Below are 72089 nucleotides of genomic sequence, written 5' to 3'. Positions count from 1 at the left end.
AACCCTCTTTGAAGCTTGTTTGCCTCGAGTTGTACATAGAAAAATGTAAATTTCATTTTCTTAACAGCTGCTACTGCTGTACATCAAGTAACCGGAAGTGTTTTTAGTGGTAACGAGAAACAAGGTATACATTGCACGATGACTCAAAGTGAAAGACATATTTTCAAAGTAGAACGTTGTCAGGTAACAAACAATGGTCTGAATCCAGTCCTTAGAGGAAGCCTACCAGGAGCGATTCACCTCAATGCTTTTCAGCAAGTATTTGTAATAGTCAATAACTACATTGCTGGAAATAACAATGGAGGTATTTATTCCAAGGTACTCAATGAATTGTCCACGACAAGACTACCGGTCAGCCATATCCATGCAAACACCATAGAGTACAACAAAGGAGGCATATTACACGTAGAGGGAGTTTCTGGGCCCTATATGAATGTTAACGTGAGCAATAACTATTTTTCTCGAAACTTGGCACGAGATTTGGATGGCAAAGCCGATAGCGTTTGTGTCATAACAAAGTTATGGGCGATTGTTCAAGGAAATTTCTTTTATAGCAACGTCGGTCACTACGTTTTGCTGTATGATAATTCTCAAACAAGTACTGTTGGTCTTCGATTTGTAAATAATACATTGTACAAGAACGGTGCAAGGGGGCTCGATGTTAACTACGGAGCGACTATTCTGTGCAATGGAACAGCAGAAATTCATGGAAACGTTTTGCAGAATCCTAACAACCGTTATCAATTCAGTACCACAATGAGAGGGAGTCCAATCACAGTAAACGCCACTTTTAATTGGTGGGGAGAGAATGTACCAAATCTGATTTCTTCTCTGATCATGGATAAGACAACAGATTATCGACTGTCCATTACAGTTGTGTTCCAGCCGTTCGTCAAGCTACCACCTCAAAGAGCTATATCAGGTCAATATTTATTGGGATTTCCAGGTCCAAGTCTATCTTTCATGTTGTTTTGATGTCTCACTTTCTCACCTTAAAATGAACCTCTTTTGTATCAAAATACTGCTCGGCTACTTAAAACATCAATGTTCTCTCAAAAGCAATGTTAACTCTTTTCTCAAGTAAATCGAAATTAACCGTATTTTGTTTAATGTTTTTGGATTTTTTTCATTAATTTATCATACCTTAGAATACAAAACAGCTTATAAATTTCAGCTCATCCGTTTTTTGTGTTATCAATTTTCTTCTTAGTGTCTTGCCCGCCTGAATGGATTAAAGACGATGAGATGTGTTACATGTACAAAGGAGGCTCCTTCACTTTCACTGATGCCGAGAATTATTGTGGGGTAAGCGCAGTTGATACTGACACTCTATTTTAGTCCCTTTTTTTCTTGTATTTTGGCCTTCTCTGTTCATTTTTTGTATTTATTCCTGTTTCCATTTGTCCGCTCGAGCTGAGATGAAATTAATTTTGAGGTGAAATGAATACACAAGGGGGCAAAGGTAAATAAGCTTGGGGGCGACTTCACCTAATGCGATATGGGGGCTGCATTCGGTTCCTCTCTTAGTCCCTCGGTTTCGCCTTCCTCGAACTGAATTTTGTTCCTTTATTAGAAAAGTGCCATATGCTCACTTAGCATGTTATTAATTTTACGTTCATTTGTAGAGTTATGGTGGAAATCTCGTCACCATGCTCTCAAACGAAGACACACGACTCATGAAGCATCTTCGACAGAAAGAATCCTTGGTTCATTCAGGCGTGTTGCCTTCCCTGTGGACCATAAGTAGACGCTTTCTGAGAGAGGTGAGAAAACATCAAGTTTTGAATTAATTTTCTGTCCCACAAGTATTTTTCAAATAATTTAATAATATCATGGGCACCAAATTATGCTCATAGCCTCATATCAACCCACGTCGACTCTTCTTTACACGATGAGAATTGTTTGAAGATGAAATAAGAGCATCATCCATGTGAAATGGGTTCAAAAACCCGCACAAGGCCTTAGACATGCATTGTTGTCGGTGCGAGGTCTTCGTATTAACAGGTTTTGAAACAAGAATTGTAATAATATTAAAACTGCGCCTAAGACCCTTTCGCAATTTTGGCACCTTCGAAAAGGTTGGGATGGCACTTCGTAATTTCTCATGAAAAAAAAAATTTTAGGCTGAAATTTTCTCAATAATAGTGAGATAATTTTTAACAGACGTTAGAGAAACAATGATAAGACCTTTCACCATTGTTTTGTGTCCATCTCTTTGTCTCATTTACTCCTTTTGTGTGCCTATGTTCTTTTTTTTCTTGAATTTTTTTCACGACTAAAGAAGATAAAATGATAATAATAATGTACAAGGAGAAATAGTTATGAACAGTTGAGACATTTATCTTTTCATCTTTTTCGCTGCAGTCCCAAAGTGGATTTGATCAGAAAAATAAAGTATGTCCTGCTGTGGCTGCCACCGGAAATATTTCACAAGTTCATTGTGATGAACTTCTTCCTTTTGTCTGCGTAAGGAGGCCAGGTAAATCACACTCAATATAATTAGTGATAAATGAATTCTATCGTTGTATTAAATGATCATGCTAGATGAATATCGATACGAAATCATTGGACCTCATCACCTGAAAAGAAGTAGTAAGCTTGTCAAAATGCAGCAATCCCCTATTGATAGCTTGACTGTTCATCTGCATGTACTAGTGACTCTAAATTGAAAGACAAAACCATTAAACTTTCATCATTATAACTGCGATGAGCAACAACGCTAGCGTTATAATAATTAATTATGGCGCACTTTGTCGAGAATTTTGCCTCATATAGAGCGCTCCATCATCATTGCCATTGTTACTAATAAGACGAGATAAGCACTTCTGTACATAACACCACGCCCCGAAGCATATTTGATACGCAAAGTCTATAACTTGTATTTCCTCTTGTAGATTAAATAATAGGATATCAATTAACGTTAAACATTTCTACAAATACTGAATCATAGTGAAAACCAAGGGAGGGAAGGTTTTTATTCAGAGCCCTCCCGTGGCCTGTACTCCGACGGGGGTGACACCATGTCTAAGGGATATGCCTACTTATGAAGGAAGCAAGTACCAACTGTATAAACTTCTTTTTGGCTTCATAGTTATCCACTGCCCGAACAGCTGTTTCCATAATGGGGACTGTATAGGCGCAACGTGTTTCTGTTATCCCGGATGGACTGGAGAAGATTGTTCCAAGTTTCACTGCTATGACTTGCATAACTGTTCTGGTAAAGGTGAATGCATGGGTCCCAATGCGTGCAAATGTTACCCCGGATATTTAGTAAGTGGCATTTCTATTAAATTCCATCGTAGCTCATAACTGTGTTGACTGTAGCAAGTTTGATACCTAGCTGACAGGGCCACTTTTAAAAAACAGGAATCAGCCTTGGCAAGGTAGAAACTAGATTTGTGCAACTGGTTCTATGTGGGCGATTTAGTGCGCTCTCAGAAAGTGATCAAGAGTGTTAAACTTTATTTCTTAGAAATCAGATCTCAAGCATCTTTATGATTTATGTAATGTTCAACTTCACCATCTAAAACTCATATGAAAACTTATCTTAAAGCACATCTTAAGATTCCATAGAAAATCTTCTCCCGTGTTACACAATTTGACAAGGGATACCATCACCTTGAAACAACTTTGTTAGGCGGTCGCTTACGGGTAATCACAAGGCGTGTTTAAAAAAAGCTGATGCTCTGGTTATCGTGAAAATCTCCTCTTTTGCTGCCCCCACAGATCGCCGAGAGATGGAAGGAGAAGCAAGATCGTGCTATAGCCACGCATTAATAAGCAAGGTCTATGAAGCCAGCATTTCTGGTTGAGCTTCTAACACATTTGAACACAATTTTGGAAACGCTAGGTTAATGTTTGGAAATTTAGTCGCCATTTAGGACTCTAGAAGGTCTTTAGTATCCTAATCTGATTAAAACGACACAAGTCACTGTGATTTCAAAAATTTACAACCATTGTGTTTGAGACCCATCCGTTTTGTCTCTGATCGCATGAGAACAGTAGTAATTATCTTTTTTAATCAACCTAAGAGGAAAGTTTGTGGATGTTTCTTCAGGGTCTTGGCTGCACTTACTCCTTCTGTGGAAAGTACGAAAGTTGTGCTGATTGTGTGACAGACCCGTTTTGTGGATGGTGCGACAGTTCACGCTCCTGCCTCGGAGGTTTTGCCGCGGGGCCTCCAGGAATAAGTTGTCCCGCTTGGTTTTACTACCACTGTTATACAGTAGGAGACGAACGTTGTTCACGAGATATAATGGTAGGTGAAGAGGAGAAAAATAATTTGTCACGCGAACACATCAACACCATGCTGCACTCAGTTCGATATAAGTAATCAATGCTAGAGAGACGGAAAGGGGCGGCACTAGCGAGTGTTGCTTTTCAGTTGGTTAGATATTTATTTCTGAGTTTTCTTTTGCTTGTTTGATTGCTTTTTGTTTTATGCTGTGCTGTTTTATTCTTTTTTATCATTACTATTTTAAATCTAGCGGCCCCTGACTATCTGACAAAGCAAACAAGCAGTAGTTTTTACCTGGATTGCATACCGGTTTATGCTCATAACCCTCTGTGTTAGGTTTTCCTAACAGTTTCCCGTTATCCATTTGTACTGCCATGCGCAGAAGGACACCGTGAAATTGCGTTTCCTAAGATAACCGTACAAAACGTATGCGCTGTCAATGCACTATAGTCTCTGGGTGCGATGATTGGTAGAATAGCTTAAAATACTACGTCACTCAATGTTCCATATTTATCGTGTAACGATAGGTGTATTTTCGTAAACAGAGGGTGAATTGTAGAGGTAGGCATTGCAACTTCAAAGGTGGAGGAGCAACCATTGAATCCTGTCAAAAATGCAGCGATCTCGAAAGATGTCACAAAATTACAGTAAGATTTTTATCTTTATTTTCTGTTCCTCATCGTTGCTTATTGAATTTAATGACAGTTTACGGTGGTCTTCATGAGAAAAAACTCAGTTGAAAATAATGTTACATATATCTAGGTGCAAATAGCAACTACCAGTAAAGTTGTAGCAAACTCTGTTGATAGAACCAGTTAATCTCACTTGCAGTATCATTACCAGTAAGTGCGAAAATGCAGCATGAAACACTTTGATTGGAATAAAAACAGAATACTTGACCTATGGGAGTATATCTGGTTGGAAATCTCTACAGCCAGTGCCGTAGCAGGGTTAAAATTATTGGGGGGGCCTAACCTTCATTTTTACTGTTCTACTCTTGTGTTCAATATATATTTTTTGGAGTTTGCCAAATTATTGGGGGGGCCCGGGCCCCCCCGGCCCCTCCCCACGCTACGGCATTGACAGCTCTACCTCACAATATTTCCCAGCTGCACGGCGCCGTCCCCATAGCCAGGAAACTGATTGTTTCGCGTACCCCATTGCTCATAGGTCGAAGGTAGCATTAATCTGTTACCTATTAAACCTCCTAACAGGACGAAAACCAATGCAGGTCATGGAATGAGACTAAGTGTCCAGGCGGGAAAATTAAAGTGGATTATACAGATCCCCAGAGAAGAAATAATGTGGAGTTTGCTAAAAACGTGAAGTTTGTGGAGCCGAACGAGACGCTCGTTTACACATGTCCAGTAATTTTGCCAAATCAGGAGAGAGTGTCGCTAGTTTTAGTAGCACCAAAAGTCCTGAAAGTTGAAAAAGGTGATATAGTGTGTAGTCCTCAGGCAGGAGGCATTATGCACAAGATTGTCAAAGAAATCAGCGATGGTGAGTGTAATGACTATAAATGTTTGTCACATCCTTTACAAAGTCGTCGATCAAATCAATCATTTAAATATTGGAGAAGTTGTGGTTTTAAAAAAGTTCTACGTTAATAATTCTTTTAAGGGGCATGGGCGGAATTAGTCATCAATTGAGATCTTACTAAAGTGCGACTTGAATTTAGTATAATTAGGAGGTAAGGTATCTCTAAAACATACCTAATTACGTTCAATTCTCAAATCTATCACTGTCTTGAAAGGTCCTTTTCAATTGATGTTGAGCACCCCAGCAGGGTTAGAAGAGATTATAAAGTACGCGGACTTTAAAGACGAAGTAACTGCAGTGCAAGTAGACGACGGCTCGACGTTTGAGGATGAGCCTGATCAAGATGACCTGCGGGACGTTATTACAGGCAACATTACGCTCGATGAGGGTCGGGTAATTGCACTTTCAAATGGTAGGTAAACATTTTTGTATCAACCAGCTTAACACTTCTTAAATAACTGAAGATCATTTAGTTATCTACAATTTAATGCGTTGCATAACTCCTCATAAGTGCATGAAAGACAAACAAGGGAGCAAATAAGCACAGATACGATGAACAGACAAACAGACCATCAGGACCTGCAAGATATTTCTGATTCCAAAAGCCATACTCAACTCAAAAAAATTCAAACAGTTTTCTTAATTATCATTTTAGAGATATACAAGTGCCTTGGTCACACATATGACACTGGAAACATCATTGTCCACTCGTTTTACCTGGTAATAGAAAAAAACAATACCACCCCAAAGAAAGGTGACATAGTTGTGTCCAATACTAGTGATGGTTTCATCGAGACTGTTGTTAAAGTTCATAGAACGAACAACTTTGATTACTTGGAAACGAAATTTCAGCGATGTGAAGCAAGCTCTCATTGGAAAGGCTCAAGGTATTTATATTAATGATGACACCTTATTTTAATATCAGGCTAGCCAAGTTGAGACGATGGCGTATTGGCGCCAGTTTGGGGTAGGAGACATTTGACAAGGAAAAAATATCACCTTCTTTCCCCAGAACGCAACGATTTCCCGTTAACGCAGCCAGAAAGCTGTAGGCTAATCACCACATTGGCATTGTTGTTCAAGGCTGACATTTTTGCTTTGGTGTAAAGTGCACGCATCCATACTTATTAAGTCAACATGTATGTTGTTAACTGTTCATGGACTTTTTAGAAATATGTATGACTTTATGGGGTTAAAAAGCCTTGGCATGATTACTGGTTACTCAGTAATTTACTTATCGGACAACAAAAAGTGGATATCTTGAGCAACAAAAGTCCCAAATCCAGCTGGCTGCTTAGAAGCACGCATTCGAAACCATTCCTGCCCACCACATTTTCTTTACAAATAGAACTAAAATCTATTTTAAAATATTGTGCACGAATTTCGATCGAGGCTGTGACTAAGCTGTAGGTGTTAGGGATCCTGCCCTAAAATCCAAGACCTTGGATGCCAAGCTCAACTTATCCTTACGTTTTCGTTCGAGTAAATTTACTCTCACTTGCTTCCACAAACCAGACTACAGGAAAGTAAAACAAGGCTTTCTGGGTCAGTATCCTGCAGCGGAGGGGATAACAACGAAGGCCTTGTGCTGTCAAAACCAGAGGATGGAGGTCGGCAGTTTTTTGTCAATGACTCAATTATTGGAAGACCTAGTGGAGCCTTCATTGCAAAGGTAATGTCCGTATTTTGAGGTCCAAGTTAGATTAATAAATAAAAGCACGAGCATCTTAAAGAAGCAAAATGAAGGGATCACTGAATACTTACCAAGACAGCTAGCGTAGTCGGTTATGTGGAGTATCATTCAGAAACTGCAAAATTATAGCATGTCTCTTAATAGAGTGACGAGCCAACTCAACAAACTTCAGGATATTTAATTTTAATAGGATTGTTATTGCTGTCCCCACGAGTTAAATAGTGTTCTCCTCTTGGGGAAAGAAAAATGTATCATAAAATTCATGATTCGAGATTTTTTGGGTGCGTTTATACGAGGTTGAAATCGAGTTAGATGAGGTTGTCTTTGTTGAGTTGTGTCATTTGTTTCATCGTTGTCATTTTTTTTTAGCTGCTTTTGCATTTGGTAATCATCTGAGCTAACTCTACCATCTTATATCACCTCAAATCTCAGGTTGTAGAAGTCTACTCCAGCGGAAATTTTCTTCTGGTGGAAGTAATTTCTGCCAAATTGGACGGAAATGGAACCATTACTACAGCTGTAGATATAAACATACTGAAAAGCCACAACAGACGAAGTAGGCGGTCGACGAGATTCGATTTCGAATTGGCAAGTTTCAAACCCGACAGTATACATCACAAGGTACAGCACCTTTTAATAGTTCTACAAAAGTAATTTATACAAACCGAGAATTAGGTAAATGCTATGTTAAGTTTGCTCTCTGATATCTATCTAAATCTTCTCAGTTTCCCCCCAAAATTATGTCCTTTAAAATTTTCATTTTCCTCAGTTGTTGTCAACGGAGAGCGCCAAGCTACAAGTCTCTTTGGAAATGTTTTTCGAACTGACTATGTTTCTTGAGATAGAACCCAAGTGGTTTGGCGGAATAGAGGATGTAGCTGTTGGCCTGGAGTTAAAGGGAGAATTAGATTTCTCTCTGACCTTTAATGTTGATGGGGAGTTGAGGTAAGCAATTTTAATTTAAGCCCAAGATTACCCCGAATAATTCTTTCGGCAAAAGAAAAGAAAATGAAATCTGAGAAACTGACGTTGCTGTGGTGGACAGTTTTTCGTTCTTTTCTGCGATGAAGCCAATATATATTTTTTTAACATTGATTCTTGTGTCATTTTGAGGTCCAATATGGTCAGCTTACGAGCAAAAGACGACTTAGCTGATTGGGATTAATTAATCATCCTTTTTATGTTTGTCTACAGATATGAAAAAGGCCTAAACATCATGAAAGGAAAACAGCTCGGTCGTTCAATTTACATTCCCGTTGGACCAATTAAAATCCCTGCCGGTATCTTCTTGGAAATAACAGGATATGCATCTGCTGGATTATCTGTAAGTTGGCGATGCAATTCACTAACGTTTTAGTTTAACCACTCGCCTTGAAAACATCACAGCTCTCTCATTTAATGTCTATTATTTAAAATGATTGTACGTTATCATGAAACACTTCAATGAGTTAACACAAGCAAATGTATTTCCTCTATTGCCTACTCAGTCGCAGTCGGTGACCCAGTCAGCAAGCTACTCAGTCAGTCAGCTATTCAGTTTTACTATTTTTTGGTTGGTTGGTGCGAAATCAATGATGGGATGTAATGATTGCGTCCTACCTGTTTTAGTTGTCTCGACGAGATCAAGGAGAACCAAAACACGAACGTGACCCAGCAAGACAACAAAGATTCAATAAGTATAGTACCGTGGCCAAGAAGTTCGCAGCGGCAATTTATGCTTTCGATTAGTTAAGGAAAATATCGTCCATTTACAAAGAGATTGAATTAACTCACTGTCTTTTTTTTTCCCTAGGGAAAAATTTCCCGTGCATTATCAGTCAATGGAAGGGTCTCTCTTGGAGGCGATTGCCGTTGGAGCCGTGGTAGTTGCTACAAAACTGCTGATACTGTAAGGGAAGAAAAATTGCATAGTAATGTTTCAGTTTCTTCATCATTCAAGTATTAGATGTACTCTATAAACTTTTTGCCGTTGGACTGGTCCCTACCTGTTGACAAAATGGCGGCTTGTACCTCTTGCTCTGTGTCAAGGATTGCAACACTGCTAATTTTTCACAAAGCTGTTCCAAATCAACAGATTTCTGAGCTCTTCCGTGATTAGCACCGTTATACGTTTGTGGGTTCTCCGTGATTAGCACTGTTATACGTTCGTGGGTTTTCCATGATTAGCACCGTTATACGTTCGTGGGTTTTCCGTGATTAGCACCGTTATACGTTTGTAGGTTTTTAATTTATCACGACCTCAATCAAGTCAAAACTTATTTGGATGATGTCTTTAAACATTCGTCTTCTTAAAATTATTCTTATCAATTATCCTCTTGCTAAGAAGATGAAGGCCTACCGTTCTCGCTTTGCATTTAGGATAGAAAAAAAAAATTGAACGCCTCGTCACTGTTCCGCGGCAACTGAGCGTCAACAAGCCTGTGCAACCACGACTCGATCTCCTCTTCATCAGCATCAGCTACCTCGTTCTCGTCTCCTCCTTCCTCTCTTCTTATAGTTTTTTCCTTTTTTATCCATTTGAGACCAAATTTTATCCTTTTTTGACGTATCACTAATATAGGTTACTCTTCGCAAAGACTGGAGAAGCTCAGATCCGCAATTGGAAGCTGGAGCATTCGTCAAGATTACAGTGATACCCAAAATCTCAGTGAAACTGCCAGCGTCTCCAAAATCGCGATCAAAATCAACCAAGTCATCCTTTTTTAGTTTTTTCGACGATTTAGGTGAGATCATTCAAACAATTCTTTCGTGCGGCCTACTTCTATCCAAATTTAACCAAAGTTCCTGATTTATTAGTTTAGGTAAAGTTTACATCAGGTAAGGTGCAGATAAGCGATAGTTGCATTCGAATTTTTGTTTTGCTTATTGGACGCAAAACGCTCTCGCCTAACATCAACTCAATCAATTTTTTTCTTGAGAATAATCGGCTCTCCAACTCTTTAGACCAATCACAAGGCGAACTAAAGCAAAATCGATGCAATTTCGGAATACCTTTGATTCCTATTTGGACATTTTCATTACTATGGTTACCTCGACCATACGTTCTAGTCTTATAATGGGGTTTTATCATAACCATTGCTAATTCCTCAAATGTTATTGGTGCATTTGCAGCCTCATTTTTCACTAATCATTCTGTACAATTGTAATTGTATAGTACAGTCGTATAATTGGCTGTAATCGGACACCCGTAATCGGACATTTAAGGCAGCGAATCATACAAGGTCCGCTCAGCTAAATCCACCAATCACAGAATTGATCGCAATAAGCAAAGCAACAGCAGCTTATCCAAAAAAAAGGCTGGGAAATTTCCAAAATGGAAGAATTTTTAACTAAAGACATTATCTCCTCTAGAGAGATTTGCTCTGGGTGTATTTGTTGTTTTCGGAAATTTAAATAGTTATGATTAATTGGTAACAGGACTCCTTGTCATCCAACCTGTGATTAACAAATTGGACTCCCGCTTCGCGGTCGTCCGATTTTGTTTATCAATGGTATGATTACAGACCGAATTGTACTCCATTCGGTTCTATTGTCATTATTAATAAAGATAATTTTGTTTCAGTTGAAGCTGGTTTTGAGTATGTGGACCTTTCCATGGCGGTATTTGTGAGCGTACCACTAGAAGCTGGTCTGGCCATACGGCTTCTTACGTCTCAATGCAGTGGGAACAAACCCGCTGAATTGGAAAGCTTCTACGGAATTTCCGGTGTAAATCTCGGTGTCTCGGTTGGATTTCTTAAAAAACATTTGACACTTGAACTTCCTTTGGGATATTCTCAGAGTAAACGCTATTGGTAAAAACATTCACGTTTTATAGAAACAACTTGACTCCTGACATATAGAATAGTGACGCGAAGAAGTAACTGTCATACACTCACTTTTGTTAATGAAACTAACTACCTAAAATGCACGAGCACAAGGAGGCTATAAATGAGAAAAATGATATCCCATACCCTTGCAAATATAATGAAAATGCTAATGAACAAAGTAAGATCTTCCCTAACTAATGGAGGTAAAAGAAACATATATTCTAAAGTGAAAATCACTACCCTCGTTCTTTTCGCATAATGAAATACATAAAAACGTGTTTCGAAAATAGAAACAACAATAATGATAAAGTGAATTGAGAAAATTCTGTGTTACTTCTTAGCTTTAGGAAAGAAACCTAGACCCCTTGTTCTGCTCGTAAGTAAGAGAGCGCAAGAACGTAAATGGGTAGATAAGTGAGTAGATAAGAAAACGGACCTTGTAAAGATAAGTGAATGGCGGACATGACGTCCGTTTTTATTAAACTATTTAATCAATATTTTACTGTTCTTTCCTAGGGATTGTATATGTCCAGTCAAAAGTGAGAGAGTAAGTTATTATAACTATAACTTATATGAGTTTGCCATCTTTTAAAATTTTACTTTTCAATTCTATTCCGCCTGCCTTTTTTTCCTTTTTAGTAAGCGTCCTTCGTGTAACGTTATTTTGTTAGTTTTAAATATAATTTGCATCTTCTTTGTAACAGTTATGTGTGGGACCTCCACCACCGCGACCGAGACCACCCGAGAATGAAAATCCAAAACCTGGGAATGGCAATCCAAAACCTGGGAATGGCAATCCAAAACCTGGGAATGGCAATCCAAAACCTGGGAATGGCAATCCAAAACCTGGGAATGGCAATCCAAAACCTGGGAATAAAAGTCCAATACCTGGGAATGGCAATCAACCATCGAAAAATGGGTAAAAGTGCTGATTATTCTTTCACATAACGTGTTATAACCCGTAGGAAGCCTGGGGCTTCAAGCGTGTAAATAACTTTCCGTTCCCAAATACTGCTGTTTGCTTGGTCTTAAAGTGATTTTTAGCCTCATAACGAAAAAAAATGTGCTGAAATGATCATGTCACTTCAAAAGAGATTGGTTGAAGCTTTGCTAGAGATATAATTAGTTGGAAGAATATTGCAGCAATAATACAACTGACTGGCCAACTGGCCGACCAGCCATTTGGCTGATAGGCTGAAGAAATGACGGATTAATTAACTGATTGATTGACTGATCGACTAGCTGGCTAACTGAATAACAGATTCAGCAGCTGATTGACTTACTGACCGACTGACCGACTGGCCGACGGATGAATTCATGGATTCATTATTGATTTATTTTCTCGGAAACAGAAAGACTGGAAAATATCCATGTGGAAAAGGACCTACCTGTTCTGGGAAACGAACAGGCCGTGACTGCGATCAGCCACATAGAGGGCTTCTTTGGAGTATGTAACAGTAAATGGACCTGCAAACTATGAACCTAATTGCAGTAACGTTATTATGGAAAAAGCAAAAAGAAACAAAGAAAAACCAAATTCAAATCAATTGGCATATAGCGTAAGCATATGTCATCAGCATTACAATTTGATTATTGACAATAATTACTCAGCAGGGCCCAGTTGTTTCGAGGGGCGATTAGCGCTGATACAGGCTTAAATTTCAATCCAGGTTTCTTTATTTCTTTTTTCAAAAGCCTGAAAGGAAAATTTTCCCATTCTTCTTAGAACATCCAATAATCAAATTGCAAGCAAAAAGATTTCTTTGTTTTCGAGGAGGTGATAGGCGCGATGAAAGAAAATCAAATTGCGAAGAGCACAAAACATGCTACTGAGTTTGACGGAAGAATTCTTTAAAGAAGGATATAGATCTCTTTTTTTTTGGAATCACTTGAAATTTATATAACAACTGCATCTCAAATTCTCAAGAAGTTGGAAGAGCTTCTAAGTTGAAATTTTGAAAAAATTGTTCAGCTGACGTGCAAACAGCTGCAGGGTATTTCTGTATGCTAGCTAATTCCTTTTCGGCTTTTTTCTTTACCGTTTTTGCTTTTTCATTATAATCTTATTGCAAATAGGTATGTGTTAGATAAGTTTGAATTCAAGATGAATGAAATCAAGAGCCGCATTTGTTCTAGCTCTATAAATCAAAGTTCAATTTGATAATTCCACGAGTAAAGACCTTGGTACCAGGTTGCTTTATCTGCATCCAAACACTTCTTTCAATAGCTTAAAAAATGATAAGCGCAGATATTTTGCGAGGTGCGAATTTTTTTTACCGAACCCGTAAGAGCGGAGAAAAACAGGAACAAAGCAATTTCTCAAACTTTTTCCAGTTTTATAACCCTACAATAGGGGATTTCTTATTCCACCTTTATCTCATTTTCTGGCATTCAAACATTTTGTCTAAAAAATACTTCTTACGGCTTTTCTGGGCGTCTTATCGATCGCATAAGGTGTGCGCTAAAGACAAAAACAACACAAGCGAAACTACTAAAGTGTTCTTTCTGATCAATGCAACAAAAAAATCTGGTACACTTACAAGTTCCTTTCTCAAAAAGTTGAGCCTAAAAGCCGAAAGAAGCAAACTTTCGATCGTTCAGCGCGGCCATTTTGTTGCTTCACTTTCCGTCCGTATTTTTACCCTATTCTGCAGTGTAATACTGTGGCATATTTTGCGCGTTCCTTTTCCCTAATTATGATAATATAACGAAGTAGTGAAATAACAAACGTATTTATGAATATTTTAGTACTCTCGAAATATGTCACTGCAATGATCTCTCTTCTATCAATGTCATGATAATTCGCTTTACAGACTGTTCAGGTAACGGAGATCCTACCATAGCCCCATATTGTGAAGCGGAGTGCATCTGTTTAGGAGGGTGGGAGGGAGAATTTTGTGACCGCTTAATTGCGAATGGTGGAGGTGACCCACATCTGGAAACATTAGATGGTAAGTAGACAAGAAAAACAGATTCTACATTCACTAATTTACGAGCGAGAGATAAAGAGAAATTTAAAAACCCTGAAAGAGGTCCAACAATTTGCTCATGAAACTATTCAGTTAAACGATCGATTTAAAACAATCCTTTTAATTTTCGTTTGTAAATGAGAGCTTTATTTCAGGATTTGTGTAATGTTTATGACGGCGGTTTTGATTTTTGCCTTCTTCGCCAGGTGTGAATTTTGACTTTTTCGGAATTGGAGAGTTCTGGGGTTGCAAGAGTGTTAAAAACGATTTTGGTCTTCAATTTCGTTTTTATTATTACGAGCGAGCTTCGCTTATTGGTGGAATTGCACTCAAAGCTGGGAGAAGTGTTGTTACGATTATGACGATCAAGACTGAAAGAGTTCAAGACTTGCCCATTACAAGGTTTGGTTTTTGCTTCTTAATCAACAAACAAAGTATTTCTATGATAGAGGCTGTAGCCAGGGTGACTGGGATCTTCAAGTTACTTATTTGTTCAAGTAAAACCTATTGCGATGTTGACTCACTAACCAGAATAAAAAGATGCAATTCACCGTGGTTGAACCAATGTCGTTCAAGAACTTGTTATGACTGACCTTGATTTCTCAACAGAATCGATGGAGTAGAAATGAATGCCACCAGTAATTTGTCAGAACCCATTGAAATAAGTAATGGTACAGTGTTATTGGATCATCAAAGACGTTTTTCTTTTGAGGCTGAGGAGAACAGCGTCGTTTTAATTTCACTTCAGTATGATGCAGGTAAGTCCTGACAAAGTAAAGTATTTTCCTTTTTGCCCGGCCATTTATAAGATCAGTAGGTATGTATACTAGTGAGCTAGACTTTTATCCAGAAATTAACGATGCTTTTAGTTCCCCAAATTGCCCCAAATAAATGGTTTTACGCGATTAAATTTTAAAGAAACCATCATTTTGGGCCATTTTTTGGAGGGTTTTCGTTATGTCTATTTGTTTTTTTTGTTTGGTTTTGGTTATTTGCTCTTTTAATCGTGAGAGAAAGAAAACCCTGGATCCAAACCCGAGAAAAATCCTTCCAGTCAGTACAAAAACTTCATCACATAACCCTTTAACTCCCAAGATCTCATAAGCAATTCTCCTTACTGTCTGCCAAACGATTCTCGTTATGTTAGTTTGGAGAATTTGGTATCGGATCAATTAGTAATCCCATAGTTGATATTTTTCTCTATTCTCATCACTCATCTGCATGATATTGTATAGATATAGTACGGAGAAGTTTTGTCTTGGTCACTCACGGGAGTTAAATTGCTTAAGGGTTTGACCTTTATGAGATATACAAACTGAGAAGAAATGTCAGCAAATCAATCAGTATGACGCGGGTGAACTAGTCCGAGACGTTAACGAAACGAATTGAGAAGGTGACGAACTGGTCGACCGCGAAACGACACCTAAGCGAAATGGTCGGTTATTGCTCGACGGTATGTGACACCGGTCTCGAAAGTCGAAGGTCCCAGAAGAAAGCTCTCGTTACCGTGGTATTCTAGCCTTGCTTAATTTTGTGGCATCTAAAGTCTAACCTTTTGCTTCTCTCAGGTGTGACAGTAACCATCGACGTCCGTCATAGTCGAGTTATGAAGAGACAATATTTGAATATTCTCTATTCGCCAACTGCTGCTTACAAAGGTCACACTGAAGGACTGTGTGGCTTCATGGATAACAATGCCACTAACGATTTCATGGGAACCGACGGAAATCTTTACGATGACGCCATTCAATTTGCCGAATCATGTAAGCAAAGCTTATGACATAGTTTGATCTAGATGTTACCCCAATATTTTTAATTAAAACATTTATTGGTCATGAAAATATCCTTAAAATACAACAAAATATTGCGGTAAATACACATTAGTAACCTCGTCTCTTAGGTCTGTGCAGTAGGTCACAGACTGGAGGGGAAAAATAGGTATCTTTAACTTACAGTACGCACTGAATAAACACGTTGTTAGCAGGCTAGAGAAGAGTTGCTTGTCAAGAGGAACAGCTGCAGACAACTTTTGAGTGCTAAAAGCAAAACAAGTCATTTTGAAATTGTTTCTTAAGTCGTTGGAAAATTCTTAAATTTAAACCCAATTTTCCAATCAAAGTTAAGACATGTTGTCGACAAAGAAAGGGAGATTAGAAACAACAGAATCAATAGCAGTGTGCAGACATTGAAATAAACAATCTAGGCGGGCCTAGTAACTGAGCGAAGTTGTAGAATGATGCAGATGGACACCAAAACTTTCAAGAGATTTAAAGATAAGTCAGACGAGGATGTTTTAAGTAACAGTAGCTGCGTTATACGATGTAACCGTTCTCCGATTTTTTTAAATACGATAAATGGGGTAGTCTTTGACTGGAAAAATGAAGACAATAACCTGAAAAACACTTTGTTTCCAGCATGATAAGCAATTGTCGAACTGTATCAACCTATATACCGATGAAACTGTTTCTTTCATTTAAAAGGGAGGATCACGGATTGTCACGATGGCTCAGGCACGAAGGACTCTTGGTCATGGAACTCATCAAATTTTTATCACGATGACATAATGGACATAACGTACACAGATCCCACATACATACCTATGTATTCGCTGGACGGAATTTCTCAGTCTCTACTACAGGTTAATAAACTCATGTCCATAAATCAAAGCCTTTGATTTATTATGTGATTGGTCATTTAACAACATCATTTGAGCAATAATAGTACTATGTTGCTGCATTGCTTTTATTTGGACAGTGTTATTGGTCTATGCCTTATTCAGGTGTGATTGGACAGAGCGCTTCAGTTCTTCATTTTCACTCGTTTGATCACAGACCAAATTGGATTCTACGCGGTTCATCTGCCATTACTGAAAAAGGGGAAAATCGACTGCAACAAAATTATGAAAATTAAACCCACTTTATTAACCATCGCTGTTGTGAAGAAAGCACATAAAAAAAAAAAACAAAAAACCAAAAATCAAAAACAAAACTGACACATCTGGCCACGATTTAAAAATAATATAATGAGTCTCTTTAGCTAAGTGCCCTTTTTCTTGCCCTAATTTGAACTAAGCCTCCAGGCGCTTGTATTAACACCAAGGGTGATTGTGATAAACTTGTTAATTTGAGATAGGGTTTGTTTTCACTCATGTAAGTTAACAAACAATTTAACTTCAACTTAGATTGCAACAAGCATGTGCAAATCCTTGAACATTTCTGGTAATTATTTACAAAGCTGCATATTCGATGTCGCCACAACCAATGACACGACATTTACTGATCAGGAAACTTTTAAACGAGGTAAGCTTTTTTAACGAGTGTTTGTAAGGATTATTTCATTAGTTTAAGAACCAAGTTCGTTTTTCTGTTAAAAATAAAGGACATTTGGTGTTTCAATTTATATTAAAATGTTACCCCTTATCATTCAAAATGCAAATATTAGATAAAAATTGCCTCTAGGATATTATCATTGATAAAAAGTTGCATGAAACATAACAATCTGAAAGTTTAAGAGTGCGCAATAGGAAATGTTCAACGTAACAGTATTAAAGGGCTGGGGCATTAACTTACTGGCTTCACCATGTTCACGAGATCTCATTCTTTGTGGTTAATGTTTCAAATGTTTTTATTAATCCATCCGCAAAATTCGATCTCTCTGTTTAAGACTGTCCAGACCAATGCTCAGGTAAAGGGAGATGTATCAATGGAACATGTAAATGTATCGAAGGTTGGACAGGGAAGAGTTGTGATAAAGGTATTGGTTATTATCAGCTTGAATCTCATCATCAGGTGTTAGATAGATAAGGAGGACGGATAGATATCTCTGCTAGAATTCTCTAGTAAATTTTATTTCTCTGTATTCTGTGTTAGACAAACAATTATACCCAGCATAAAGGCTCGCTTAATTTTGTTTTGTGTGTGTGTGTGTTTTCTATTTCGTTTGTTTGTTGTTAATTTTTATTTAAAATCTATTTTGGGAGCTTCTCAGCAATTTCAACTTTCACTCTGAATTGTAACATAGCACAATTGGGGTTTTCAGTGTTGCCATCTGGCATCTTCACGCAAAAACCGTACCTCGTCGACCCTAACGTTGTCATCGTAATTTTCTTTCCCTCAGGCTCTTGTCTAAACTGTTCAACCATTCATGGCAAATGTGTTAAGGGATTTTGTGTCTGTGACCTGGGCTGGGAAGGACGAAGCTGTGAAATGGAAGGTTATGCCGTTCATCTCCTGACTGAAATAGTATATATTCATTGAGTCCCAATATTGACATCAGGGAACTCTTTTAAGCTGCTAAATGGACGTTTTCAAAGGCTGTATAAATGAGTTAAGGTAGCATTCTATTGGGCTGTTAGAGCAGGTTAAATTTTCCCTTTTCTTCAGTAAAATTTGATTTAATTTGATTTAATTTTCAAATAGCATCGAGTTTGAAACAACTGAAAAGGAATGAAGGGCAACAGCAGTCGTTTCGCTTGCTTTTAGAGGTCGAACGCTGGTTTCATTTGCCGAATTTAGTGCCCTCTGTGATGATTTTCCAACGAAAAGCCGTAATATCGCGCCAAAATACTAACGTTTTTAAATTATTTTGGTCTACAGCCACTTGCTTTGGAGTTAACAACTGTACTAGCCCTGAACACGGCAGGTGTAAAACGACAGATTTTTGCCAGTGTAAACCTGGCTACATAGGTCAGTTCCATTTATTGTTTCGTTGCTGTTTGTTGTTGATGTTATTATAAACGCATGCTAGATTACTTTAAAAAAAAAAGAGGGATCAATGGTAACCAGTTCTATTGCAAGTTCTCGGTCAGCGGAGATGAACGAAAGAGAAGGCGTGAAAACCGGTGGGGGTCAGGGAGGAGTGTTTCATTTTAGTTGTTGTAATCGTGATAACCAAAAAGACTGTAGATAGATCAGCGGCAGCTTTCACCAAGTTGGCTCGTGGTTGGTGGAGAGCGAAGGCGAACAATAAGTCACAATGGACGAGCGGAGTGAATAATTAAGGCGAAATTCATTTAAGAGACTATAGTATAGCAAGTTAAAAAGTAGACCGGTTATGGCTTTTTTTTCTTATAATCAGCCAGACCAAGAGAATATGAGATTAATCAATTTATTGAATCCACGCACTTTTGCTTTTAATTGTTCTCAGCAGAAATCTTAATCTGAAGTTCCTACTTTACACAGCTGCCTTGTGCTTATAAAAATAACATCAGCCCGTTATATCGCTCGAAATATTAGAGTGGTTTAGCAAGAGGACGGGAACGTCATTTCAGAACGGCGCGCGCAGCAAAAATGCCGAGAAAAAACTGGGTCGAGAAAGATGTCGCGTTGTGTTGAAAAGTGACTTAGCAGTCGTTTCAACGAACCGTCCACGTTACATTTGTTCTTGAATATCCTAACCTTGGCTCTTTAGGATCATTATCAGCTTTAAATTTTCGGTTTCATTAGACCATTTGAAGGACAACGAAATTATCCTCTTTGAGAATGTAACAAGCTCAAACCGAGGATAGTTTACTACAAATGAGTTGTTAATATGAAGCCACATGGGCGATTAAACTTTGAAATTATTTCATTCCAGTTAAGTCTCGAGTCTGCAGATTCATCTATCAAATTTTGAAGCCCAATAAATATTTTTTTTCTATGATTTGTATCGTTGTCATTTCGTTTCGTGCTTCTAGATTTTAGCACTACTCGTTTTTCTTTATAATTTTGTAAAGTATAATTTGGAATTAAAATCGTCGCCGTTTTTCCCTTGTTTATTGAATATTCTTCTCAATTATGACAGTACGCCTCTTTTAAGCACCACCTTCTTAGAGTTGCAATGCATTTTGAACGGAGTTATCAGGAGTTATGGCGAAAACATTTAGAGATCAAGCGACCCAACGATGGAGTTGTTTATAATGAGTTCCCGTTTAACCATGAATGAATGAAATGCACTCAAACTAGTCACAAACGAAACGGTTAGACTGAGGAATCAGACTTCTTTCCTGTTTTATTTTGTTTTTGTTTAATTTCATTTTTTTAACGAATAAAGTCGTTCAAGACTGAATCAAATTAAAAGATTTAGAGAGCCGTGCCGAAATCACGTTGATTGTTATTTTCTTTCGTAGATGACTTTCTTGTCTAAGTTTTCACCGGCGCTGATCAAAACTAAAGACATAAAAAAGTGCAAACCCGAGCTGTTCTCAATTTTTTTTTTATCTCTGACTTCAATTCGCAGAACACTTTTCAGTCACGGTTAAAACGACAATGACAACAAATAACACTGAATAATATAGCAGGTAACCTTAGTGTTGTTTCATTTTGATAAACTTCAACATGAAGCAAGTTTAATTTATTGATGAATTAGTTCACGATAAAATTAACAGCACCCGTTCTTAGAGTTTTCATACATGGTTTAAGAAATGTACCAAAGAAAAGCCCTTAGGTTGCTTAAAGCCACGCTCAATTACAAAAAGGTAACTGAGCCCTAAAATCTTAGATAGCTTGCTGACGATCGTGTTTCCTTTCGGTAATCCAGAATAAATGTACCGGTAAATTTTCACAAATTCACCGAATAAAACAAAGAAAGGAACCTGGTTATCCTGGAAATGAGTTCTGAAATCATTCCAAACAGCATTATCTCGTTTATAAGTGCACAATTAACGAAAATCCTAGGCGTTTTGATCACGACGGGAAAACCAGCGAAATGACGTCCTGAACTTGATGGAGAGAACGACAACGCTAACACCGGAAGTCGAAATAGAGTCATGTCCAGATTATCCGCGCGCTTTCCCGTTTTGAAATGACGTTCCCGTCCTCTTGCTAAACAACTCTATTACTTGTTCTTAAAACAAGTACATTTCTCGTATTTCCAGGTGCTAACTGCAGTATTGTTCCTACTTGTTACGATGTATTAAACTGTTCTGGCAATGGAATCTGTGTGGATTTCGATGTATGCAAATGTAATACGGGATGGACTGGAAGCAATTGTGCTCAATACTCTTGCGAACGATTGGATTATTGTTCTGGTGAGTTATCTTGGGAAATCGTGTTCATAGTCTACGAAAAGATGTCATTTCCGACTTTCCTTCCATCCCACATTGCTTCTTTTTAATTTGTTTGTCCTTTAAAACGTTCTCCTGGTCCTATGCTAGTATTAATGTTTTCCTGTCCTTTCTCTCCCCCTTGCTGTTGATAAGAACACGGTAGCTGCGTGGCATTTGACAAATGCGCCTGTGATTATGGCTGGACTGGAGTAAGCTGCGCCCTTCCTGACTGTGAAGCTGTCAATCAATGTTCCAGAAAAGGAGAGTGCATTTCCAGCGACAAGTGTCGCTGCTTTCCGGGATTTATTGGAGCAGATTGTGGTCAGATGGCGGACTGTAGTCACCTTGCAAACTGCAGTGGCCAAGGTGTTTGCGTTTCTACCGAGATGCTGAATGTGTTGTGCAGTTGCTACCTTGGTTTTACAGGCGATAACTGCAGTCAGCCCACTTGTACAATCGTGAATAATTGTTCTGCTCATGGTGCGTGCGTAGAAGCCGAGTTCTGCAAATGTGACTTTGGATACATTGGAACTGACTGCAGTAATTTTTCTTGTGAGGCTGTCAACTATTGCTCCGGTAAGTGCGTCGTTTTAAAATTTTTGCTATGGACACATCATACTAGCGAGGAGAACATCCTTTTTGTTAGCAAAAATGACATATCATTTGCCTTCCACGTTCCGAGAAAAATGGTTACAGAGAGTTTCAATGTCTTTGAGTGGTCAGCAGCGACCCGAACACACAATTCTGTCTTTATGATAATGAACTTGACGTTCTCTCCGACAACTTTCATTTCCTGCTTATTATGTAGCTGTAGCTTCTAAAGCAAATCAATACTGTAAGACAAGGCTGACAAACAATGTTCATTTTTTTCCCTGTAGGAAATGGAAAATGTGTCGGCTACGACCTCTGCCTTTGCAGTTCCTCCTGGTCGGGTCGCGCATGCAGTATTCCTGATTGCAGTGCTGTAAAAAATTGTTCTGGCCAAGGATATTGTATACTACCCAACGTTTGTTCTTGTTATCCAGCTTTTGATGGCGAATACTGCGACCAGAAGGCAAAACCAAACATCAATCCTCCAAGATTTAACCAAACATTTTATAACGCGGCCATTATGGAAAATTCTCCTGTAGGAACAGTGATTTTACAAGTAAAAGCCAACGATACAGATTCAGGAAGAAACGGTCAGATATTTTATGCCATACTTGGTGATGATAACGTAGAAAGTATTCTTACCGTTGGTGGACAATCTGGAAAAGTTTACAACGCAAAGACGCTGGATTTTGAAACAATCGAGATGAAATCATTCAACGTGACCATGGTTGCTGCAGATAATGGATATCCACAGAAATCTGGAATGGCTACTGTACAGATAACAATAGTGGATGAAAATGACAATTGTCCAACCTTCATCGAGCCACCAGGAGATCTAAAACTAGAATTCCTTGCACTCATTCCCGGAGAAACCGTAACCAAAGTTTCTGCAATTGACTTGGATAGTGGAGTAAACAGCGACATAACTTATAGCCTATCCAAAAATGACGCGTTCTCTATTGATAACAAAACTGGTGTGGTTACTGTGGTGTCCGACTTGACAGAGAAAGTTCATCGTCTCACTGTTAGTGCAAGTGACAACGGTGACGTTTCTTGCATAACAGACATCAGTTTAACAGTTGAAATCGGCGTCTTTCCAACAACAAAGCCCCGCACTACACCTACCACTCCCTTCACGAACAAGAAATATGAAACCTCTACCACGCCTACTTTTCCTGAGACTACGGCGTTCACAGGTAAGTTTGTTTCCATTTGTAAATGGCGAGAACATCAACAAAGCGCATTTATTGGATAAATAGTTAAATTACAACCTAAAGCGAGAGAAATTAGTGAACAAAATACTTACAAGGGAGATGAACGAATATGGAGCGGAGATGAACAAGATGAACATAGGACAAGGTTCACCCAATTCAAAATGAAAACCTTGAAATCATATCAAACTCATGGGGTACAAATAGTCTTAAAATGAATGTAGTGACCACGCCCACTTCAACACCCCACTCAAATCGAGTGTAATTTTCGAATGTTTTACCATTGTGCGGATTCTCTACGGAAAAAGCACTCAATGTACCTCTGAAATATTAAACTATAATATTGTGGCTTTCTATTTCGCTAATTTTCTAACTTGAAGGTAAAGTTTTTCCCTCGTCATTTTTACCTTTTCTCCGAGCGGTTGCGTGAAATTAACAAGGCGTTTTTGATCAAAACACGACCGAGCGAAGGGTCTCGGGCGATATCTCTTTTACGCAGGCGCAAATTAAAAATGTACCGCCAGAATCAAAAAGAGGAACAAATTTCCTTTGTTTTGATATGTAAAGTGTCGAACAAAAAGCAGATTTACCCTCGTCAAATGGCGTTTCAAAACAGCTGTATCTTCCTCCTTTTGATTTTTTCCTGTTTTGTAAGCGTGAAAGCAGTAGGAGAGGGATCGGGAAACTCAGAAAGCGCTTCGGGAATTAGTCTACCATCGTTTACTTACAAGATAAACAAGTAAGATTTGTGAAGTTCGTTGAAGTACGAAGTCTAAATATATGCCTTTTTTAAGCTTGTTTGCTGGATTTTTCGTAAACATCCCTGATTAGTTTTTCGTTTCAGCTTACTAATCTATACTATTTCAAAGCAATGTAAAGACGAAGACGGAGAACCATGAGTCGGTCCTTTCAACAATCGTAAACAAAGTGTTTGAGCAATCAGGTATTCGAGGTGTAATAATCAATAGCCGCACATTAGAAGTCTTCAGAAAGAAAGTATTCTGTCTTCAGAAGGCTGTCAAGAAAGCTAGTGATCGTGGCGGAAGGCAATTAAATGCGCTTCTTAGCAAGTTGGAAACGGGCTTTCGGTATCGATTTAATATCATATCGATCTCAGTATCATACAGTTTTGTATCTTTCCTCCGTGGATTCGCCTTTCTAACGAGGGTTTATGTTGAGTATTCATTGCAAAATCGCTTTGTTTTTTCTTTCTTTGGCTGGTCCGCCATTTTGAAAATTCGTAACGGAGAGCATGCGCATTACGTGGGGTTAGTGGTTGCGTACACCTGGAACCGAGAAAAACAAATGTTCGTCGCACTGGGGAAAGAGTTTGATATGATTTACGTTAAATTTTTTTAAGATGCACAAACCATGATTTGACCTCTTTAACAAGCAAAATTAACTATTTCACATTTATCACTGAAATTAGAGATGGGGTCAACTCGCTTGCCGATTTGATTCTGCAATTGAATCAGTGCTGGAGAAACTGCTTTGAAATGTCATGGAGAGATTGTAAAGAATTAACGTAAACGTTATGTACATTTAAAGTGCAAAAAAGTTACTAATTGTTATAACAAATTCAGAAAGTGTTCAACTATTTTAACAACATTTCTATACCGTGGTATGGAAACCCGCATGTTGCATGCTTGACGTAAACATCCGAATCCTTCATCTCCGTTCATTTCTTTTTCGTTCGAGTTCAAGTTTGAAATATTTTTTTTCATTCTCTCTTTTTTAACAAAGGAGCGACTACTTCGCACGTACCAACGGAGACAGGCGCGGTTCCTCAGGAAGGTCCAAATTATGCAATAATTGGTGGGTCCGCAGCTGGAGGAGTACTGCTCCTTTTGATTGCAGTACTGGTAATCAGAAAATGTCTTTGCAAAGCCAAGATATCTTCAGCAAGAGACACTACGGGGAGAATGAATGCTGGTATGGATTTTGAGATGTCTAGGATATCTATCTAATAACAGATTTCAAAATGAAAGTTTGCCTTAGAGAGAAAAAACCTGAGATAACTTCGCGGGTTATGTGTGGTCGCAGTCCTTTACTCGTATACTCAGTAGTACAGAGAAGTCTTTTTACAAGCTCGCTTACGGAGTTGATAGTATTAGTATAAATATCAGTCAGTAACAAATAGAACAAAAACATTGCAACGTCAGTGTCATTAGGAGATTACAACTCTCACTTAAACCTAGTATATCGCTGTTTGTAAAGATTATCAGTAGTACCGGAAGTAGCAGTGGTAATAGCGGTAACAGAAGACGTGTTTGTAGCAATGGAAGAAGCAGTATGCTGTAGGAGTGGTGTTAACAAGGCAGTAGCAGTAACAGTAGCAGAAGGTCATCAACTAACCTAACTATACCTCTATATCTCAGTTACAAATTATAACTTGCTACATATATCTAGTTTCCCGTATATATATATATGTAAAAAAGGATAGAAAACGGCGTATTAGTGAGTAAAAAAAATAATTTATAGGAACCAAGAATAGACGCTTCAAGTTTAATTTTCTATCTGATTTTAAGTGTGAGATAATATAAGTTTGAATAAAAGCATGAATTGTTGTTAATTTTGTTGTGCAGTGTGAGAAGCGGTTTCATATATAGCTATATCAAAAGCTTTCATAGGCGATAAGAATTTAGAAGGTTCGATCTGGCGAGATTTCTGCACAGCCTTATACCTCCCTATCTGTCTTTATGCATACACTTCTTAGATAAAGAAAACAATGGTAAATACAATCCAAGATGGGAGCTAACAGGGACTACGGCTTTTTAGCAAGAATAGTATGAGGTGATACGGAAATCTTTCCAAGGTTCGTTCTTTCTAAAATAAAACTCGAACCTCCAGACATAAACAGCATAGTCTCCTTTACTTACTCCGCTCAATTACGCATGCGTTTGTGGTCTGTCACGGTAACGATTGGATTGTAAAAACATTTTGTATTCGGGAAATACTTTGTCAAATTTCTGTGACATTAGTTTGGGTTTGGGGTGTGGGTTAAAGGGATTTTTTTAAGATTTATGTCAACTTTTTGAGTCGACCTTCCATCTTGACGAGTTCCAAATGGTCAGTCCTGTGGCTTAAAATTTATTAGAGATTTTATGGAGACTTTGATATAACCACGGATGGTTTTGTATTTGATGAACTTGAAAACTTTAGCCCTTATTTTTCCTGTTTTACAAACTGTGAACACTTGTAGCTATTTCAATACTAACATAGCTTTTTTGTCAAACCAAAATCCGTCGAAAAAAGAAATCAGATCATTTTGGTTACCTTTGTGTGTGGTCACCAGCAAGGATTGAGTGGGGACTTCCTGTTTTCACCCACGATTACAATTCATGATTGCATTTAAACCTAAACGAAATGTAAGCAATTATGAAAATTATTCCATGTGCAAGCAATGGATTTTAGTTGTTTAACTTGTCTCATATCCAGCTTGCACAAATAAAAAATGTAGAAACTACTAAAGATGGTCATGAATGACAAAAAAAGAAGAAATTAAGAGGACTCAAAAAGAGCAAATAATGATTATAAAAAGCTCTAATTGATTTTTTTAAAACTGTCCATATTATTTAAGTTCAACTAGCTTAGATGTAGATTCTTGTAAGCCAATAAAACCAAGGAATTGTAATATATTATGAGTAGCTTTCAATGTGAGACTCAGAAAACCTTCAAATATCATTAATTGATCTGTTTCTGACAGCTACATGTAAGTCACGTTGTAACCAATCACATTCAAGTCAGAACACAAAAGAAAAATCTCAAACCCGGAAATTGATCACCATTGTTGTAGACTGCTTAATTTTCTCTCAGCTGATTGGCTTGAACCCTTGAACTCCCAGAAGTGATTAACATGTAACTTCTCCCTATAATATCCATAAATTATCCAGTAAACAGGTAATGACAATCCTCAAACTTTTCTGGAAGAATTTGTTAGTTTGATCCAACACCAAATTCTCGTTACCAATTTACACGGAAATATATAGCAGCCAGAGGGGAGAGTAAAAAGTCAGCGGAACTTGGGATTTGAAGGGTGAACCCTTTAACTCCCATGATCCTTTGAGTACTTCTCCCCTCTATTGCTACCACATTTCCTTATGAACAAGATGGGATTTTGATCTTATATCAAAATAACACCTACTCACCAACAGGCTTATCGTATGTTTTTATAACCTGCTATAATAAAAATATTGGAATTGTGAGGAGAAATTACATGTAGATAAGTTCTAGAAGTGAAAGAGTTAAAATTTTTTGGAGCACCATATACAGTATTCCTTGAGCATAAATTTTTCCTAGTTTCATGAATTGCACTTGAGTGAATAAAACTGTTTAGCTATGTTTTACTGAAATCATACCTATTTAACAAATAGAGAAGCCTTGACTGTGCTCTGTTCTGTTATAGAGCACTTAGGAAGCGGCTAGAGCACTCAAGAAGTAGGAAGAAACACTCGACTACGTCTCGTGTTTCTCCCTACACTTCTTTCGCGCTCTAGCCGCTTCCTGCGTGCTTTATAACAGAACAGAGCACAGTCAAGGCTTCTCTATTTGTTAAATAGGTATGATTTCAGCTCCAACTGTAATAATTGTAGTTGTACTTCGACGTCTCAGTTCAATTACAATTGTTAATCAAAACTATAACAAAGTTCTTGAACGCGATTGGTTATCACCAGCCCGATTTGAGAAGTAATAGGACAGTGTGCGTGCTACGTTTGTAATTAGAGAGTGTAATGGGACAGTTAACCCATCATGCCTGTGAAACTGGAAGTATGCATCATGTGTGCATGCTGTTGTCCCGTATTTCGCCAATTGACTGTGATTTTTTTACTGAAGATATATATATCTAGTGTGTAAACGTCACGCAGTAGTTAATTATTTTGCAATAAAAAGTTCTACATGTGCTTTTTTAAGTTATCTGAAAAGGGTCGCGTGCTTTTGTCGCGTATTTTGTCAAGTTAACTGTGTTTTTTTGTGAAAACGTATAACTGGTGTGTAATCGTCACGCAATGGTTAATTATTTTGCAATAAAAAGTTCCACATACGCTGTTTTGAGTTATCTGAGAAGGGTCGTGTGGTCTGTAGCCATATTTGGCGCGACAAATGAATAGGATGTGCGCTAGCTGCTTGAAGATACTAAAGACAAGCATGCGCGTTGATCGCTTTGCAAGTTTTGAGAACATCGTCCCCGTCAAACACATGCAGAGTTTCCCTAGATTTCCTCCTTTTAATCAACCTAAGTTATGATGTAGATATCATAAACAATATGCACATTGCATGGTTTTGTCATAAAAAATAGCAGAACATTTTCAAACAGACAAGCTTAAGTACACCTTAGACCAATTATGTTATGATTATGTGAAAAGATATCTTATGATCGTGAGGTTTTCTGTCATTATGGAAATGCTGTAACTTTTGTGTCTAGTTGCCAATTATACCCTGTTTTTTGGGGTCTTTATATTAAGAATTAAGGTGAAACATGAATGAATTAAACTATGATCTGATGTACTTTAATATTGTGTTAGTTCTATTGTTCTCTTCGTATCTCTTGTGCTAAACCTTGCGATGATATCAGTGGGTAAGATTTTCAGCGCTAGCAGTGTAGGGAGTAGGGAGTGCAAGGAGGGAGTCACCGGCTACCCAGGACACCCTTGCTACGCCCTTGCTACGCCCTTGCTACGCCCTTGAGCTCCAACTGACACCCAACAGTCATCTTTACACACAGGCCTTTACCCCTTAATGGGAAGGCAGGAGACCTCTGGAAGTAAGTTGCCTGTACTTTGTTTACTTTGAACGACTACTGTACAACGAAATTAGTAACCAACTATGCTTTTATTCAAACTTATCTCACATTCAAAATCAGATAGAAAATTAAACTTAGTATGTTTACTCTTCGTTCCTAAAATTATTCACCTATTATATATGGAAAACTAGAGATATGTCACCAGTAACTATCTCTAACTGAGATATAGATGTATAGTTAGGTTAGTTGGTGGCCTTCTGCTACTGCTACTGCTATTGTTACTGCTACTGCCCCTGTTAACACCACTCCTACAGCATACTGCTTCTCCATCGCTGCAACTACTTCTACTGTTACCGGTATTACCACTGCTACTTCCGCTACTACTGATAATCACTATATAACAGCGATATACTAGGTTTAAGTGAGAGTTGTAATCTCTTAATACCACTAACGTTGCAACGCTTAGGTTCTGTTTGTTACTGACTGATATTGATATTAATACTATCAACTCCGTAACTGAGCTTGTATAAAAAAGCTTCTCTTTACTACTGTGTATACGAGTAAAAGACTGTGACCACAGGTAACCCAAGAAGTTATCTCAGATTTTTTCTCTCTAGGGCAAACTTTCATTTTGAAAACCTGTCATTAGATATAAGATGTTCTCACTTCCTCAAAGACATCTCAAAATCCATACCAGCATTCCATCTCCCCGTAGTTTCTGAAGATGTGCTGTTTCTGCAAAGACATTTTCTGATCACCACTACTGCAATCAAAAGAAGCAGTACTCCTCCAGCTGCAGACCCACCAATTATCGCATAATTTGGACCTTCCTGGGGATCCGCGCCTGCCTCCGTTGGTACATGCGAAGTGGTCGCTCCTTCGTCCAAAAAGAAAGAATAAAGAATATTTTTCAAACTTGGACTCGAACGGCAAAGAAATGAATGAATTCCGGCTACTTCAATCTTTTTACTTATCCGCTTGATGAAGGATTCGGATCTGTTTACGTCAAGCATGCGAGGTGCGGGTTTCCATACCACGGTTTATTTTATTCATCAATGAATAGTTACTACCTTTTTGTAATACAAGTGATGTTAAAATAGTTAAACACTTTCTGAATTTGTTATAACAATTGGTAACTTGTTTGCACTTTAAATGTACATAACGTTTACGTTAACTCTTTTCAATCTCTCCATGGTCTTTTGAAGGTTTCTCCAGTACTAATTCAATTGCAAAATCGAATAGGTAAGCCAGTTGACCCCATCTTTAATTTCAGTGATAAATGTAAAATAGTTAATTCTGTTTGTTAATGAGTTCAAATCGTGTTTTGTGCATCTTGAAATGTAAAATAGTTATTTCTAGTTGTTAAAGAGATTAAATCGTGGTTCGTGCATTACGAAAAGTTTAACGTAAATTTTTCAAGGTTTTCATTTTTAATTGGATGAATATTGTCGTTTGTTCATCTTCGCTCCATATTAGTTCATCACCCTTGTAACCACTTTGATCAATTATTTTCTTTGGTTTGAGGTTGTCATTTAACTATTCAGCCAATAAAAGCGCTTTGATAATGTTCTCGTCATCTACAAATGGAAAACAAACTCACCTGTGAACGCCGTGGTCTCAGGAATGGTAGATGTACTGGAGGTTTCAGGTTTCCTGTTCGTGAAGGGAGTGGTAGGTGTAGTGCGGGGCTTTGTTGTTGGGGAGACGCCGATTTCAACTGTCAAACTGATGTCTGTTATGCAAGAAACGTCCCCGTTGTCACTTGCACTAACAATGAGACGATGAACTTTCTCTGTCAAGTCGGACACTACAGTAACCACACCAGTTTTGTTATCAATAGAGAACGCGTCATTTTTGGATAGGCTATAAGTTATGTCGCTGTTTACTCCACTATCCAAGTCAATTGCAGAAACTTTGGTTACGGTATCTCCGGGAATGAGTGTAAGGAATTCTAATTTTAGATCTCCTGGTGGCTCGACGAAGGTTGGACAATTGTCATTTTCATCCACTATTGTTATCTGTACGGTGGCGATTCCAGATTTCTGTGGATATCCATTATCTGCAGCAACCATGGTAACGTTGAATGATTTCATCTCGATTGTCTCAAAATCCAGCGTCTTTGCGTTGTAAACCTTTCCAGATTGTCCACCAACGGTAAGAATACTTTCATCACCAAGTATGGCATAAAATATCTGACCGTTTCTTCCTAAATCTGTATCGTTGGCTTTTACTTGTAAAATCACTGTTCCTACAGGAGAATTTTCCATAATGGCCGCGTTATAAAATGTTTGGTTAAATCTTGGTGGATTGATGTTTGGTTTTGCCTTCTGGTCGCAGTATTCGCCATCAAAAGCTGGATAACAAGAACAAACGTTGGGTAGTATACAATCTCCTTGGCCAGAACAATTTTTTACAGCACTGCAATCAGGAAAACTGCATGCGCGACCCGACCAGGAGGAATTGCAAAGGCAGAGGTCGTAACCAACACATTTTCCATTTGCTGCAGCGAAAAAAAAAGAACATCGTTTGTCAGTCTTGTCTTACCGTATCGCTTTGTTATAGAAGCTACAGCTACAAATAATTCGGGAATGAAAGTTGTCGGGGAGAACGTCAAGATCTTTATCATAGAGACAGGATTGTGAGCTTGGATCGTTGTGAGTAAAGCAACTCTACATGAAAGTACCCCACAATTTCGACCACTCAAAGACATTGAAACTCTCTGTAACCATTTTTCTCAGACACTGGAAGGGAAATGATATGTCATTTTTTGTTAACAATAATAATGTTCTCCTCGCTAGTATGATGTGTCCACAAGAGTTGCGACTTAGGAAAAGATTATTCACAAAACAATTTTAAACCAATGCACTTGCCGGAGCAATAGTTGACAGCCTCACAAGAAAAGTTACTGCAGTCAGTTCCAATGTATCCAAAGTCACATTTACAGAACTCGGCTTCCACGCACGCACCATGGGCAGAACAATTATTCACGGTTGTGCAAGTTGGCTGACTGCAGTTCTCTCCAGTAAAACCTAGATAGCAACTGCAAGACACATTCAGCATCTCGGTGGAAACGCAAACGCCTTGGCCACTGCAGTTTGCAAGATGACTACAGTCCGCCATCTGACCGCAATCCGCTCCAATAAACCCAGGAAGACAGCGACACTTGTCGCTGGAAATGCACTCTCCTTTATTTGAACATTGATTGACAGCTTCACAGTCAGGAAGGGCGCAGCTTACTCCGGTCCAGCCATAATCACAGGTGCATTTGTCAAATGCCACGCAGCTACCGTGTTCTTATCAACAGCAAGGGGGAGAGAAAGGACAAGAAAACATTAATACTAGCATAGGACCAGGAGAACGTTATAAAGGACAAACAAAAAGAAGCAATGAGGGAAGGAAGGATAGTCGGGAATACATCTCTTCGTAGACTATGAATATGATTTCCCGAGATAACTCACCAGAACAATAATTCAATCGTTCGCAAGAGTATTGAGCACAATTGCTTCCAGTCCATCCCGTATTACATTTGCATACATCGAAATCCACACAGATTCCATTGCCAGAACAGTTTGATACATCGTAACAAGTAGGAACAATACTGCAGTTAGTACCTGGAAATACGAGAAATGCACCTGTTTTAAGAACAAGAATTGTTTCGGGCGATATAACGGGCTGATAGTATTTTTAGCACAAGGCAGCTGTGTAAAGTACGAACTTTAGATTAAGATTTCTGCTGAGAACAATTAAAAGCAAAAGTGCATGAATTGAATAATTGATCAATCTCATCTTTTCTTGGTATGGCTGATTATAAAAAAAGCCATCACCTGTCTACTTTTTAACTTGCTACACTATAATCTCTTAAATAAATTACGCCCTAATTATCCCCTCCGCTCGTCCACTGTGACTGATAGTTCGCCTTCGCTCTCCACCAACCACGGGCCAAGGTGCAAACTGCCACCGATCCATCTTCAGTCTTTTTGGTTTGCACGATTACAACAACTGAAATGAAACACTCCTCCGCAGACCCCCACCGATTTTTCACGCCTTCTCTTTCGTTGATCTCCGCTGACCGAGAACTTACAATATCACTGGTTACCATTGATCTTTTTTTTTTTTAAAGTAATTTAGCTTGCCTTTATAATAACATCAACAACAAACAGCAACAAGAAGATCCATGTAACTGACCTATATAGCCGGGATTACACTGGCAAACATCTGTCGTTTTACAACTGCCGTGTTCAGGGCTAGTACAGTTGTTAACTCCAAAGCAAGTGGCTGTAGATCACAATAATTTATAAACGTTAGTATTTTGGTGTGATATAAATGCGCGTCGTTGAAAAATCATCACAAAGGGCACTACTTTCGGCAAATGAAATCAGATCTCGACCTCTAGATGCAAGCGCCCTTCTTTCTTTTTCAATCGTTTCAAACTCGATTCCAGTTGCAAAATTAGATCAACTTTTCCCGAGGAAAAGAGAAAATCCAGCCTGCTCAAACAATCTCAAACAAGCTCATTCATAATGTCTTTGAGAACATCCATTTAGCAGCTTAAAAGAGTTCCCTAGTGTCAATATAAGGAGATCTTCGAACAAAATGAATATACTCTATTTTATTTAAAAGATGACCATGAACGGCATAACCTTCCAGTTCACAGCTTCGTCCTTCCCAGCCCAGGTCACAGACACAAAATCCTTTAACACACTCGCCATGGATGGTTGAACAGTTCAGACAAGAGCCTGAGGAAAAGAAAATTACGATGACAACGTTAGGGTCGAAGAGGTACGGTTTTTTTGTGAAGATGCCAGATGGCAACATTGAAAAACCCAATTGTGCTATGTTAAAATTCAGAATGAAAATTGAACTAGCTGAGAAGCTCCGAAAACAGAAAAAGTCTCAACAACACAAAAACGAAGCAGAAAACACACACGCACAACAAAGTTAAGCGAGCCTTTATATTGGGTATGATAGTATGTCTTATACAGAATACAGTGAAATAAAATTTACTAAAGAATTCTAGCAGAGAGATCCAGGCGTCCACCCTGTCTATCTAACACCTGTTGTTAGGATTCAAGCTGAAAATAACCAATACCTTTGTCACAACTCTTCCCAGTCCAACCTTCGATACATTTACATGTTCCATTGATACATCTCCCTTTACCTGAGCATTGGTCTGGACAGTCTTAAACAGAGAAATCGAATTTCTTGAATGAATTATTAAAAAAGCCATTTGAAATATTAGCTTTAAAGAATCAGATCTCGTAAGCATGTTGAGGCCAGCAAGTTAGCGCTCCAGCCTTTTTATACTGTTACTTTGAAAATTTCCTATTGCGTACTCTTAAACTTTCAGGTTGTTATGTTTAATACAACTTTTTATCAATGACAATACCCTCGAGGTAATTTTCATCTAATATTTATATTTTTGGATGGTAAGGAGTAACATTTTGATATAAATTGACACACCAAATGTCCTTTACTCTCTATAGAAAAACGAACTTGGTTCTTAAACTTATGAAATCATCTTTACAAAGCACTCGTTAATAAAGCTTACCTCGTTTAAAAGTTTCCTGATCAGTAAATGTCGTGTCGTTGGTAATAGCGACATCGAATATGCAGCTTTGTAAATCGTTATCAGAAATGTTTAAAGATTGGCACATGCTTGTTGCAATCTACGTTGAAGATGAATAACAAAAAAGAGTCATAATAAATCCTATCTCAAATTAAGAAGTTTATCTCAATCATCTTGAGTCTTTAAACAAGCGCCTGGATGCTCATCTCAAATTAAGGTAAAGAAAAGGACACCAAGCTAAAGGAGACTCACTACATTTTTTTTAATCGTGGCCAGACGTGATGGTTTTGTTTCTAATTTCTGCTTTTTGTTTTGTTTTGCATTTTTATGTGCGTTCTTCATAACAGCGATCAGATTGTATGCCACAGGGTTGTTCAAAGAAGCAGGGTTTATTTTTTTTTTATTTTTGTTGCAGTCGAGTTTCCCCTTTTTCAATAATGGCAGATGAACCGCGCGGAATCCAATTTGGTCCGTGATCACACGAGTGAAAAATGAGGAATTGAAGCGTTCTGTCCAATAACACATGCATAAGGTATAGACTAACCAATCACACTGTCCAAATAAAAGCAATGCAGCAACATAGTCCTATTATTGCTCAGATGGTGTTGCTAAATAACCAATCACATAACAGATCTAAGTTATGGCTTTGATTTATACACATGAGTTTATTAACCTGCAGTAGAGACCGAGAAATTCCGTCCAGTGAATACATAGGTATGTATGTGGGATCTGTGTACGTTAGGTCCATTATATCATCGTGATAAAAGTTTGATGAGTTCCATGACCAAGAGTCCTTCGTGCCTGAGCCATCGTGACAATCTGTGATCCTCCCTTTTAAATGAAAGAAACAGTTTCATCGGCATATAGGTTGATACAATTCGACAATATCTACATTGCTTATCATGCTGGAAACAAGTGTTTTTTCAGGTTATTGTCTTCATTTTGCCGGCCACAGACTTCCCCATTTATCGTATTTAAAAAACCGGAGGAAGATTGTATCGGATAAATCACCTATTGTTACTTAAAACATCCCCTTTTGGCTTATCTTTAAATCTCTAAAAAGTTTGGTGTCCATCTGCATCATTCTACAAATTCGCTCAGTTACTAGGCCCGCCTAGATTGATTATTTCCATGTCTGCACACTGCTCTTGATTGCTTAAATCTCCCTTTCTTTGTCAAAAACTTGTTCTAACTTTGAATGGAATATTGGACTTTAATCCCTTTTTTTAAGTATGTGCTTGCATTTTCCAACGACTGAAGAAACGATTTCAAAATGACTCGTTTTGCTTTCAGCACTCAAACGGACCGCTGCTGTCCCACTTGACAAGCAACTCTTCTCTAACCTACCAAATGCACAGTGGAGATAAGAAAATCCTACTAACAACGTGTTTATTCATTGCGTACTGTTAATTAAAGATACTTGTTTTTCCCCTCCAGTCCGTGACCCACTGCACAGACCTAAAAGACGAGGTTACTAATACGTATGTAAAATTTTGTTGTATTTTAAGGATTTTTTCAATACCAATAAATGTTTTAACTAAAATTATTGGGGTAACACCTAGATCAAACTATGTGATAGGCTTTGCTTACATGATTCAGCAAATTGAACGGCTTCATCGTAAAGAGTTCCGTCGGTTCCCATGAAATCGTTAGTGGCATTGTTATCCATGAAGCCACACAGTCCTTCAGTGTAACCTTTATAAGCAGCAGTTGGCGAGTAGAGAATATTCAAATACTGTCTTTTCATAACTCGACTATGACGGACGTCGATGGTTACTGTTACACCTGAGAAAGAGATTTATTTGGGGCAATTTGAGGAACTAATAGCATTGTTTATTTCTGGATAAAAGTCCAGCTCATTAATATCCTACCTACCGACCTTATGCATGGCTGGGACAAAAAGGAAAATACTTAAAATATCTATTAAGGACTTGCCTGCATCATACTGAAGTGAAATTAAAACGACGCTGTTCTCCTCAGCCTCAAAAGAAAAACGTCTTTGATGATCCAATAACACTGTGCCATTACTTATTTCAATAGGTTCTGACAAATTACTGGTGGCATTCATTTCCACTCCATCGATTCTGTCGATAAATCAAGGTCAGTCACAACAAGTTCTTGAATGACGCTCGTTCAACCAAGGTGAATTACATCTCTCTATTAGTGAGTCAACATCGCAATAGGTTTTACTTGAACGAATAAGTAACTGGAAGATCCCAGTCACCCTGGCTACAGCCTCCATCATAGAAATACTTTGTTTACTGATTAAAAAGCATAAACCAAACCTTGTAACGGGCAAGTCTTGAACTCTTTCAGTCTTGATCGTCATAATCGTAACAACACTTCTCCCAGCTTTGAGTGCAATTCCACCAATAAGCGATGCTCGCTCGTAATAATAAAATCGAAATTGAAGACCGAAATCGTTTTTAACACTCTTGCAACCCCAGAACTCTCCAATTCCAAAAAAGTCAAAATTCACACCTGGCGAAGAAGGCAAAAATCAAAACTTCAGTCATAAACATTACACAAACCCTGAAATAAAGCTCTCATTTACAAACGAAAACACAAAGGGTTGTTGAAATCTATCGTTTAACTGAGTAGTTTGATAAGCAAATTGTTGGACCTCTTTTAGGGTTTTTACATTTCCCTTTATCTCTCGCTCGTAAATAAGTGAATGTAGAATCTGTTTTTTTGTCTACTTACCATCTAAAGTTTCCAGATGTGGGTCACCTCCACCATTTGCAAGTAAGCGCTCACAAAATTCTCCCTCCCATCCTCCTGAACAGTTACACTCCGCTTCACACTTTGGGGCTATGATAGGATCTCCGTTACCTGAACAGTCTGTAAAGCGAATTATCATGACATTGATAGAAGAGAGATCATTGCAGTGACATATTTCGAGAGTACTAAAATATTCATAAATACGTTTGTTATTTCACTACTTCGTCATATTATCATAATTAGGGAAAAGGAACGCGCAAAATATGCCACAGTATTACACTGCAGAATAGGGTAAAAATACGGACGGAAAGTGAAGCAACAAAATGGCCTCGCTGAATATCGAAAATTTGCTTTTTTTGGCCTTTAGGCTTAACTTTTTAGGAAAGGAACCTACAGGTGAACCAGATTTTGTTGTTTCATTGGTCTGAAGGAACACTTAACTAGTTTCGCTTTTGTTGTTTTGTTTTTAGCGCACTCTTTATGCAATCGATAAGACGCTCAGAACGGCCGTAGGAAGTATTTTGTAGACGAAATTTCTGAAAATGAGGTAAAAATGGAATAAGAAATCCCTTGTTGGACAGTTAAAAAAAAAGCAAAGTTTAAAGAAATGCTTTGCTCCTGTTTTTCCCCGCTCTTGTGGGTTTCCAAAAAAATTAGCACCTCGCAAAATATCCGCGCTTATCATATTTTAAACAATTGAAAGAAGTGTTTGTATGCAGATAAAACAAACTGGTACCAAGGTCGTTTACTCGTGGAATTATTAAATTGAACTTTGATTTATAGAGATACAACAAATGCGGCTCCTGATTTCATGATTATCTTCACCACCACCGATTATCTTCATATTAGTAATAGTAATATTAGACACAATGTCAGCTTCATGAATTCAAACTTATTTAACACAAATCTATTTGCAATAAGATTATAAAGAAAAAGCAAAAACAGAAAATAAAAAAGCCGAATAGGAATTAGCTAGCATACAGAAATACCCTGTAGCTGTTTGCACGTCAGCTGAACAATTTTCTCAAAATTTCAACCAAGAAGGTCTTCCAACTTCTTGAAAATTTCAGATGTAGTTGTTATAGAAATTTCAAGTGATTCCAAAAAAAGCGAGATCTATATTCTTCTTTTAAAAAACTCCTCCGCCAAACTCAGTAGCATGTTTTGTGCTCTTCGCAATTTAATTTTCTTTCATCGCGCTTATCGCCTCCTCGAAAACATTGACAAAACGCAAGGCAGCCATTCTTCAAAAGGAAAGTTAGTTCAAATCATTTTGCTTGCAATTTGATCATTGGATGTTCAAAAAAGAATAGGGAAAAATTCCCTTGAAAGGCTTTTGAACAAAGAAATAAAGTAACCTGGATTGAAATTTAAGCCTGGGTCAGCGCTAATCGGCTTTCGAGACAACTGGGCCCTGCTGAGTAATTATTGTCAATAATCAAATTTTAATGCCGATGACATATGATTACGCTATATGCCAATTGATTTGAATTCGGCTTTTTCTTTGTTTCTTTTTGCTTTTTCTATAATGACGTTACTGCAATTAGGTTCACAATTTGCAGGTCCATGTACTGTTACATACTCTGAAGAAGCCCTCTATGTGGCTGATCGCAGTCAGAGCCGGTTCGTTCCCCAGAACAGATAGGTCCTTTTCCACATGGAAATTTTCCGGTCTTACTGTTTCCGAGAAAGTAAATGAATAATGAATCCATGAATTCATCCGTCGACCATTCGGTCAGTCGGTCAGTAAGTCATTCAACTGGTAACTTAGTTATTTAGTCTGCCAGCTAGTCAATCAGTCAGTTGTATTGTTGTTGAAATATTCTTCGAACTAATTCTACCTTGCGCAAAGCTTCAACGAATCTCTTTTAAAGTGGTATGACCGTTTCAGCACATTTTTTTCTTTATGAGACTAAAAATCATTTTAAGACCTAGCAAACAGCAGTATCTGGGAACGGAAAGTTATCTACACGCTTGAAGCACCAGGCATCGCACAGGCTGAATCACATGAAGTAAAAGAATAATCAGCATTCTTACCCACTTGGAGGTGGTTTATTTCCTTTCTTATTTTTCGGAGGAGGACCAGGTGTTGGATTGCCATCCACAGGTGGTGGAGGTTGCGTTGGTGGAGGTCCCACACATAACTGTCACAAAAAAGATGGAAATTATATTTAAAACTAATAAAATAACGCTGTAGATGAAGGACGCTTACCACAAAGGAAAAAAAGTCAGACGGAATAGAATTGAAAGGTTAACTACCAAAAGATGACATTAATTCATATAAGTTATAGTTATAATAACTTACTCTCTCACTTTTAACTGGACATATACAATCCCTAGGAAAGAACAGTAAAATATTGATTAAATAGTTTAATAAAAATGGAAGTCATGTCCGCCATTCAATTATCTTTATATGGTCCGTTTTCTTATCTACTCACTTATCTACCCATTTATGTTCATACGCTCTCTTGCCTATAAAGAGAGAAAGGCGTCTAAGTTTCTTTCTTAAAACTAGGAAGTATCACAGAATTTTCTTAATTCACGTTATCATTATTGTTGTTTCTGTTTTCCAAACATTTTTTTATGTATTTCTTTACGCGAAAAGAACAAGGACAATGATCTTCTCTTTAGAATAATTGTTTCTTTTACCACCATAGTCTAGGGAAGATCGTACTTTATTCATTTGCATTTGCATTACATTTGCAGGGGTAGGGATATCATTTTTCTCATTTATAGCCTCCTTTTGCTCGTGCATTTTAGGCAGTTGGTCTCATTAGCAAAAGCGAGTGAATAATAATTACTTCTTTGTGTCACTATTCTATACGTCAGGAGTCAAGTTGTTTGTATAATATGTTAAGTTTTTTTTACCGATAGCGTTTACTCTTAGAATATCCCAAAGAAAGATCAAGCGTCAAATGTTTTTTAAGAAATCCAACTGAGACACCGAGATGTACATCAGAAATTCCGTAGAAGCTTTCTATTTCAGCAGGTTTCTTCCCACTGCATTGAGACGTAGGAAGCCGTATGTCCAGACCAGCTTCTAGTGGTACGCTCACAAATACCGCCATGGAAAGGTCCACATACTCAAAACCAGCTTCAACTGAAACAAAATTATCTTAATTAATAAAGGTAATAGGACCAAGTGATTGACAAAATCGGACAACCGCAAAGCGGGAGTCCTATTTGTTAATCACGAGTATTACAGACAGAATTGGACGACAAAAAGTCCTGTTATCAATTAACCATAACCATTTCAATTTCCGAAAAAAACACATACACCTAGAACAAATATCTTCAGTGGAGACGTCTCTAGTATTCCTCCATTTTGGAAATTCCCCTGCATTTTGTCTTTAGATAAGTGGTTATTGCGATTAATGTTGTGATTGGTGGATTAAGCTGAGTGGACCTTGTATGATTGACTGCTTTAAATGTCCGATTACAGGTGTGCAGTTACAGCCAACTGTCCGATTGCTCTATCCGATTACAACTGTTCAGAATGATTAGTGACCCTATTATAAGACTAGAACTTATGCTCGAGGTAACTATAGTATTGGAAATATAGCAATGTCCAAATAAGGTATTCCGAGATTGCATCGATTTTGCTTTAGTTCGCCTTGTGATTGGTCTAAAGAAGGTTTGAAAGCCGATGGTTCTTAAGAAAAAATTTGATCAAGCATGGCGTGAAATTAATTTTTTCTGATAGCCACTTGGCTCTTAAATTCTTCAAAGTGGTAACCAATATAAAAAAATTGGTCGCCATTTTCAAAGACAAACAAAACTTTTTTTAACGCTGTCGGCTTTCAAATAGACCCTCCAAAATTAAGTTAGGGAAAAGATCTTTAACGTACTACATATTGGACACTAGGATGGATGATATACACGCGTTTTGCGTCCAATATGCAAAGCAAAAATTCGAATGCAAATGTCTCCTATCTGATGTACCTGATGTAAACTTTACCTTAACTAATAAATCAGGGACTTTGGTTAAAATTGGATTGAAGTAGGCCGCACGAAAGAATTGTTTGATTGATCTCACCTAAATCGTCGAAAAAACTAAAAAAGGATGACTTGATTGCCTTTGATTGCGATTTTGGAGCCGCTGGCAGTTTCACTGAGATTTTGGGTGTCACTGTAATCCTGACGAATGCTCCAGCTTCCAATTGCGGATCTGGGCTGCTCCAGTCTTTGCGAAGAGTAACCTATATTAGTAATATGTCAAAAATGGATAAAATGTGATCTCAATTCGAGAAAAAAAGGAAAAAAATATAAGAAGAGAGGAAGAAGGAGAGAGAACGAGTAGCTGATGTTGAGGAGGAGAAGGAGGTCAAATAAAGAACGAAGAATTTCAAAGATCTAGTCGTCGTTGCTCAGGCTTGTTGGCGCTCACTTACCGAGTTACAGTGACGAGGCGTTCGATTTTCGCTATGATTTGATGCTTCCACTCCGAAAGAAAAAAAGATCCTTTCTATCCTAAATGCAAAGCGAAAACGGTAGGCCTCCATCTTCTTAGCATGAGGATAATTAACAAGAAGAGGCTTAAGAGGACGAATATTTAAAGACATCATCCAAATAAGTTTTGACTTGATTGAAGTCATGGTAAAATAAAATCCCACGGAAGTATGACGGTGCTAATCGCGGAAAAGCTCAGATATCACATAATTTTGGAACAACTTTGTGAAAAAGTAGCAGTGTTGCAATCCTTGACACGGAGTAAGAGGTACAAGCAGCCATTTTGTCAACAGGTAGAGACCAGTCTATCGGCAAGAGGTTTATAAAGTATATCTAATGCTTGAATGATCAATAAATGAAAAATTACTGTGTATTTTTTCTTCCCTTACAGTATCAGCAGTTTTGTAGCAACTATCACGGCTCCAACGGCATTCACCTCCAAGAGATACCCCTCCATTGACTGATAATGAACGAGAAATTTTTCCCTAGGGTAAAAGACAGTGAGCTAATTAAACCTCTTTGTATACAGACCATATTTTCCTTAACTACTCTAAAGCATAAATTGCCGCTGCGAGCTTCTTGGCCACAGTACTGTACTTATTGAATCTTTGTTGTCTTCCTGGGCCAGGTTCGTGTTTTGGTCGTCCTTGATCTCGCCGAGACAACTAATACAGGTAGCATGCAATCATTACGTCCCATCGCTGATTTCGCACTAACCAACCAACAAATTGTAAAACTGAATAGCTGACTGACTGAGTGGTTTGCTGTCTGGATCACAGACTGAGTTGGTAATAGAGGAAATACAAGTGCTTGTGTTAACTCATTGAAGTGTTTCATGACAGCGTACAATCATTTCAAATAATAGATCTTAAATGAGAGAGCTGTGACATTTTCAAGGTCAGTGGTTGAACTGAAACGTTGGTGAATCGCATCGCCAACTTACAGATAATCCAGCAGATGCATCTCCTGATATTTCCAAGAAGATACCGGCAGGGATTTTAATTGGCCCAACGGGAATGTAAATTGAACGACCGAGCTGTTTTCCTTTCATGATGTTTAGGCGTTTGTTATATCTGTAGACAAACATAAAAAAGATGATTAATTAATCCCTATCAACTAAGTCGTCCTTTGCTCGTAAGCTGATCGTACTGGACCGCAAAATCAGACAAGAATCGATTTAAAAGGAAAATGTTGGCCTTATCGCAGAAAAGAACGAAAAAGCTGTCCACCATAACAACGTCAGTTGCTCAGATTTCATTTTCCATTATTTTTTTCTTTTGCCGAAAGAATAATTTCGAGAAATCTTGAGGTTAAATTAAAATTGCTTACCTCAACTCCCCATCAACATTAAATGTCAGAGAGAAATCTAATTCTCCCTTTAACTCCAGACCAACAGCCGCATCCTCTATTCCGCCTAACCACTTCGGTTCTATCTCAAGAAACATAGTCAGTTCGAAAAACATATCCAAAGAGACTTGTAGCTTGGCGCTTTCCGTTGACAGCAACTGAGGAAAATGAAAATTTTAAAGGACATAATTCTGGGGAGAAACTGAGAAGATTTAGATAGATATCAGAGAGCAAACTTAACATAGCATTTACCTAATTCTCGGTTTGTTTACAATACTTTTGCAGAACTATTAAAAAGAAGCTGTACCTTGTGATGTATTCCGTCGGGTTTAAAACTTGCTAATTCGAAATCATATCTTGTCGACCGCCTGCTTCGTCTGTTGTGACTTTTCAGTATGTTTATATCTACAGCTGTAGTAATGGTTCCATTTCCGTCCAATTTGGCAGAAATTACTTCCACCAGAAATAAATTTCCGCTGGAGTAGACTTCTACAACCTGAAGTGTGAGATGATATGAGATGATGGAGTTAGCTCAGATAATAACCATATGCAAAACCAGCTGATAAAAAAATGACAACAATAAAACAAAAGACACAGGTCAACAAATACAGCTTCATCTAGGTCGAATTCAAGCTGGTATGAACACACCCAAAAAATCTCGGATCATGAATTTTATGGAAGCATAAAGAGAAGCACTCTTTGCAACCGACCACGCTATCTCTTGGTAAGTATTCAGTGATCCCTCCATTTTTCTTACTTAAGATGCTCGTGCTTTAATTTGTTAATCTAACTCGGACCTTAAACGAACATTACCTTTGCAATGAAGGCTTTACTAGGTCTTCCAATAATTGAGTCATTGACAAAAAACTGCCGACTTCCATCCTCTGGTTTTGACAGAACAAGGCCTTCGTTGTTATCCCCTCCGCTACAGGATACTGACCCAGAAAGCCTTTTCTCACTTTCCTGTAGTCTGGGAGCAAGTAAAAGTATATGAACTCAAACGAAAACGTAAGGAGTAGTCGAGCCTGGCATCCAAGGCCCTGGATTTCAGGGTAGAATCCCTTACACTTTAACAGCTTAGTCAACGGCTCGATCGAAATTCATACACAATAATTGTAGATAGATTTTAGTTCTATTGACAATACTTTAAAAAGAAAATGTGGTGGGCAGAAGTGGTTTCGAACAAGTTCGGCTTTTCGGTAATGCTTCCTAGTAGCCAGCTGGATTGGCTTCGGTCAATCATTTGGGACTTTTGTTGCTCAAAATTTATCTTTTTATTGTCCGATAAGTAAATTACTGAGTCACCACTAATCATGCCAAGGCTAGCCAACCCCATAAAGTCATTCATCTATCTAAAAAGTCCATGAACAGTTAATAAAATACATGTTTACTTAATAAGTATAGATGTGTGCACTTTTCACCAAAGCAAAAATGTCACTCTTGAATAACAATGCCAATATGGCCATTAGTGAACAGCTTTCTAAATGAAGTTTACGGGAAATCGTTGCGTTTGGGGAAAGAAGGTGATATTTTTCCCCGTCAAATGTCTCACACCCCAATTATACTGGTGCAAATATGCCATCGTCTCAACTTGGACCCGCCTGATATTAAAACAAGGCCCCATCATTAACATCAATACCTTGTGCCTTTCCAATGAGAGTTTGCTTCACATCTCTGAAATTTCGTTTCCAAGTAATCGGTGTTGTTCGTTCTATGAACTTTAACAACAGTCTCGATGAAACCATCACTGGTATTGGACACAACTATGTCACCTTTCTTTGGGATGGTATTGTTCTTTTCTATTACCAGGTAAAACGAGTGGACAATGATTTTTCCAGTGTCATATGTGTGACCAAGGCACTTGTATATCCCTAAAAATGATGATTAACAAATCTGTTTGAATTTTTGTGAGTTTAGTATGACTTTTCGAACCAGAAATATCTTGCAGGTCCTGATGGTCTGTGTGTCTGTTTATCGTATCTGTGCTTGTTTGCTCCCTTGTTTGTCTTTCATGCACTTATGAGGAGTTATGCAACGCATTAAATCGTAGATATAACTAAATGATCTTCAGTCATTTACGAAGTGTTAAGGTAGTTGACACAAAAATGTTTACCTACCATTTGAAAGCGCAATTACCCGACCCTCATCTAACGTAATGTTGCCTGTAATAACGTCCCGCAGGTCATCTTGATTAGGCTCATCCTCAAACGTCGAGTCGTCGTCTACTTGCACTGCAGTGACTTCGTCTCTAAAGTCCGCATACTTGATAACCTCTTCTAACCCTGCTGGGGCGCTCAACATCAGTTGAAAAGGACCTTTCGAGACAATAATAAATTTGAACATTGAACGCTATTATAGGTATGTTTTAGAGATGCCTTCGCTATTGATTGCACTTAAAACAAGATACAGTCCAGTAAGATCTCAAACAATTCACAGATGGAGTATAGTTCCTGGAAAATAATAGGGAAAAATTTTCTAGTGACACTTAGTAGCAAGCTTATGTCAGCCATTACAGTACTGACGACTAATTTCGCTCATGCCCCTTTAAAGAATTATTAACGCAGAGCTTTTTTAAAAACCACACCTTCTCAAGTATTTAAATGATCGAGGACTTTGTAAAGGTTGTGACAGACATTTATAGTCATTACACTCACCATCGCTGATTTCTTTGATAATCTTATGCATAATACCTCCTGCTTGAGAACTACACAGTATGTCACCCTTTTGAACTTTCAGGACTTTTGGTGCAACTAAAACTAGCGACACCCTCTCTTGATTTGGCAAAATCACTGGACACGCGTAAACGAGAGTCTCGTTAGGCTCCACAAACTTCACGTTTTTAGCAAACTCCACATTCTTTCTCCTTTGAGGATCTGTATAATTCACTTTAATTTTCCCACCTGGACACTTAGTCTCATTCCACGACCTGCACTGGTTGTCGTCCTGTTATGAGGTTTAATAGGTAACATGTTAATACTACCTTCGCGGTGGTGGATCCAGACCTTGGGTTAAGGAAGGGGGGGGGGGGGGAAGGGGCGTGGACGGCGCGGTGCAGTTGGCAATTAGTATGAGGTAGAGCTGTGGAGATTTCTAACCAAATATACTCCCAGAGGTCATATGTTATTATTTTATTCCAAACAAAGTGTTTCATGCTTAATTCTCTCACTTACTGGCAATGATACTACAAGTTAGATTAACTAGTTCTATCAACAGAGTTTGCTACAACCTATTGTTAGTTGCTATTTACACCTAGATATATGTACCATTACTTTCAACTCAGTTTTTGCTCGTGAAGACTACCTTATACTGTCACTAAATTTAATAAGCAACGATATGGAACAGAAAATAAAGATAAAAATCTTACTGTGATTTTATGACATCTTTCGAGATCGCTGCATTTTTGACAGGATTCAATGGTTGCTCCTCCATCTTTGAAGTTGCAGTACCTACCTCTACAATTCACTCTCTATTTAAGAAAATATGTGAAAACACTTATCGTGTGACGGTGAGCATGGAACATTTAGTAAAGTAGTATTTTGAGCTATTCTATCAATCATCGTGCGCAGAGACTATGGTGCATTGGCAGCGCATATATTTTTTTCGGTTTTCTTGGGCAGAGCAATTTCACGGTGGCCTTCTGCGCGTGGCAGTACAAATGGATATCGGTAAACTGGTAGGAAAACCCAAAAAAACACAGAGAGTTATGAGCATAAACCGATGTGCAATCCAGGTAAAACCACTGTTTGTTTGCTTTGTGTTTGAAGCGGAGAGTGCTCTGATAGTCAGGGGCCGCTAGATTTAAGATAGTAATAATTAAAAGAGTAAAACAGCGCAGCATAAAACAAAAACCAAAGAAACAAGCAAAAGATAATCCGTAAATAAATATCTAACCACCTGATAAGCAACACACACTAGTACCGCCCCTTACCGTCTCTCTTGCATTTATTACTTATATCGAACTGAGTGCAGCATAGTGTTGATGTGTTCACACCATGAATTATTTTTATCCTCTTCACCTACCATTATATCTCGTGAACAACGTTCGTCTCCTACTGTATAACAGTGGTAGTAAAACCAAGCGGGACAACTTATTCCTGGAGGCCCCGCGGCAAAACCTCCGAGGCAGGAGCGTGAACTGTCACACCATCCACAAAATGGATCTGTCACGCAATCAGCACAACTTTCGTACTTTCCACAGAAGGAGTAAGTGCAGCCAAGACCCTGCAGAAACATCCATAAACTTTCCTGCATTAGGCGGCGTTGGAAAAGATAACTACTACTGTTCTCATGCGATCAGAGACAGAACCAATGGGTCTCGAACACAATGGTTGAAAATTAATGATAGCACAGTTATTGGTGTCCTTTTGATCAGATTAAGATGCTAAAGACATTTTTAGAGTCCTAAGTGGCGACTAAATTTCCAAAAATTAACCTAGCGTTTCCAAAATTGTGTTCAAATGTGCTGAAAGCTCAACCAAAAATGCTGGCTTCCTAGATCATGCACATTAATGTGAGGTTATAGCACGATCTCACGTCTCCTTCTTCCATCAGTTGGTGATCTGTCTTAATAAAGAAGGAGCAGCGAAAGAAGAGATTTTTACGAAAGCATCAGCTTTTTTTAAATTCGTCTTATGATCACAAGTAAGCGACCGCCTGAAAAAGTTGTTTCAAAATGATGGTATCCATTTTCAAATTGTGTAAGACGGGAGAAGGTTTTCCGCAGAACATCAAAACGCGCTTTAAGATAAGTTTTCATGTGAGTTTTAGAAGGTGAAGATGAACATTACATAAATCATAAAGACGCTTGAGATCTGATTTCTAAGAGATATAGATTAACACTCTTGATCATTTTCTGACAGCGCACTAAATCACCCACACACAGAACCAGCCACACAAATCTAGTTTCTATCCAGCCAAGGCTGATTCCAGTGTTTTAAAAGTGGCCCTGTTACCCAGGTATCAAACTTGCTACAGTCAACACAGTAATGAGCTATCATGGAATTGAATAGAAATGCCACTTACTAAATATCCGGGGTAGCATTTGCACACATTGGGACCCATGCATTCACCTTTACCAGAACAGTTATGCAAGTCATGGCAGTGAAACTTGGAACAGTCTTCTCCAGTCCATCCGGGATAACAGAAACACGTAGCCCCTATACAGTCCCCATTATGGAAACAGCTGTTCGGGCAGTGGATAACTATGAAGCCAAAAAGAAGTTTATCCAGTTGGTACCTGCTTCCTTCCTAGGTAGACATGGTGTACAGGGCACGGGAGGGGAGGGGGCTGAATGGAAATCCTCCCTTCCCCTCGGTTTTTAGAGTAATTCAATACTTAATCTACATTAGGAAATACACGTTATAGACTCTGCATATCAAACATGCTTCTGTGGGGCGTGGTGCTATGCACAGAAGTGCTTATCTTGTTATGATAGTAACAATTGCAATGATAATATAGCGCGTTAAAGGAGGCAAAATTATCGACAGAGTGCGCCTCAATGGTAATGATAATAATAGCACTGTTGCTCATCGCAGCTATGATGATGAAAGTTTGATGGTTTTGTCTTTCGATTTAGAGTCACCAGTACACGCAGATGAACAGTCAAGCTATCAATTGGGGATTGTTGCATTTCGACAAGCTTCTTTTTGTCAGGTGATGTGGTCCAATGATTTCGTATCGATATTCATCTAGCATGATCATTTCATACAACGAAAGAATTCATTTACCAATTATGATATTGAGTGTGATTTACCTGGCCTCCTCACGCAGACAAAAGGAAGAAATTCATCACAATGAACTTGTGAAATATTTCCGGTGGCAGCCACAACAGGACATACTTTATTTTTCTGATCATATCCGCTGTGGGACTGCAGTAAAGAAAAATGATAAGATAAGTGTCTCGAATGTTCACTGCTATTCCCTCTTGTACATCATAATTATTAATTAATTTTTTTGTCGTGAAAAAAATTCAAGAAAAAAAGAACATAGGCACACAAAATGAGTAAATGAGACAAATAGATGGATACACAAAAATGGTGGAAGGTCTCATCATTGTGCCTTAAGTGAACCTTAACAGTTGAGGAAGTAAATTATTTTGTTTCTCTATCGTCGGAGAAAAATTACCCTACACTTATGGTAAGAAAATTTCAGCGTAAAAAATATTTTGTTGCATGAGAAATTACGAAGTGCCTTTTCGAAGGAGCCAAAATGGCGAATAGGTTTTATGCTTTGAACAGGAAGATGTTTTGACACCAAAACAAAACCACAGAGAGTTTGATTTGCGGGAATAACAGTTTAAAAGTATTACAATTCTTGTTTCAAAAAGTGTTAATACGAAGACCTCGCAACGACAACAATGCATGCCTAAGACCTTGTGCGGGTTTTCTATCCCATTTCACAAGGATGATGTTCTTTGGTCATCTCTAAACAATGTTCATCGTGTAAACAGGAGTCGACACGGGTTGATTCGAGGCTATGAGCGTTATTTGGTGCCCGTGACATTATTGGGCAATCAAATTACTTGAAAAATACCTGTGGGACAGCAACTAAATATCGAGCTTGATGTTTCCTCACCTCTCTCAAAAAGCGCCTGCTTATGGTCCACAAGGAAGGCAACACGCCTGAATGAACCAAGGATTCTTTCTGTCGAAGATGCTTTATGAGTCGTTTGTCTTCGTTTGAGAGCATGGTGACGAGATTTCCACCATAACTCTACAAATGAAAGTATAATAGCACGCTGAGCGAGCGTATAGCACTTTTCTAATAAAGGAACAAAACACAGTTCGAGAAAGGCGAAACCGAGGGACTAGGAGAGGAAGCGAAGCAGCCCCCCACATCGCGCACGGTGAAGTCGCCCCCAAGCTTAATTTCCTTGCCCCCTAGTGTATTCCTTTTAACCTCAAAATTCATTTCGTTTAGTCTCCCGCAAATGGAAACAAGATAGAGAAAAGTAGAGTGGAGTAAAGAGAAATAAATATATAAAAAAAGAAAAACCACAGCCAAAATACAAGAAAAAAAGACATAAATAGAGTGTCAGTATCAACCGCGCTTACCCCACAATATTTCTCGGCATCAGTGAAAGTGAAGGAGCCTCCTTTGTACATGTAACACATCTCATCGTCTTTAATCCATTCAGGAGGGCAAGACACTAAGAAGAAAATTGATGAGATAAAAAACTGATGAGCTTAAAATTGATAAGCTGTATGATAAATTGATGAAAAAAAAACAAAAAGCACTAAACAAAATACGGTTAATTTCGATTAACTTGAGAAAAGAGTTCACAGTTTAAAACATTTTGAGAGAGAATTGATGTTTTAAGTAGCTGAGCAGTATTTTGATAAAAAGATGTTCATTCTAAGGTAGAAACGTGAGACATTAAAACAACATGAAAGATAGACTTGGACCTAGAAAGTCCCAAAAATATTGACCTGATATAGCTCTTTGAGGTGGTAGCTTGACGAACGGCCGGAACACAATTGTTATGGACAGTCGATAATCCGTTGTCCTATCCATGATCAGAGAAGAAATCAGATTTGGTACATTCTCTCCCCACCAATTTAAAGTCGCGTTTACTGTGATTGGACTCCCTCTCATTGTGGTACTGAATTGATAACGGTTGTCAGGATTCTGCAAAACGTTTCCATGAATTTCTGCTGTTCCATTGCACAGAATAGTCGCTCCGTAGTTAACATCGAGCCCCCTTGCACCGTTCTTGTACAATGTATTATTTACAAATCGAAGACCGACAGTACTTGTTTGAGAATTATCATACAGCAAAACGTAATGACCGACGTTGCTATAAAAGAAATTTCCTTGAACAATCGCCCATAACTTTGTTATGACACAAACGCTATCGGCTTTGCCATCCAAATCTCGTGCCAAGTTTCGAGAAAAATAGTTATTGCTCACGTTAACATTCATATAGGGCCCAGAAACTCCCTCTACGTGTAATATGCCTCCTTTGTTGTACTCTATGGTGTTTGCATGGATATGGCTGACCGGTGGTCCTGTCGTGGACAATTCATTGAGTACTTTGGAATAAATACCTCCATTGTTATTTCCAGCAATGTAGTTATTGATTATTTCAAATACTTGCTCAGAAGCATTGAGGTGAATCGCTCCTGGTAGGCTTCCTCTAAGGACTGGATTTAGACCATTGTTTGTTACCTGACAACGTTCTACTTTGAAAATATGTCTTTCACTTTGAGTCATCGTGTAATGTATACCTTGTTTCTTGTTACCACTAAAAACACTTCCGGTTACCTGGTGTACAGCAGTAGCAGCTGTTAAGAAAATGAAATTTATCTCTTTTTTTTCGTACAACTCAAGGCAAACAAACTTCAAAGAAGGTTATCCTACTTTCAGTATTTAATTTCCTGGTCACATTTATCTTCTCCAAGACTAGATGAAATTTTTTTGTTCAAGAAATGTCTTTTTTGTTGGAAATGTCGACTAACTTTATAAGAGAGACATCAACGAATGACCCTCTTTTACATACAAGTTAAGCACATAATGTCAACATCACCTATGGAAAACAATTCCTCACCTGAGGGAAAATAAGTGTCCCCAATTTCTCGAACACCTAGCATACACGACCCTAGCTGGATACCTGGCTGACCAAAGAACCATTTTTGTCAAAAGCTGGGGTGTTTTTAAAACCTCGCCCATAGTGACATGCATATCAACGTTCAATTAGCTGTTATGGTGTCATTTCTTTGATCACTATGTTTTTCATGAAACACTGAGGATTTCATTTGCTAATGTGCAGTTCACCTGTAATGTATTTGTCAATTTGAAATATATCACAACTTACATGAATCACAACTGACGAAGGCCAGGTCATCGATTTGAATATTGGCCCACGCCTCTTCATATCCCAATATCACAATCGAGTAACTGGCGTCAGTGTAGGGTAGCTCAATCACTATCTTTTTCCAGTGAGTCACGTAATCGCTAATGGAAAAGAGCAAGGTCGAATTATTACTAATGTCTTCTATAAGAAAAATGGATAGCGATGCTAATGACTTGGAGTCGCGGTCAACCCGCCTGAAGTAGAACACCAAGTAACAATAATTTTTGTCGCTGGAAATTGATGGGCTGGTAAAGGCAGCATAACCAGAAAACCAGTGTTGCCAAAGATGTAGTACTCCCCCTGCGTAAGATATAAATCAAATACAAAATTTGATTATGTCTTTGACAGATAATTGCGTTTGTTGCTGTTTTAACAATGGCACTTTAAGCAGAGATACTCTTAAAGACAGGGGCTGCGATTCGCTATCAAATATCTGATAAAATTTGAGACGGTGAAAATATATGACACCTTTAAGGTTAAGTTTCAAAACTTTAAATTGTCTACAGAAAAACATGGGGAGAGCCGAAAAATCTCGTGCTTCTCTTACAAACTAAGCGCTCATCATCACTTCAGCTGAAATTGCACAGGACTATTCACCTTCCAGATGAGACAAGATCAACAAGATTTTCGAAAGTTCAAGTCCTAGGTCATAGTTTATACGAAATTCTCTTTTTGATCACAATATTGAAATTGACACAGTTTCACGATTTCTCCTCTCAGCCAATCGTATGAGAGTACTAGAAGTTGATAAGTAGAGCTGAGAGATCAACATATGAACGTACACGACTGCGCTGAGAAGGTGCGGGCGGAGTATTTTGAATTTCTGCGGTAACAATGTCATCAGGCGACCAACGGTTTTCCGACATTGGCACAATTCCAGCCTTCTCTCTTTGTCATACTGCCGTTTAGTTGTTTGATCGATTGCCTTCAAGTTACCTGAATGTACACTCCCTATCTTTGTTCCTTCAATATTTATTTTATTAATTACTTGGGCTGCTGTTCTGATGTACTTTAACGATCTTTTGAAGTTTACGAAAAGTCGTTCTCAAGAAAGTCCAATTCACTTGATAACGTCGAGTCCTGGAATCCATTTCTAAGTTTTTGACTGGAGGAACCTTATCCACAAAAGCGCCCGGAGGGAAAACGTTTTGTCGACGGAAGGAGATCCCAGCCCCACCACCTAACTTACTACTTTGTAGAACAATCGAGGTGTAACCTAAGCCAGCTCATATCCGGTTATAAGATAGATGAAAACTTAGCTGAGAGATTAGCTCATGCGTATATCCTTTCTAAAAATCTTTAAACGTCAATCTTATATTACTTATCACAACTCACCATTGCCTGAATAGGTGTGGTCATAAGCGCTGTTTCCATAATACCACTTCTTTCTCAAGTCAATTCCTTTAAAACGTGATGTGGGATAACGTCTCCAGCCACAAAATCCACGGTCAAATGAGCATGGAATATCTGAGGAAAATTTGGCAGAATTGTTATCAGGTCCTATCGTATTGGCTCCCTCTACCCATTCACATAATACACTTAGGTGTTACAGAACAGTTGTTGAACAAAGCGCAGACGTTACAATGGCAAATCCAGAACGGGGGTCTGGGGAGTCTAACCCCCAATCCTCTTTAGACTATTGGTTTTTTTGTACCACTTGTATGACACCAAAGTTCTTGCAAATTCACAAATTTTCTCAACTTGAGGTATCTAAAATTAACTTATTTGAAACTTTTAGCTTACTTTGGCTCTAGAGCGAAAAAAAAGAGTCAAAAAAGATCTACGTTTCCTGATTCAAAGTTGGACTTCCTCCGCCTCTTTTCAAACTCTGTGCGGCCTTTGCTTTATGTACAGGCAAAGAAAGAAAAAGCATTGACTATGATAAGGATGACGACAATAATTGATAACGATAATGATAACTTACATGCTGACGTTAACGATTGCGAACGCTGACGATAACGATAAAGAGAACGACAGTAATTATAATGAGAGTGATAATGATAGTGATAATGGTTGTGATAATAATAATAATGATAATGATTATAATAATAATAATAATAATAATAATGGTGATGATGAAAAGTTCCAGCTACTAACCTTTGCTATCAACACGTCGAACGTGAAAAAGCATTTTGCTACTGTACGATCCATCAAATATGACTGTAAAAGAATCCCACTCGATCAATTTTCTTTTTAAGAGTAGACCTGGACTGCTACCATAAGACCTGAAGATTTCATGTCCATTAGGCAGTTCTATCCGAAAATATCTTGCATTCTTTAGGACTAGTAGCTGGATAGCAAAACCAGCACTTGCCTCTGTTTGAACCTTTATTTGGCAGGATACCTCTAGATCTGAGAAAGACACGAATGGTGCCCTAAAGTAAACGAATACATCGTGATCCATGACATTCACCACTTTCTGTGGGGAGCACAGATTAACTTTCCCGTATATATCAATCCAATCACCGTATGCTTCATGAAAACTCAGACCAAACTCGTTTTTTATTGATTTGACGTTTTTAAGTGTTACATTGCTTTTGGTACTGATAAAATCAATTCCATTTCCTCCAGTATTCACAAAGGAACTGTTTGTTATAATCACCTCTTTTTCTGGGAACCAAACCTTGATACCACCTGATGTGCAGTTAAGAACAGTCACATGATTTACTTCTGGAACGTACTGAATCATCTCAATGGCAGCCACATTTTGGCCATGTTTCTCGCCACAGTGCTCAATTCTTAGGTGTTTTAAACTTGATGTTGACAGGTTTGAGGTGTTCCTAGCTTCGCGAAGAAATCTGATATTTCCCCAAGGCCTTCCTTCGCCACAGTTTAACACAAGATGATACGACATATTGCAGCTTTGGTTTTGGAAAGATAAAGAGCATTCTGCTAAATCCAACTCACTTCCTTTACAATGAAGAGCAGCACAAGCATCCCGAGGGCCGGACGAATTGTGATGGGAGTGATTGATGGACAATGGTGCTTTATAGCCCAGGTGTTCACATATCAGTTTTGCGTCATTAGTTTTCGTGCCCTGCGTCTCATTGAAACACAGTGAGGTCCAATTCCAGTTGTGTAGTATCTCTACACGTCCTTCCCAAGGGAACTTGCCTCCGGTTAATCGAATTTTAAGAGAATCGTCATCTGTTGTCCTTTTTGAAAGAGAAAATTTAACAGGTTGATCTACATTTCCGCCCACCAAGAGTGAACCAAGAACCAACATGCCGACCCTTGGCTTAAAATGCATCTCAACACCAGGGTCAATTGAAAGAGAAGCTTCAGGCAGAATAGTGACATCGGACACAACTGTATAGGGACTTTTCTCTTTTCTTAGAAGAACGTTCGATAAAATCCTTCCTCCCAGAAAGCTTTTCGAGAGCGCGTTAAAGGTGGTATTTTCTTCTGAACCCTTTATTGTGCTTCCTGCATTACTGATGTAAGGACGAAAAACAGTAAATGCGTATTCGTACTCGTCTTCAGCATGAAAAATTCTCTCCTTGATTTTTTCCTCGTCATCATAACCCCAGAAGTTTAATGCAGCCTGCAATGTGCTGCTATGCGAAGAAACATGGGTGTATGCACAAAGTTCTTTTGAGAAGTCCTGGCTGCTAAATCTGTTGAAATTAATGAAAAATGCTCTCCATTCCATTCCATTCCATTCCAAAGTAAACCCAGAGACTTCTAACTCACAGGTTGGGGAACTTGATGCTACAGCCACGTTGTTCAGGAGCGAATTGTTCAAAAACGTTACATTCTTCATGCCAGTGTTCACTCCTAAAACGTATTCGCACTGGAGAAGAACCATAAACTGCCCTTTATTCGATTTAAGGATGTTGTCGACAATTGCGATGTCTTCACCTATCCTCTGAATCTCAATGACTCCACTATTCAGGCAGCTGTTGTTTGTGAAGACGTTACTTCTTATAGTTGCACCTGAAGGAGAGGTTCTTTCTATATAAACAGATCTCCCATGGTTTTGTTTAAAGATGTTTCCTTCTATGATCAGAACTTTTGTGCCTCCTATTATGTCTATGACGCTTTTATCTTGGCAAAAGTTGAACAAGAAAGTATTGTTTCTCACAAATATTTCAGGAGTGTAGTATCTATTCGTATAACGCGTAGTCAAAATAACAGGACCTTGAGTGTTATTCAGGAAAAGGTTACCGTCAAATTGCCATGGATTAGAGTGTGGAGACAAGTCGATGTCTATTACAGGGCCTCGGTTGGCATAAAATGTACAGTTTATGAAGGAAGTGTGAGATGAACAAGGCGAATTGCAACCATAATAACTATGCGAATAAACAGAAGATGCCTTATTCCATCCAAAAAATATCTTGGTTGCAGAAAGTTTCACTTTGGTATAGCTACCATCCAGAAAAAGCCCATATCCATTGCTATGGAAAACACCACTATTTTCAATATTGATTGTTTTTTCACCGTTCGTGTCCACATATAGTCCATTTTCGGTCGAGTTAGAAGTCTTGGTGTTCTCGATATTCACGTTACCTGAAAAAGAAGAGAGCTTGATTCCAATCTTGTTTCTAACGAAGTGGCAATTCAGCAGCTTCAAGCTGTTAACGTGGGAAAATGCTGTCGATAAGCCATTCTTGGGTGACTCTCGTACGTCCGTTTTTTGGATTTCAACTATTCCTGCGTTATCTCCACCCAAAAAAATTCCACCTTCGCTGTTGTGGCTGAAATTACTTTTGGATATAACAAGGTTTGGCGATCTGATCTTCGTCTTTCCACCACCTGTTCGTTGAAAAGAAAAATAATTGTTTATGAACACAAATCAGAGCCTTGCACAACTTTTTTCTGACATAAAGCATGTCTGCGAAAAAAAAGAATTAAGGGAAATTTCCTTCGATCGCGATCAGTAACTGACTTTTTAATTAGTATTCAAAACTTTTCATTAATTTCATAACATAATCAGGAGATAAAAGTGGTTATTAAATAAACTTTAGGCCCTTTGATCACAAAAAAACCATTGCGATCCTTGCAGTGCAACTCTGCCCACCTCATTACGAGTAAAGGGGCGCATTTGACAGCCTCAAAAAATATATTAATACAAAACAAAACTCGTTTATTCAGATCATGATCAAATTTAAAAAACATGTTTTTAAAACAGCAAAATGGTGAATCATCATCCTCAGTGATGCCTTATGTCCTTTTTTTGACATCATGAACATTACCAAAGGATCCATTAATGGAGTTCTTTTTCTTGAAATGTCACCACCGATATGATCAATTTCCTAATGAAACAGTTCATTTCCTTAAACTTCTCTTTACAGAGGTAATAGGATTTGTTAATCACAAGTATGATTACAGACAGAATCGGACGAAGTGAAGTCCTGTTACCAATCAACTGAAACTATGACAAAATTTGAGCAAGAAACTAGACATCGGTTATACCTTTTCATAAAAGAAAACCAAAGTTAACTCGGTGAAATGCGAGAAAACAGCCCGCGCACATGACGCAATCTGTCCACTTACACAGATCACAGCTTCGAATTATAAGCATGACGCGTACACTGTCCTATAAGTGCTGAAATTGGGCTGGTGACAACCAGTCACTTTGGAGAATTTTTTCATAGTTTTGAGTACACTAAAAATTGTGGTCAAATTCTTCCAGGGGGAAGAAGAACTGTAGAATTTGCATAATCCTAACTGTGTGGCTTAAAGGATCTTTTGCACACAGCGTCCAAATAGCATCTGGAGGCACGGTTCAAAGCCCGTCGAAGCCTGAAGCTTATTTTTTCAATTGCAAAAATTGCAGTCTACCGACGGAGATCGTTGCTTAACCTGATATGTTTAAAACAATAGCTTAACTTACTTTTGATGAGGAACAATAGAAAATGTACCGTGTCGTCTTCATCCGTATATCCATACCCTTTCTCCAGCAGGATTGAGCTATTGCCAGTCATCCAAGCAGGACGGCTATACCATTGTAACATATGGATATCCCAGAGAGTGCCCTTTGTCTTGTTTGTTCCATTGTACACGTGGAAAGCTATGCTATATACATTGTGATAGATTAGCTGCAATCCTATCGTATATTTCGGTGGAACGGTAATTATGGCCTTGCAGGCTGCTCTGCTCCGTAATGTTAAAACCAGATAATACACCACACTAGAGTCACTAATAAATGTTTCACTTTCAGTGCATATGTCCATAAACTTCTTCACGGTCGCATCTGCCATTTTTAACACGTGTGTGTTGAGAGCATTCCAGTTGTAACGATACGAAAATCCGTAGCCTTTTGTGTTTACGACATTTGTACTCAGGAACTCAATAAATGGAGACTCCAAACGTACTCCATCCGACTCGGTTTCAGCTATCGTTGAATTCTCGATTTTATTTGAATCTTTTAAGGGGTCTGGATACATAATCTGGAAACCAACGGAAGCAGAATTACTCACAAAGACACCGCTGATCACGTGACGTGGGAGGTCCACTCTAAAGGCGATTCCGGGGATAGTCAGGTCGTCTCTATATGGAAAACCTGCATATCGCACCTCAACATTGCTTAAGATGCTTTCCTTTGAAGTCACAGCGAGATGTACGCCAGCCCAGTAAGGAATTTTGCAAGCGACATACAAAACATTTCTCGTGCATGATGAAGATGAAATCCAGTTCCTTTTGTTACAAATGGTGATGCTGTCTCCTTGATCTGTATCGCATTTGACATTATGTAGGAATATTTTCTCTTTTCCACTTGGGTTATGGTAATAAGAGTTTACCGGTTCGTATCCCAATTGTCTGCATACTATGTCATCTTCGTGTCCATAGGTATGCACACAAACTGGCATCCACGTGCTATTGATCCATATCTCAACCACCCCTTCCCACGGAGCAGGACCTCCGACGAGTCTAATGTCCTGAAGCAATGGTTCCTTCGGAAGGAACTTCACCCGTTCTTTTTTATTACCTTTTATGATAACCTTTCCTTGCACTAGGAAAACGCTCTTCAATGGAAATTCTAAAGTGATGTTTCCTTCGATAAACAAAACGCCGTCAGACAATATTGTGACGTCACTGATAACTCGGTAGGCATCATTTGGGTTTGTAATATTGAGGACATGATTTAATGTTCCTCCTAAGTTGTTGCCTCGAAGAAAACAGAGAGGTCTGACACCATCGAGTAATTTAGGGCTGGTAGAATTGTTGGAATCTAAAAATGGATAATACTGGATCTGTGCAAGTTCCACTCGATCTTCAAAGTCAAACAATCGGTCTTTTATTTTGCATTCATCTCTTGTTCCCCACCAGTTTTCTTCCGCAAGAAGAACGTGTTCACGGTCTTTAAGCAGTGCTGCTAATTCGTGAGAGAACAAAGGGTTGATAAATGAATTGTACTTTATAGTAACATTGCCTCCTTTTACAGCTAAAACTGCCTGCGTTTTGGTACGAAGGTAATTGCTGGAAAACAGCCGGATTCTTTGATTGTCTAAAAACGTATTGTTTCTGATGGTGACACGGCATTTTGTGGGTAACGTTTCGCAATCAACGAAAAATATGTTCTCCCCTTTATTCTTCGAAAAGATGTTCGATGAAACCTGCAGATTGAAGGGTGAGGAATTCTCATAGGAACACCTTCGCCCATGTCTCACTGTCAGAGCAGGTCCACTGTTCTCGTAATATATGTTATTAGCCAAGACAGCAGATAACACGTACCATTCAGGGCCATAGATATCCAAACCATATTTTTTGTTTCCCTTTACTTTATTACCAGTGAATAAAAGTTGAACGCTTCTCTGCCATCCATCGTTTCCCCAACCGCAATCTGCAGGATAGAGCATACAACCACCGAGAAAATTTTTGAAAATTGTGGAGTTTGCAACCTTAATAATATAGTTCTCCGGGCGTTGATCAAATCTATACGTGATATAAAACAGCACACCGTATTGAATGTTCCCTGAAACATTACAGCTTAGAAGATGAACTGATCGAAGACGAGCTGATTCGGTATCTAAAAACCACAATCCGTTTCGTTTGTTGCCATCAGCAACAAAACCCTTTAAGACAACTTCCCCTCCTTGATTTTCTACGTAAAAACCATCCCTGCCGTTACCAAGAGAAGACGAAGACTCTATGTTTATGTTGGTATTTCCAAATTCGAAAGCATAACCAGATCCGTAATTGTTTGAGGTAGAAATGTTCTCCAAGTTAAGTCCTCCTCTAGAAAAGTAGGTAGCGTAAACTCCTATATTTGAGTTTCCATCAAATTTACAAGAGCTGAAATTTAATCTGGTATCGGATAATCTCGTAAACAGAGCCCCATTTTGCGAATTTTCAAGAGACAGTACTTCCGCTAGTCGAACATAGCAGTAGCTAAGTGCTTGTAAGTATACCCCTTCACCGATACAGTTACGAATAAACTGCGAGTTGTAAATGTTGATTGTGGAGTTGACCTGGTTTAAGATGTGCAATCCTTGACCGCCATTTTCTTCAACAAGGCTGTCAGACATTTGGAATGAAAGAGTTCCAGAATCGACTACGATTCCTGACGCTTGGTTTTTCGAGCAATTGACGTTTGTTAATTCTAAAGTACCTGTTATCTCGGTTATATTAACACCGTTATGTTTGTTATGCAGAAACATGGACGTTACAACAGAGATTTTTCCTTGTGTGTTGCTGACATAGAGTCCATTGTAGTTGTTCCCTATCACAGTTGCCCGAGAGATTCGAGAGCTACCAATCAAGTTGTCAATGGTAATACCAGACTTAAAGTTGTTAGAAAAGGTACTGTTTGATATCACAAGTGATGAAGTCCCGCCTACAAATCATCAAAAGCCAATGGGTTAATGTTACGAAGAGCATACATCATCAAAAAAATTTATAGACTTATCGTGGGTAGTCATTTTGTCTTCGTATTGAATAGTTAATTAATTCTCTTGCTTGATTCTCTATTGAGTATCTAGCTTACCTATTGACTAGCTAACTCACTGACCGACTGACTGATCGAACAAACCACCCACCGAAAGAACAAGCGAACGATCGAATAAGCGACCGACAGACCGAACGAAAGGACTGATCGACCGACCGACTGACTGACGGTCTAGTCGACCAAAGCAAAAATTGACGAGGTTACTGATGAAGAGATTGAACAAATACCTTTTTGAATGAGTGATGGACGGCTCAAGCGAACAGCAGATACACCAATTCGTCGTATTTAAAGACATAATTATAAATATATAGCTACCTTGATCTTCCATAACGACCATTTCCAAGTTAGAACTGCCTTTAGAGTAGAAGGAGAGTTCCAATATAGAAGTAGAACCAGTCTTAAATGTCTTTCCATTGTAGTCACTTGTAATGCTGTGCAGTCTGGTTTTGATATCTGTGCTTGCATCGGTAAAATTGAGCTCAAATCCACTTCCATTAATTATTCTCAAATACACAGAGATCTTTCTTCCCGGTGAAGCTCTGAAAATCTTAAGAATGCAAATGTTTGTTTTTATTCGTTTCTTACACTGGAAGAGTTTTAATGAAAAAAGGAAGCCGCGTACAGATAAATGTCTCTAGGTTACAAATTACGGCTATTCCTATAGAGGTGCTCAACCGGGTAACTCCCTTCTATGAAACCTGGATCAAAATTTTTACTATTTATATCTCTTTTACGAATACTTTCCTGCGAACTGACTACGTTTGACAGATGGAAATGGAAGAGGAGGCATAGATGTAAGTGTCATCTTCCTCTACCCTTCAAAGAAAACTTATTTTTTCAATCGTTGGCTATTAGTTTTAGATGTTTGAAAGCTGGCGTCTGCATATGTAGAGGAATGAAACTCCTCCTGACCAGGGGTTGTCTTTTTTGCATTGTGATCTTTCCCATTGTACATGAAAAATCCTCCCCTTCGAAAAAAAAACCACTACCTATAACAGGGAAGAAGTGTCTAATTCACATTATTTCGATAATCATCAAAATACTTTTTTTCTTTCAATTGTAATTAAATAGCCAAGGAGCCAGAGCTTTCAGCTCATGGAGACCGTGTTGCTTTCCTCAAAGGATTCAACTGGTTTGATAGAAAAATTAAATTCATCGATATTGGAAGCTTGTCGCTCTACCTCGTAAAATCTTGAATGAAATATGTACCAAAATGTGACAAAAACCTGTACATTTTAACTAAAGTTCGGGAAACTTATACCAGAAATCAACTAAAAAAACCTGTTTTCGTAAAGGTGTTGGGTATTTATAGATATTCTACAGTTCACATTAGAGTGATTTTGAGTTCAAAGCGTACTCTGTACTTCTTCTCACCAAATCACTCAGACATTTTAACTAAAACACTCGATCCTACCTTAGTACAATTAACCGGATGATGATTTCCAGCGGCATTTAGGAGCAAAGGAAATGAAGCTTTTTCTGGAGTGACAGAACAGAAATTCACTGCCAGGCGCTTATAGATAAGGCCTCCTCCAAATCGTGCACTCTGAACTGTGACGTTTTCAATGACAACATTACCACAGGAGCTCTCGATGTTCACGCCAGCAAGTTTAGGCCCCAGGATTAAAGAATCGATAACGGCCAAAGGTTTGACAAGTTCTTTTATATTTAAGCCAGAGGCGCTATCGTTGATTGTAACATTAAGTAAATCTGGAGCGTTTTTCACGGCATTTACGCCCTCGAGAGCATTCTCAATGTACACGTGCTCCAGCGAAGAGCTTCCTTTCATCTCAGAGGAGTTCGTCGGCTCGAAGTAAATACCTTTCCAGTAAAAAATCTCAGCCAAATATGGCAAGAGAGTGTCACATTCAATGCCAACGTCCCAGCCGTGAGCTGAAATATTTGTCGTTGTAACGTAAAAAAGAGGGGATAAAAACAGAAATGTAGTTAGTGGCCTGAAAGTAGCCGATTTTGTACCCTGACGCTTTTACGAAAGTGTTTTTTGATATGGTCTCTGATACCTGGATACAACCTCTTCCTCCATTGATCTATGTACTGTTTCTCTTTACATTAACATAATTGTATTAGGCTTTCAAGTCGAGTGGGTGAGTTGGCCATTTAGAACAATTTATTTTCACATGGAGACTTAAAGTCCCCTACCCGATAGTCACACGAAGTGTTCAGCTTGATAGTGTTGGTTTCAAAGCAAAAATTTCATATAAAGAGATCCAAATTTACTCAGCCTGATGTCCTACAAGATCAAAAGAAAGGCGTACACCAATCATTAAAACGCGTAACGAAATCTGAACTTGCAATTGTGATAATTCAAGCGTGAGTAGGTCAACAAGGACAACTTAACCTTTAACCCCTAAGAGTGACTAGCATCTAATCTCTTCTTACAATATCACCACTGAATCACACATTAATGTCATGAAAATAAAGAAAATGATCACCAACTAAAGAAACTCTTGATTTTTGGCCAAATTCTCCTTGTCATCACCTTAGTAAATATACAGAGAACAGTATGGAGAATACAAATACTAATGTTTTCTCGAAGGGAAGGTTGTCTCCGGTACCCGGTTCTACAGAAAGGTGACTAAGACGTTAAGAAGCCGAGCATTTGTCTCCTGTACTTGATTACTGGTGAGACAGGTTTAGTTACATTAATTAAATAGACTTTACCCGACCAGATGTGGGGATATATTGTTACCGACATATTTTGTCGGTAATCACTTGCTTTGAGGCCAAAAAGAGAACGTTTCCATGGAAAGGCACATGCGGCAAACAACAAAAGCATTGCTTAGGACTAAAATGAACTTACAACATGAATACGGATCACTCATAATCCATCTGTAAGAACAATCCCATAGACTCTTTTCAGTTCCTTTACAGCCAACTGTCTTCATCATCACGGGGCCGCTGCCGGGATCATAGTAATACCGCTTTCCCCCAAGGAATCCAAGATGTCTGCAGGCCACGTGCGTTTCTGTGAGATCCCAATATCCCCAGTCGTTGCAGATAGTCCCCCACCTTCCATTATACTGCAGCTGAAGGCGCCCGTTGTTGTAGGACGATCCATCTATAAGTCTTATCCCGTGACTATAGAATAAAGCCCCGTCTGTTTTATTGCAAAAACTTGTTTCTCCACAGGGAACCGCTCGGAAAGTAATTCTCTGCGAAGGTTTCCCTTTTGCGTGAAATGATCCACGAACACGAATCCCCACAGATGGAACAAAATTCACAATTGCACCAGGTTCTATAGTTAGAGTGGCATTTTCTGGGACAACAAGGTCACTGGTGACCAAGTATGGCCCATCTGCACGCGCAAGGGTCTGGTTACCAGTAACAGTGCCATTCAACTGTCGTGAAATATTTATCTCGCTCTCACAAAGTCCATATCCGAGAAAGATGGCCAATAGAATACAGTATTTTAGAAACATCGTGTCTGCTCTGATCTATTTTTAGGGAAGAGTAAGAATGAACTGGAATCAATAGACATAAAAGTTCATCTCAAGACGAAATAAACATTTATTTCCCAAATGTTCACCTTTTTAAATGCTGTCACAGACCCTTCGTAGCGTAGCATAATTCGTATCTCAACTTTTACGTTGCTAGCTTCGCCAAATTACGGTGGGGGAGTGCAGGGAAGGGGGAGCGGGGGGGGGGGGGTAATCTACCCTCCTTTTACCCTGCATTGGTACGTCCGATGACTTTGACACCTTTGAGAACTAGGGAGAAGGCGACTATATATCCAAGCTAGGTGGTTGGCGCTCTCAAATTGATGGGAGTCAAGCGACACATCCCTATCTACAGGAAAATTGTACATTGGTGGCAGAGTCGCGAAAGATTTGGGACGAAAAATCAAAGTTAGAGAGACTAGTTCCTGCGATTGAAATTCTTCACGCCTAACGCATGGAGATCGGGACCAGAGATTTTTAGCGAGTGCTCTGTTTTGTCCAAGGTATAAACTAAGTTTCCTTAAATACTCCGAGTTGAATCTAAACTTGGTGTCATATCCCGCAATAAGGAAAAGTGACATGACACTTTAAACATTAATTGCGTGACTGAAGCGAGATCTAGATACGTCATGTTGCATTTTTGTAACGCTCGTAAGCTCTTGGAGATCATCCAAACCAAAAATCAGTGCAATTTCCCGCCTCTAACCACCTAAAAAGCGTGCCCGATTTCCGACATTCGCTCATCATCTGCCGTCGACAAATGATGTGGACCGAAGAGGTTCGTCACAATCCCTTTCGATGAACCGTATTAAATTTCAAATTAATCACTACCTGAGTTCAGATTTCACCCGACCCTCCCAACGCCAGTACATAATGTGTTGGTCGAAAGACGGTACAAACCAGCCCTGGCGTGGAGAGGGTAAGTGAACTTATTTATCTTTCCGTCATCAAGCGGATTTTGGGGATGAAATGATACGATTTGCGGAATTTATGAAACATTTCTCGAGATCTCTCGCGTCTTGCCGAGATCGATCGCTGCAAATTACAAATAGTGAAATAACTAATAATAAATAATATCAAATAACTGACGTCACGCGGCCTCAAACCCACAGGGTTGTCGGGGCTGTCCTGGTGTACCGGTACACGGGGGAATTCCTGTTGTTTTCATATCCATACATGGAGTTGTGACGCAGTTCGTTAATGTTTCGTTCCTTTGTGTACCGGTACACGAGGACACAACTGGGTTGTCTGCCTGTGGTCAATAGATAGAATGTCTGGTACTTAAGTAAACTAGCCTCAAGGTTGCATTAGCTCACAAGAAACAGATATCATCACTGCTCAATGATTACCTCTGTATAAATGTCTCACGTTGGGACGCCGGCGCAACCTTAAGCTCGTCCAACTTCACACTGACTGAAGTGCAACGCTGTCCAAGTGACACAATGAGGTCATTGTGAGTGAGACAATTAGTTTCCATGGAGGCAAAAATAGGTAATAATGAGACAGGAAATCCCGATAGAGATCGATATTGGCTTCACCAAGTCGAATACAATCAGGAGCAGTTATGTAAATTGAGGGCTCAGTGAATACCTTAGACAAACACGAGCTACCGCTACAAATGTACCAGTCTCAATTGTCTTGTGTTCGGCGTGAGAATCGGAAGTAGTTTTGTGTCTGCGCCTTTCCGAACTATTTAGAAATGGCCATTTCACTCAGGAAATATTAACTGTGCATTCTTTATTGATGTATAAAACTTTACCGAAGAACGGAGACTGCGTTACAATTTCCGCTTCGAAGCGGGCCGAGGACAGATATAAATACTCGAATCAGTTGTAAAAATTAATGCAGAATTATGCCCCTCTGAAATCCGTATAGAGTTAGTCTTTCCAATTTGCCACCCCTCTAAGGATGCTTTTTCGTTAGTCAGTTCTCGGAACAATCGAAGTCGATCACTAATTTCCTGGGGGCAACAACAAATCAAGAAATAAAGTGGAAATCTCGGTGCTGACCTCATTATTCCTGCTTAACTTTGGAAGTGCCTTGGTTTCACTTACGTTCGAATTCATTCATAGAAGTCCATGCGCACGCACTATGCTACTGTCATTAGTCTTGTAAACAACAAAGATAAAAATGCTGATGCGCTCGGTGAAGAAACAGATTCCCGTGCATAAGCGAGTATGGCGCTAAAGTCTGTCAACATGTTATCGACAAAAATTTTGGTCTTTTATGCATAAATCAGATTCGGAACGAAATTTACTGCAGCCATCCAGCCGCAAGTAAAAAATTGATTAAAAGCGACTTCAACAAGGACAACTGTAGCCAGTTTTCACTCCGTCTTGGGCACTGATTCTGGGAAATTTGGTTGATAGATTCCACGAATCTGAAGCACCAATTTGTCCATATACGTTCCAATGTACTTTCCGTTTGTCAAGAACTGTTACTGACTTACAATATTTTCCAATTACATTAAATAGATAAAAAGATAAACCCAAAATGAAAAAAAGCAGAATAATTTCCACCCAGAAATGAACGTCTCCCTTGATAAATGGTAAAGATTGTCCACAACTAAGCTTAAACACACGCCGTATAAGTCAGACCACTGTGCCTTTCATCAATTTTTCCTAATGGTTAAAGACGAAAAAAGGGACTTGTTTTCTCGTAATTGGAGAAATATTTCAACTCTGAAGCTTGATACGAAACAACACAGACGAAAAATAACAACGAATTAATCTCATCTCAGAAGTAGCACACGTTTGATAATCCACGAATGTCATGATATTCATACAGTTATGTAAGATTTTACATGGGAGTTTTGCGAATGAAAATTGCAATTTCTCTCGATACCTTTCGCCTTTTCTTCTACCAGTGAGAAATTGCATCTTTGAAAATCCGCTATACAGTTCTATTGTGGAAAATGCCTTAAAAGGAGTCGAACGAAAACTGTCGTAGATGATCAAAGCTGGTTTAACTTTCGGGTGAGTATAGAAACCCGCATATCAGCAGTAACAAATGGTAGTTCAATTTGAAATTATTGGTTCGTCGCTTTTCCCTTGGTGATCGACTAAAATGTACGAAGACCATTATGAGAAAGGCGAAATCAACGTTGTGCGCTCGAAGAATTTCTCAAGGGAACCGTAGTTCTCAAGAAGCAAGTGACCTTATAAAGCAATAACCGGAAATGTAGCCCTTGCTATGTCTCATTTGTTTACAAATTACGAAGACAAACTACGGGGAAAATATATTTCAAGCCATCGAATACCATTTATATTTTTATTTGAAAACCTCAGCGTGATAGTGCAAAGATCACAAGTTACGTTGATCCAGTGCATGCTATCTCAAATTCAACAGTTTCCTCATAAACACGAGGTGACCTGCATGTCTCCAAATATGATTAACAAGTCTCTCTAATCTCAGAAACTCACTCGATCTCAATATTCAAACACACGTGTCAATCATAAAACTTTTAGGTCTCTGCCATTTCTTTGGATTTCTATTTCTACAGAGTATATTATTTGACAATTTATTCTCTTCACTGATCATCTTCGCATCACACAATGAGTTAGTCAACGAACATTGAATGTTACAAAATTGGACGTCGTGTCTTTGTTACTCAAAAGCTGTGATCTCTTTTCTTGTGATTGAGCAGCAATTGTTTATTTCAGCCTTGAAGATACTTTGCTGTAAACCGTAAGTAAAATACTCCGTGTGATTAAAATACTTCGTGTAAAGAAGTATAATAACTTGTTCCTATGGATAAAGTACTTCGTCCTAAGCGCCTTGAAAGTGACCCGAATAGAAGCGAGGCCTCCAGGGAATGGAATAATTGGAAAATAACGTTCGACAACTTCGTAGCATATTTCGTAGCATGCCATGAGCATAAACTGTATTATAATTCATTATCATTCTGGAGAGCATTAAGAAAATGAGAAATGAAAAAAATGACAAAAAGTAGTCTCAAAAATTAAAAAAATATATATTTTAACCCAACGAAGTGATAAATATACTCATTACTTTTGACAATGAAGGGAAAAGAAGTACCAAATATCCAATTATTGTTGGACGCGCAGAATTAGCAGATAAACAAGCCATTCTCTGGCAAAAAGCAAAAGTATTCTGAACATCTATCTTGTCGAAAAAGATATTTTTTATTGACTGCACAAGTGTATGAGAACGGTTTGCAAACGTAAACATTGTGAGCAGTTCACGAAATGCCCAACCGTCCAACTGCAGACACGAGAGTGGCTTCTTTCCCTAACGTTTTTCTTTACATTCTGTACTGTATTTAATATTTTCCTCAAACAGAAAAACAATTCTTGATCATGTAGCCTGATCATTCGGGTGAGACTAGTGTAAGCCTTCCTAGATATGTAAATATGTTTACCTGTTTGTGCAATAGGGGAAATGTAAGCCGGATTTTCATGGGATTAATAGGTCGCATTCTCAACCTAAAAATCTTATCTTCCATCTTATTCAAATTAGTTCATTCAATTAGTTTTATTCGAGAATAGAGTAACTGGTAAATATACTGAATGACAATGGATAAGAGCCGCATAATTTTGCGACTCACGCGAAAAACAAGAACTTTTCCTTTTGTACGTCTCTGATGCTGTAGAGAATGCGTCTTTCGGTAATTTTATTTGTGTAAGCTTTTGTCAAGGATTAACCGCAAAAAACGAAGAAGTAATTATTTTCTCTCTCTCTTTGTTAAAAATCGATAAACCGCATCGCAGCTTTTATCTAGAAAGTACGAACTCAAGGCAAAAAGCGGATGATATACAACTTGTGTGCTTAACGTTATCCGGATATAAGTTCCTCGCACATTTACGACTACTTAATTGAGAAAAAAAAACTTTTGCTGAACGCATAAAATAAACACATGAAAATAGACACAGACAATGAATTCTTTGAATTTTTGTCAAGCGATTGAACCTTGGTACGCAGTGAAATAACCGCGAGATCTAGCGAATTAGCTTTGTAAGTTTGCGACACGGATTGTAATGAACGCAATTTATTTCTCTCATAAACTTTTTAAATGAGGTCTATAGTAGAAGTAAACTCGAAAAAATAGATAACTAACTCAACCAGAACCGATTTTAAACACTGAATAACGCAGGGACTTAAATCGGCTAAGATGCATACATAATAACTCAAGCTTTCCCATCTCATCGCAGAAATCTATCTGTAGTGTTTCCCCTTTCCATCAGCATTGAGTGTAATTAATTGCATGCCTAATATGATATCCTAAACTTATCCCCCAGATCTGAAGCAATTCGCCCAGTAACTTTGAGAGCAAAACAAATCCGCTCCTATGTAACAGTTCTCTGATGCGGAAGTCACCTAAGGAAAACTCGGAAAGCTCCTTCACGAGTGAAAACAATAAAGTAGTGACAATTCTAAAGTAAATTTCGTTTCGTAGTTTCTAACTTTCACCACCAACCTGCACTTGCTGCTGTTTATTACGGACGCTTGTAGAATCTTCCCTCAGGTCATCTGTTCGCTTGGTCATCGCTCGATGCACATCCTTTGTTAACGCAGGAACTTTTATCCAGTCTGACACATGGCATTTTCTTTTCCGTATAAATTACCTTATGGTTCTTGTGTGATTAAAAGACTTAACTTTGAAAATTATTTGCAATCTATTAGATGTCCCTCGGTGAAATGTCACAAAAGTCGTTTACCAATGAATTAAGGAGATCATGACTTTTCAAGTGAACCTAAGATACGATGTTCTGTAAAATGTCCTTAAACAGAGGGAGTAATTGATAATCAAAGTAAAGCTGTCCCGGTTTCTTTTTATTTTGTTTTGCTGCTGATTTTATTGCCAAGAATTGCTTCTCACCCTTCCCTCTCCAACTACCCTTCAGGCCCAGTCCTTCGCGTTAAGATTGGAACGCCTAGCAAAAATTGTCTCTGTCTTTGCAGCACGATGCCAGTTAACAACAGGAGAATTGCAGGACCTGAAGTCACCCAACCAGATATTTTTACGGTATAAAAAGCATTCGATAAACCTCTGGTACTAAAGGAATAGAATCCTCTTCTTTTTCAACTTGCGTTGTGTACCTTGGTTGAATGATTTTGTCTCTTACTTCAGATTAGTGAAGATGGTTTACGAAGAGATGGCCGGAAAACAGGCGAACTTCGACCGATGTGTAAGTTGACCCTAGCAACAGATAAATTAAAGTAGTTCATAGAAAACATGAAATATAAAGGAGAAGTTTCTTGAAGGTGGTCATCTGTACAAAGCACTAGGTACTGAAAACTTAAAACAGATATTTGTGTCGCCTGTGTGAAAAAGTAGTCTGAGGAAACAATTCTTATTGCAAAGATATTATTCAGACTCCAAGGAATTAATTTGGTAATGCATAAAATTCTGAATGGACTGCTCTAAGTCGGAGATCAGATCAACTAGCTTAGTATGATAGCCACTTTAATATTTAAGTAAATGGTGTAATTAAGTGTGTCTGTTTTGGTTGATATTGAGGTACTATTATTTAGTTCTACTGTTAGTATTAATGGTAAGTTCCTCTTTTACTACATTTTACAGTTTTGTATTCAGGGGTAGTTAGTTAAGCCAGGGGCTCAGCAGAACACCAAAATTACATGTGCTGTGTATTCTTACAAGATTATGTAATGGAACTTGTACATGAAAATCTCCAGAAGTTTCAAAGGCCAAAGCGGAAGGGTAAACAATTCCTACCTGGGACTTTGCCCTTTCAAAAAATTTGGATCCCTTGAATAAAATATTATTGTTTTCTTTGTGGCTTTGTGTTTCAAATTGAAATAAGTAATTAAAAATCAATGTCAAGGTTTGTGACAGTCAGGTTGATGTGTTCAAAATGATACAAAGTTGCCAATTTGCTCTTTGATTTGCTATTCATTGCTGACTTCACAGGAATGCAATATTTATAGAAACATGTTCATTGATTGTTAGTACTGGACGCAAAGAAAGGAATGTCAAGGGAGGACTTTCATGTTCAATATTTCCTTTTGTTCATCATTTCAGTTTAGAATAAGAATGCAAAATCAGTTTTGCTTGGACTCAGTGTTAGATATGGGCCGAGAGAATCACAGAGACAGCAAGAGTTTAGTGAAAGGCTAATAGTATAATTTTATAAGCCATTATACAATAATGTACATTTAACAGTACAGCTAGTATGTAGAATGCTTAGTAAAAGTTCTTTTGAATAATAAGCAGTTTAGAAGATGTTTATCTTAGATATTGTGTTAGTTTGGTTTTTAGTGTATTTTTTGAATGTGATCATTTGTTGACTTTGACTTTTGTTTAGTACCAGACACAAAAATTTCAACATGATTCAAGGTAATGAAATTAAAACCAGATTGAAGAACTTTTAATAGGAAATTAATGATAGAGTCAGCAATATATCCACCAAATATACTGGATTTATTATTATATCAATGAATTATAATGCACTGTATGATGTTTTGTTTATTCTTTCTTTTTAACCCTTAAACTCCCAGAAGTGATTTACATGTAACTTCTCCCTATAATATCCATACATTATTAAGCAAGCAGGTAATGAGAATACTCAAACTTAGACGGGTAGAAGTTATTATCTTGATCTATCACCAAATTCTTGTGACTAATTTACAAGGGAATGAGTCGAAGCTAGAAGGGAGAATTAACAATTAGATCTTGGGAGTTAAAGGGTTAATGTATCAGAAATAGTCTTGAAGTTTTGTTTTAAAGGGAAAGCTGACTTGTGAGTTCAAGTTTGCACCATTTTCATTCTGGCAAAGGTGACAACACATGCAGGTGATTACAACTAGTTGTTGTGATGGAAGATTATTAAAATAAGGAACTAAATGATTTGATGCAGCAGCTATAATATTTTTTTCATGTAAGATATAATTTGGATCTTTCTTAACTTTCTTTTATGGGAAGCTGGGTAATTAACCAAGAGGACCCTAGCTTTTTGTCCAGATTTCCTGAAAGTTTGCTGGCAACCATTTATAACCCAGAGCCAGATTG

At 38.4% G+C, this 72089-nt stretch overlaps 2 protein-coding genes across 4 annotated transcripts in view; one reads left to right on the top strand and one right to left on the bottom strand.

Annotated features, from left to right (window-relative positions):
• LOC131797413 (uncharacterized) overlaps positions 1-25849 on the top strand; it is a 66527-nt gene extending 40678 nt beyond the window's left edge. For both annotated transcript variants that reach the window (XM_066174201.1, XM_066174200.1), the window contains exons 9-41: positions 68-922; positions 1211-1305; positions 1626-1763; positions 2365-2479; positions 3092-3270; positions 4058-4258; positions 4783-4884; positions 5452-5740; positions 5994-6191; positions 6435-6666; positions 7295-7451; positions 7905-8093; positions 8242-8417; positions 8667-8796; positions 9265-9360; positions 10033-10195; positions 11035-11266; positions 11798-11828; positions 11986-12200; positions 12634-12728; positions 14095-14232; positions 14457-14652; positions 14860-15008; positions 15819-16013; positions 16731-16888; positions 17432-17549; positions 17914-18003; positions 18367-18462; positions 18846-18935; positions 21104-21256; positions 21428-21850; positions 22153-23061; positions 24820-25849. In XM_066174201.1, coding sequence (XP_066030298.1) covers positions 68-922; positions 1211-1305; positions 1626-1763; positions 2365-2479; positions 3092-3270; positions 4058-4258; positions 4783-4884; positions 5452-5740; positions 5994-6191; positions 6435-6666; positions 7295-7451; positions 7905-8093; positions 8242-8417; positions 8667-8796; positions 9265-9360; positions 10033-10195; positions 11035-11266; positions 11798-11828; positions 11986-12200; positions 12634-12728; positions 14095-14232; positions 14457-14652; positions 14860-15008; positions 15819-16013; positions 16731-16888; positions 17432-17549; positions 17914-18003; positions 18367-18462; positions 18846-18935; positions 21104-21256; positions 21428-21850; positions 22153-23061; positions 24820-25043 — 6827 coding nt within the window. In that variant the 3' untranslated portion in view covers positions 25044-25849. The remainder of the gene's footprint in view (positions 1-67; positions 923-1210; positions 1306-1625; positions 1764-2364; positions 2480-3091; positions 3271-4057; positions 4259-4782; positions 4885-5451; positions 5741-5993; positions 6192-6434; positions 6667-7294; positions 7452-7904; positions 8094-8241; positions 8418-8666; positions 8797-9264; positions 9361-10032; positions 10196-11034; positions 11267-11797; positions 11829-11985; positions 12201-12633; positions 12729-14094; positions 14233-14456; positions 14653-14859; positions 15009-15818; positions 16014-16730; positions 16889-17431; positions 17550-17913; positions 18004-18366; positions 18463-18845; positions 18936-21103; positions 21257-21427; positions 21851-22152; positions 23062-24819) is intronic.
• Positions 25850-28937: 3088 nt separating this feature from the next.
• On the bottom strand, positions 28938-69650 carry LOC131784270 (protein bark beetle-like). 2 transcript variants are annotated; one of them, XM_066174202.1, is made up of 41 exons: positions 69537-69650; positions 63463-64096; positions 62056-62534; positions 60957-61188; positions 57588-60530; positions 53849-56506; positions 53087-53218; positions 51713-52051; positions 50328-51182; positions 49953-50047; positions 49474-49611; positions 48653-48767; positions 47922-48100; positions 46920-47120; positions 46264-46365; positions 45554-45842; positions 45017-45214; positions 44539-44770; positions 43713-43869; positions 43207-43395; positions 42882-43057; positions 42496-42625; positions 41942-42037; positions 41140-41302; positions 39972-40203; positions 39409-39439; positions 39141-39247; positions 38686-38780; positions 37086-37223; positions 36668-36863; positions 36318-36466; positions 35973-36167; positions 35056-35213; positions 34365-34482; positions 33906-33995; positions 33457-33552; positions 33002-33091; positions 32275-32427; positions 31687-32109; positions 30417-31316; positions 28938-29693 (listed from the first exon to the last, which is right to left on the bottom strand). In XM_066174202.1, exons 1-41 carry the CDS (start codon positions 69603-69605, stop codon positions 29479-29481), a joined length of 14187 nt encoding a protein of 4728 aa, XP_066030299.1. In that variant the 5' UTR covers positions 69606-69650; the 3' UTR covers positions 28938-29478. The 2 variants fall into 2 exon arrangements, with proteins under 2 accessions (XP_066030299.1, XP_066030300.1); XM_066174203.1 differs by lacking the exons at positions 28938-29693; positions 30417-31316; positions 31687-32109; ... (5 more) ...; positions 35056-35213; positions 36318-36466 and having other exon boundaries at positions 36010-36167.
• Between the last annotated feature and the right edge of the window lie 2439 nt (positions 69651-72089).

Source organism: Pocillopora verrucosa, chromosome 11, assembly GCF_036669915.1.
Source record: "Pocillopora verrucosa isolate sample1 chromosome 11, ASM3666991v2, whole genome shotgun sequence".
Classification (NCBI taxonomy): domain Eukaryota; kingdom Metazoa; phylum Cnidaria; class Anthozoa; order Scleractinia; family Pocilloporidae; genus Pocillopora; species Pocillopora verrucosa.
This window is presented reverse-complemented; position numbering and strand designations above follow the sequence as displayed.

Excerpts from the sequence above, each read along its gene's own strand:
- LOC131784270 (XM_066174202.1), bottom strand. The coding sequence starts at position 69,605 with ATGACCAAGCGAACAGATGACCTGAGGGAAGATTCTACAAGCGTCCGT. Across the intron at positions 53,219-53,848 it reads TCGACGTGTTGATAGCAAAG|ATATTCCATGCTCATTTGAC; the intron begins GTTAGTAGCTGG and ends AATTTTCCTCAG. Across the intron at positions 33,092-33,456 it reads ACGAAGCTGTGAACTGGAAG|CCACTTGCTTTGGAGTTAAC; the intron begins GTTATGCCGTTC and ends TGTGATCTACAG.